General features: G+C 36.9%; 1 protein-coding gene and 5 pseudogenes across 1 annotated transcript; 1 reads left to right on the forward strand and 5 right to left on the reverse strand.

Moving 5' to 3' along the window:
- The first annotated feature begins 2,417 nt into the window (after positions 1–2,417).
- On the forward strand, positions 2,418–4,900 carry LOC140889119 (uncharacterized; annotated as a pseudogene).
- Positions 4,901–6,234: 1,334 nt separating this feature from the next.
- On the reverse strand, positions 6,235–12,415 carry LOC140891368 (golgin candidate 3-like; annotated as a pseudogene).
- Positions 12,416–13,215: 800 nt separating this feature from the next.
- LOC140892606 (hevamine-A-like) lies at positions 13,216–14,264 on the reverse strand. The gene has a single exon (XM_073301549.1). The coding sequence runs from the start codon at positions 14,210–14,212 to the stop codon at positions 13,316–13,318; it is 897 nt and encodes a 298-aa protein (XP_073157650.1). The 5' UTR covers positions 14,213–14,264; the 3' UTR covers positions 13,216–13,315.
- A 1,103-nt stretch (positions 14,265–15,367) lies between these two features.
- LOC140892442 (uncharacterized) lies at positions 15,368–17,396 on the reverse strand (annotated as a pseudogene).
- A 4,798-nt stretch (positions 17,397–22,194) lies between these two features.
- LOC140889120 (UDP-D-xylose:L-fucose alpha-1,3-D-xylosyltransferase MGP4-like) lies at positions 22,195–26,262 on the reverse strand (annotated as a pseudogene).
- Positions 26,263–26,649: 387 nt separating this feature from the next.
- On the reverse strand, positions 26,650–36,524 carry LOC140889121 (heavy metal-associated isoprenylated plant protein 39-like; annotated as a pseudogene).
- Positions 36,525–72,089: the final 35,565 nt, after the last annotated feature.

Here is a 72,089-nt window from a genome sequence, read left to right on the forward strand (position 1 = left end):
CGGTTCGATGATCCTGTTTTTTGGTCTGTTGATAAAACTTTTACTGCCTTATAGGGACTGAACAACAACGGCCCGAGAAAATCGATGGTCTTGCCGGCTGGGGTTGAATCCGGTGCAAAAATCCCATCCCCCCGCAAAACCATAGTATAAAATGAAAGATATTGGCGCTAGTGCATCTTCTTACTTTGATCTTTTACAGAGATGTCCATTAGTTCAAGAATTGAGTAAATTGACTAATAAATTACTAATACAGATATGTCGAGTTGCCCGGTCCAATATCAATATCACCCAGCATTATAATCCCCAAAATTTAGCAAAAACATGGATAACTTCAACAAATGCTGTTGATCACGGATTCTAATATTTGTGACTAACAGGCTAAAAATACTTTTTTCCCTTTCCCCAAAGTAGAGATACGAACTAGTGAAAGGATATATGATAACATAATCACCCTGCTATAAGCAACCATTAACTTAACGTCAATATTATATCTGTTCAAGGAGAAAGGATTTAAGATGTCAATCCACACCCTTAAATCTTAAAACATTTGCGGAATTAACGAACATAATTATCAGCAAATCAAACTTCAAGGAGAATTTTTTGAGCTGGGGAAAAAGAAGAGAAGAGAGAAAAAAAGCATTACATAATCATCACTGCACATATCCAAATGTCAGTCCCAATATTGCATTAATATCAAAAACAATAGTGATGCAAGAGATTGAATGTGTATTTGTCAGCAAGATAAAAAAAATTAAATCCATGAACTTCCAAACTATGAACTTCCTCCTTAAGTCTTTAACTTATAATAATCTTGTTTGATATTTGAGCTCGGAGGGGGTTCTATTTGTTCCTTGGCATTCAAAACTATAACCTGGTTTATATGGGTCGATAGGTATGCGGTCTTAGGTAGTGTTTGGTAGAACTTCATCTCAAGCTTTTTGTTAACAAAATTTCTAAAATTTCAAATTTTTGTGATGGAAAAGATTTATAAGTGCTTTATAGAAGCTCACCCCAAACACTATTTTAATCAATAGCAGTCATAATTATGATTCTATTACAACCTCAAATGGACAAGGTTCATCATTAAATAATTGTATTACAACTTACAACAGACAGACGCCTAAAGCTGATTGACCTGGTTTTGAAAACATTGCCCCACTGAAGGGGTTCAAAATTGGTTCTACTTGAAAAACATGGGGGGACGAAATATAATAGAGACTGGTGGGCTAAGCAGATAGACTGTACATCTCAATGGGGAAATTATCCCCATTAAATATTCAAAAGTGAAAATAAGTCTGCCATTATAGTATTCCTCCAAAAAATTCAAGTTTCACTGACAACAAAAATCTCAAACCTCCTCTCCAGTAAGCAGCTTTGTGAAAGGATGCAAATATTGAAGACCATCTCTCACATTTCCAATACAAACTTTTTTTAGCTCGAAAACATATTTCACTAACAAGTCAAAAGGTCCTTTCTTTTACACTTCAACAGTCACATTTCAGAAAAAAAGTTGTTTCCTCCCCATGAAGGGGTGAACTTTGGCTCCACCGGGTGAATTGGATCTTGGCCGTTCATGGCCCGGGCTCCACATACAAGGGTTGGGCCCCCACACAACAAATTTGTGTGGAGCTCGGACTCATGAAACGGTGGATGCTGCAACCGATTTAAACATAGAATGAGCCCCTATGAAGGCACTGAAGTGATGAATGAGTTCGTGAGCTTCCAGAATTTGCACTAAAAAACATTAGGTCCTAATAAGACTACTAGGATTTAAGGGTTGATATATATATATATTATGAGCCTTACCTACAGCCCCTTATTGGAAATTATGGGCCTACATTGAATGCGTACAGAGGCCCAGTACTCGAGATTGTTTCTATATGGGCCTACATTCAAGGAAAGCACATACCCGTTAGCCGAGGATATGAGCCTTCACATTTAGGCCTATCATTGCCAACGGAGCCCAGTTTTCGAGATTATGGGCCTTTCCATTTTTTTTATTTTTTTGGTCCTACATTCAATCGCTAGCAGAATATGGGCCTATAAACACGGTCTTTTTCTTACTAACGTTATTATATGGGGCCTACAGGCGGCTCATTTCAGTATTGGAGTTATAGGCCTGCCTCCTTTCTGAGCCTACAATCAAATGCAGACCCATTATGAGATTCTGAGCCCAACGTTTAAAGGGAATAGACCCAATTAATACGAGTTTATTTTTGGCGTACCATTCAAGGAAAGCTCAGGATCGTTTCCTGAGATTATGGGCCTCCTTTAGGCCTGCCAATCAAAGCAAGCTAGCCGTCATTTTAGATATTAAGGGGTCTCTTGTTATTTGGGCCTACAATGCGAGATCATGGGCCTTTCCGAATTTGGTCATACGATCAACCAACAGCCGGATCCCATTAAATTGAGAACTGATGGGGCCTATAAAATACGGTAAGAAAGAGGGCCATTTACTATTTACTCCAGATTATTGGGTCTACAAGCGTAAACGGTAAGACTCATTATTGGAGATTTCATTGCATTCGCTTCTGGCAACAATCACAAGCTAAGAGATCCCTTATGATATTAATGGGCCTACAATCAATCCTAACAGAGGCCCCCAAAAAACCCAATTACGAGACTACCTTATTCATTTGGGCCTAAAATCGAACTTGAAGTGAGGAACCATGGGCCCATTTCCGATTTGGTCCCCGACCAGCAACCGCGGCCCATTTCGTACAACCATAACAACCAAAAATTCAGCACCCGATTTCTTCTTCTCAGAGTGAGGAAGATGCAGAGAACGAACGTCGTATGCGAGGCTGGTTTGACAAGAAATCGAGGGTTTTGTTCCAGAGAGTGGCGATGAGAAGATCCGTAAAGCCGTCCTTGTGCTATTAATCGAGAGGCTCCTTCCGGTTGTCATTCCCAAAATCGACCCTATTGTCTATGCATTTACAAGAATTCTCGTGAGCATTTTGCTATACCATCGTGATCATCTATTTACATATTGAGGCAAAGTTAATGCGAATTGCAGATAACGTGTTGAACCATTCGGGGAGATATCCTATTGCATATTCAAACGTGTTGAACTCTTTTACATTCGTGTGGAATTGTTTTGGTCCCTTTTAAATTTTGTTTGGAAGGGAATTTTGGGGAAGTATAAATGATTGCAGTTGCTCTTTTGTTTCGTGGAGAAATGAACAATAGGAATATTCAATATCTTTGGAATCAGGCTACATAAGCATATTCCTTTTTTGGGCTAATGTTGTTGATTGTGATTTTTTTAAATGGTTTAATTTTGTTTCATATAGTTCTTGAAGCGTTTTGGATCCATGTCCCAGGTTCCGATGGAGACACGCCAATATTTTCGGGAATACCCTGGAAGCTTTTCTTGAAAAAATCTGATGCCAAGGTAACCCTTGTTTTTTCCTTTTCCTTTCTTTACCTTTTTGGTTGGTTCGTGTTCTGGGTCTAATAACAAATACACCATGTGAGTATCTCTTCATAATTCATATGTGCCTCAATTGACTAGGCTGCTAGAATATGCATACTCATTATATCAGTAGTAACAAGAACAGGACCTAACCCCCGTGTATCTCCTATGTGGTCCCTTACAGCTGCTGCATTCCGTTTGCATAAAAGTTAATTCAGTTCTTTTCTTCTAGAATTGTCTGTGCGGTTTTCTATGTGTGGTAACAGGTGGTTTTTTATATACAGGGGATAAAGAGAGATTATCAAAATATGACTACACACCAGCTCCACGGATCACCGATGCTGAGACAAAAATCAACGATGATCAACGGTAATATTTTCTAATTTATTTATTTGCACAATCGAGTTCTCTGTTTTTTCTCTTATCTCTGGACCATGAACTGGTAAAACCTTCCATTTACTTACCCGTATTTCCATGTAATAATTTTCATTCTGATTCTCGGGTCAAGTAACAAATGCAACATGAATACCGAATGGATGATCAAAATCCTTTTTTTTCCTCACCTTTTCTTTTGTTAGGTTCTGCCATGTTTTTTGTATTTATAGGAATGCATCAGCGCACAGTATAATATGCTATGTCTGAGAAGTTTTCATTTTGTGCTACCAAACGTCGTAGTGTCCCATGACACCCATATCAATCTATTAGATGAAAAACGAACTATGTTTCATGTAGGTCACTGCAAAGAAGCATTTGATCAGAGACTCTTAATCTTCTCCTTTATGGTACTGCATATTGTTTTCTAACGGGAAATCCATGTCTGGCATTTTCTGAAAAAGGTTTACGAGTCCTGAACAGACATTACGCGGGGTACATTTAGCTTGCAAATATATTGTAGGCTAAGTTTGGTTAGATGATTAGATTTTTGATGTACTCATTTCAACTCATTTTATAAACTGAGGAATAGTGTGAAAAACAAATATTAAAAGTAGCGATGGATTAGTTCCCATCCTCCATGGAATTGGAACCAACCGTTATTGGGAGTCATGTTTTCTCAACATTCATTTTACATTTATAACCGTGGGAAAAAAGGAATAACAGAAAGCCAAAAGTTTGCAGTGTGCCAGAATCTGCCTTAAAATCTGTGCTAGGATATCTTTCCCATACATATTTTGGTTGAGGAAATGGCTCCAATTGGCCATATGATCATACACTCTCAGGAGAATAAGCCAGGACAACACGCCTCTCATAAGGTAAGTGTCCTGTTTTCTTTAGACATATCACTCATGTAGCATTATGTAAGTTCTTCTTGTTTAATCTTTCCTCCATCTTGGCAGCGATTCGTTTTTAAAATCTCAAGTGATTTGCTACAAGCAAGTTGATTATCGGAAAATGCGAAGATTTTTGTCTGGGTGACAAAGGATGAACTAACTAAATTATTTTCCGGAGCAAGCCGAATACCTTGACAAGATGATAATCAGCTGATGCATTTTGTGTTTAACCATCTATGGTTTCAATTTAAGATGCAGTGTGACTGCGTATTATTCAAGTTCCTGAATTCCATATAGATAGAAAGGTCTATGAAAATCAACCGTCTGACGAAATTTATGTTAGCCGACCATAGGATTTTCTCAGGCAAAAGAAAAATGAATGCACGCAGAAGTAATTAATTCCAAGGCCAGATGAGGAACACACTTACAAGGCTACGTACGTGAGGTAGCAGCGTTGGGGTTGAATTTTAAAATGTGCGATTACATATTATTATGTAATAATTGCTACTGCTTTCTCTCTTTTGGAACACAATACTATTTGCAAATGCCTTTTCTTGTTGCCCACTTTAAGTTACTTAACAAGCAACATGAAGTTTTAAGTTTAGTCAAGATGATTTGTTTTCGGTGACATTACAGTACTGAGGTAAGAGCGTTCCCTCCATATTTACATGCATATCTTTTATTTTGAATTAGCGATGACAAATTCAACCTTTCCACGAAAATTTTTGAATGTGTAAAAACTATATTTTGTACTTCGACTAGGAAATTCGTGGAAAAAGTTTTTAGGTCCATAAAAACATAGGCGAGCGAACGAAGGAAGTTACTTCAAGGCCACGAAGAAAATCAATTACAAAGATGGGACAACATTAAATTCTCAACGTATTGAAATTTTATTCCTTACAAACGGTATTCAAAGAGACAAGAGTCCGCTTCAAAATATCCTTACCCAGCAGGTCCGCCGGCAATTGCTAATGCAGACATATTACAGTGCCTAATGTGACTAAATTACATAGGTATGCAATCTATTTAATAATATCAACAGACCGGGACACAAAGAATCGAAAAGAAACAAAAATATGGCGAACTAACAAGGGGGTATTAACAAAAATCTATACTTTTTTGGAGTATTTAACAGTCACAATTCCATTCATTATCAATACCTTGGAGGTATTCTTAAGTTCTGAAAATTGATTATTCTGATGAGGTGTAGAGAGGAACAGTGGAAAACTCCGACATCAGAAGGTTCACGATGCAAGCAAAATTTCATGATATCGCAGGGAGCAGCTTTGGTTTTGCGGTTGATGTAAGTAGCTCGGTGTAAGCAGTACTTTGACAATCTGGAGGAATTCCCAATGTTGGTGTAAAGATAGTTAAATCTGTGTCTGCGGCTTTAGGACTTCCTTCGAGTTGGTCTCGCTTCGATCCATTGTTAGTCTCCCTTTTTTCTTTTTCTTCATTTTCTTTAAGTAGAAAATCCACCCATAGATCTGGCAAATGACTGAATAAAAGTTTCCAGAAAGTATTTTAGGCATTTGGTGGAAGAATATTGGAGAACCCACCATTTTTTAAATTTTAGTAATTCATGTTAATTGAAGAGCTACGAAGGCTAGTTTCTCGGATGGAATGAAATGGGGGAAACTATATAAGGCGTGTTAACCAGTATCAAAAGGAGAATAAAAAACCACAAGAGAATGGAGCAGTGAGAGAGACCTGGTCGTCTGACATAGCGGTAGAAGCTTCAGCAGAGCTGCCACCCAAGATGCCCCCAACTAATCGACCAGGAAAACCCAACACACCCCGTACTAACACCTTTGCCAAGCTCCTTGATGAGCAATGCCTATCCTTTGCTTGTCTTCATCAGAAAACCCAGCATGCGAACCATGAGATCAAGAACCTGAAACAATGGGTAAGTAGAGGTTACCATGGATGCCAGACAGGTACTTCTTGCTCCTTCATTATATAAACTGTCCATAAGATACTCTACATACAGAATCAGATGGGCATGAGCTTTCAGATGAATGATTGATTAGGTATTAAGATTCTTAACAGAGCTAGACAGGATTACTCGAAATACTTATAAAGATTTTTTAAGTAGCTTTAGTTCCTTAGTAAAGCTTTCTACATCCTCCAGATCAGTTACTGTACCTCTTTGCTGTGATTTCTCTGGAAATAGGTCACCAGTAATTTAATTACAATGCGCCTGGCAATAAAAACACTTGTTATGTTCCTTCTAATCAAAGAAAAGTTCCTGCAAAACTTTTAGAATATATATCAACTAGAGCTAATTTAAGTTCAAATATCATATGGATAATGAAACTACGCATCCATGACTGTCTTAAAAGAAAATACATACAAAACTGACAGCATAATACAAACAAGGTCATTTTAGAGCCACAAAATAGTCAAACCACGCTTTCAAATTTGAACAATCGGGGAGAGGAAGGGCAGTTGGCAAGACGAGCAAGAAAAACTAAGCCCCAATATTTCCCCCAATCTCCTAGATTCTTTAACGAAAACAAAATAGTACAAGGAAGTTTCACTATGGTGCATTGTAGTTCTAGATGGAGTGCACAAGTTCATATGGTAGACGCAACTACCTCTAACGTTGCTGATACTAGAACCAAGAGGTAGTTTACATGCTAACTGTTTGGGTACAGTCCAGAGAACATGTTCAAATTTATTCTGGATTAGATTAGAAATTTTTTTGCCAAGATAAAAAAAACGAAAAAAAAATGACATCGCCAGCTTTCTAATTGATAGTTTGATACCCTCGGTGCCTTGTTTCCCACGGAAAGGGCATATTCAGAAGCTTCTTACAACTTCCTCAACTTCCGTCTTTTGCTTATTATTTTTTCCTTTTTAAATTTGTTTGGGGATTCTTTTATTTTTTATTTTTTTAATTCATTTATTTTATTTTAAATTTTTTTCTTTTTTTTTTTTGGATTTCCTACACGTGAAACCGTAAAGGTATAATATGATACAGATGATGACCAAGTAGTGAAGTCAATTTGGGTTAATGGTCCTCGCACAGACATTAACGTAGATAGCTTTTGCCTTTTAGAGCGACACCATAAAAATCAGTCATGACTAGAGATACTGACTGCGTCACAAAGAATGATCATATTTGGTCCACCTAGAATAAAAAGAAATGAAAAGATCAGGCTCTCTCACCTGTCAACGAGAAAATCAGAGTCCACAGACATTCGGTTTAGCCTTGTCATGCTTTGCTCAAGAGCTCGACGCAGTTTGTCATTATCCTCCTCAAGCTTCTTAACTCTTCTGTTTCTTTCCTCAACCACTCTTTCAACTTGCAAAAGCTTCCCTAACATCTCTTCCTTCCCCCTTTTTGATGCTTCTGTTTGTTGGTGTGCTTCCTAACAGCAGATGCAGGGAAAGATGAGGGTTTAAGTTGAACTGGAAACAATATAAAAGGACATGCATCTTATTAAGCAGCCAGATCATGATCTTGACCATGAATGAGAAAGCTGGCAAACTTTAAAATATCAAAGCTCACGGTCGTGTACCACATTTACAAAAACATGAAATAGAACTGTAAGTTGCTCAAATACATCACGACTTAAAAATTATTAGCTTCGATACAAGTGTGGTGTGTGCTGATGTTGAAAACTGTGATAAAGTTGAGAAATCACACCTTCAACATCTCGGAAAGTCGAGCAGATTCTTCTTTGGCCACGGACAACTCCTGTCCAAGACGTTCCTAAACATAAAGTACACACAGTCATACACATATTCTTTGCCTTTCTCATCTAATTTCAACGATGGAAACAAAGTTTTACCTTAGCTTCAATTTCAGCATAATACTGGCCAAGGGCAGTTTGCAGATTCAGAACTTCCACATTCTTTGCATCTACAGTGCTCCTGAAGCTAGTCAATTTTCTATTAAGCTCGTCTATAGTTTCCTTAGACTTCTTAAGTTCATTAATATTAGACATTTTAATTTCTTCCTGACTTCCAACTGCCTGTTTCAGAGCTTTCTCCAATTGTAATATTTGAACTCTTTGATATTCATTGGCTTCTCGCAGTTCCACAATGATTTTATTGTCCTCATCCATCTTCTCTGACTCCTCAGATTCCTGTGGATATTTTTTTATATTACTCAATTTAAACAAGCACTTATATCATTGATATTGTGATAGACAACAGTACACCAAAAAAGAGACGCGGAACAGCGCCAGACCTTTTCCAGCAAGTGCTGCTTAAGTCGTCTCAAATGTTTTACCGCTTTATCCTTTTCTCGGCGTGTTTCATTTAAGTCGTTCTCCAACTTCTGCATAGATCGCACTATTTCTTCCTTGTGGGAAAGTGCCTGCCGTGTATTACCTCTTAGACTAAAGTGCAAAAATATTAAAGAGTATGAATGCACACCACGAGAAATGCAGTGCAGTGAAAGTAAATGCTCAAATACTAATCCCTCTAAAGAAGCTAAATGAATTGAAGTACGGGATATGAGCCAACTTAAAAAGAAAAATGGAAAATAGATCATAATCAACATCGGAAAAGGAAAATATGACCCACCTCATTCGAGCTACTGGAATGCTTATTTGAAGAGTCTATAACACCAGGTATGTTTTGGTGCAACAGAGAAGAATGATTTGCCTTTAAAGCGGCCTCTAACTCATCTTTTTCTTTCTGTAGTGAAAAAAGATATTACATCCACGGTGCATGACGCATACGAATATATACATATGTACACGCATGAAGCATAAATAGGCACATATACATGTATTGAACACACAAAGCGCGCACAAAATAGAAATGGTAAGATATTGACCTTTATAATAATCTTTTCATTCTCTAAAGAGGAAATGACTGTTTTCAATTTCTCTACTGTGTCATTGATTTCTTCTGTGTCACTTCTATGCAACTCCATTTCCAATCGTCCTATCTCTGATATCTTCCGGTTCAGCTCTTCATGTGCGTTGTTCAACTCTTTTGACATCTAGAGATGAGGAGTAAAAAATAGCTGTATATCAGTATCAACAACATAATAATTCCCAAATTTACCTAAAACATGAAGAAACCTCTACAAATTCTGTTGAACACCAAGGAACTCACTTCATCATTTTGCCTTTTTAATGAGCTCAGATCTTGCCGAACATATCCGTTCAACTTCTTCTCATCTGAGAATTGATGAAATACATCAACTAAATAAAGCTGACATAGAAGCAGAGCTGGATCTTTAAAGAGTTCAAAAATACCTTGTAACATTAACTGCAAACTTGCCAATTTGTCGTGTTCTTTCTCAAGTTGTGCCATCAGTTGTTTCATTTGTGTTTCATGAGTTGCTTTCATCACTGCCATATTTTCTTCCATCATATCTGTGAGTTCCTAGAAGGCATTAATACAGCTATTATCAAGTCCACACACAGTTGGAAGATGGAATGTGGAAACTATCAATTGTAGAATGGGACAAATTTTTTGATGAGGAACAAGACTAGGCTTTCCAGTTTCAATTCCACGTGCATAGAAAAACAACAATGTAGAAAAATCATATGCATTAGTGAAGACAAGAATCAGAACATGGATGAAGTAAAGATTCGGCCATTTCTCTGAAACAAAATGACTTCTACATGAATAGAAAAGCAAACGCTGCTCCACCCCACGAAAGACCAAGGCTTCTATATCTGGAAAAGAACATTTTTCTCTTACTTTTGCATCTGTTGAAGAGGTTCCATTGCTTTGTCCATCCTGTTTTGGAACAACACCATTGATTTGTGAGCTTCCAACAGAACGGATCTTTGCTGCAGCTTTATTATGGCGATTAGAAGAAAGATCGCCATTCCCCTGAAAAAATAAGTAGGCATCAGCTTATAGAAGGTAAATCTTCATTTGCCAAATAGCTTAGACCAAGAAATTTGCGACAAAATGTTTACAATTTCATTTATCAAACAGAAGGCCATTTATCAAATCTACTTATTCTAACGGAGCCAATGTCCAAAGCATTATAACTTATCAATAAAACACAATTCAGAATTGCATCAGCTTCACTGTTTACATTCCATATCCCTCTTCCATATCAGTATTAGCCAGCCTCTCCTCCAGTCACCTCCACCAAGGTAATCAATCTTATACTTCAAAACTCCATGAAACTGCTTTCCATGACCAAATTGAGTTCACAGTTGAAACTAAAAATGTGTACTACGACTGAAGTATATACCTCCTCAAAGAATTTAAGATCCTTAATTGCATATTCACATCTTACATTTTTCGTGATAAGTAAATCCAACACTTAATTTACATTCATCTAAGACCAAAATCCAAATCCTCTAACATATTTCTGTCTCAAAGTGTCTTTAAATCTTTTATGTGTACCTTATGCACAGTTTTGGCCGCATTTAGAGCACTGTTTGTAGTAAGGAGATTTTGTTTCAATGAGCCATTTTCTTCAGTCAGCCTTGAAATTTGATCCTGTAACTTAAGAGTCAGAGTTAGATTTTAAAAGTAAAAAAGTACCATAGAAAGGAAGAAATCCTTTAATGTTTTACTCTTATAAAAAATTCTTTAGTTCAACCTATTTAGCAAAAGAAGTAAGTACTGTAAGGGGAAAACAAACAACCTCTTTTTCCTTCAATAAAGCCGCATAATTAACTGATAAAGCTTTGATTTCTGCCTCAGATTCCTTAAGTCTTTTAATATCTGATTTGTATCGTTCAATCTGCAAGAGAAAAAAAATGTATCTATGATCACAGCTGGTCACACCATATGCCGGATGAAGCTACAAATCGCTCTGTATAGATTGGAACAAAATAATTCAAGGCAAAAGTAATAAAATTATCCCCACCCCCACCCCCACCCCCACCCCCACCCCACCTCTATCAAAATTAATAACAATTCGGCTAAAAGTATTGTGCAAAAGTATAATCTATTAGAAGAAAATCAGAAATCATTTCATGCAAGTTAGGTTAGGACTTAGGAACTGCACTACGAAATGTGCATATGTTCAAGTGCAATCAGAAATCATTTCATGCAAGTTAGGTTAGGACTTAGGAAACTGCACTACGAAATGTGCATATGTTCAAGCGCACGACTACAACTTGTATCCTATTCTTCACAAATGAAAATCACATTCAGGAAATTTTGATGATACGATCTTCATTTCTAGATCATGGTAGGTTTTAGCATAGATAGATTTTTCCATAAACAATCAAAGTATCAAACCTCACCCAAAATCAAGCCTAAAAATGATAATTCAAACCAGATTAATTGTCAGATGGAGAAGAAAAATAATAAGTACGGTAAATAATTCCAACTAAAAATATATTCAAAAAATAGTCGGAGAAAACACACTACCTCGCGAAATCAAAACAAATACAGCACAAATAACTCGCGAATACCTCATGATCATAAGGGGAGTCAAAGCCATTGGTGATTGGTGAATGCATCGGCGAACGATCAAAATTGCGAGAAATTCGCCGCTCAGAGACTCCATTGCTGTTTTCCGATCGCTCCCGGGGAGGAGTACACAAGGAGAGCTCATCATCGTCCTCATCGTGAACATCTAGCGCAATTTTACTCAAACTTTCCTTTAAAGTGGCTACAGAACTCCACATGGCATCAAATTATACGCGGCAAAATGCCTTTCTGTATTATTCCTGCATATATATCTGAATGTTTCTTGGTGATATCTTCTCGGATTTGAACTCAAAGAGAATTGTGAAGATCGATTGAGGGAAAAACTTGGAAATTGAAATGAATTAGATTTGGGGTTTTTAATCTTACGGTAGATCTGATAAAAATGTGAACTAAATAGGTTGCCTAACGCCTACGTGAAAAATAATAATAATAATAATAATAACAATAAAGGAAAAAAAAATTAATAACAATAAAGGAAAAGGAAAAATAAAATTGAACGGGCCAGGCGACGTAATCGGTAATCCAATAGCAGTAATTACCAATTCTTTGGGCTTCAGTTTTTGAAAATTGGGCTCGATTCCAGCTCCCAGCCCATTAACGTTCAACAATATCTTTTTTCCTTTTTCTTTTATTTTTTTTAAAAAAATTATTTTTATGGATAACGGTCAGCAGTCAGCAATCAATTTCCATTTCCACACTCTTAGAAATACCTCTTTTTTATTTTTCTTTTTATTTTTTTTAAAAAATTCTTTTTAAGGCAGGATTATATGTTAAAAGGATGTAGGATTCATGTTTAATCGCAAGTGTTTCGGAGTAAAATATATTAGTTATCATTTTAGTCTATCGTTTTATCTTTCATCATTTTCTTATGAGTCTAATAGTATCTAAATTAATGAACTCGTGTTCGTTTGAAGCTATAAATAATATAGTCAATTTAGAATTAATAATATCCAATTGCTGATACAATATCTAGTGTACTTGATTCGATTTGGAGAGCATTAACTAATGTTGAATTACTCATATATCTGTCACTCAAAATTTTATAATTACATAACTTTGGGAGACCATGGTATTTTATATTTCTCATGCTTTTTTATTCTTTTAGCTCCTTGAGATTATTCATATATCGTTTTTTGTAAAAATAACAAGCACAAATAAAAAGCAATAAAAACTTTAAATATCAAATGTGCAAACAAGATCATACAAGCAGAGTAACACAACTCTAACTGGTTCACAACATACATATCTACATATTCTAGACATGGCTTTTGATAGAAGAGCTGTAACCACTTTCATCATCATAGTATTTGGACCAAAGCATCACTCCTCCATACTTTTTGGACCCTTTAATCTTGGGAAGCACTTTCGAGATCAGTTCGGAAACAGGGACGAATCCGGTTCCAGCTGCATCAGGTGCTGCGGGTAAGCCCAAGAAGATCTTGGTTGCAGGAATAGAAGAAGTCCATATATTCCAAGATTCTTGAAAACTTGTAGCATTTAGAGGATTGAACTGGCAAGGAGGATTGTTGTAGAACTGAACCCAAACGTAGTCGAATAGGCCAGTCTTCAAAGCTCCTCCCACCCATTGATCAGGAAACGGGCACTGTGGAGCTGCGGTCAAGTGCACTTTCTTGCCTCTCTTGCTATAGCTTGAAAGATATCTTGCAAGTTCATCCCAATGCTGGCCTGTTCCAGCTTCGATATCGAAGTCAACTCCATCCAAAACAGCCCCACCAAGAGGCCGGGACGTTGATTTTCCACCTAAAAAGCTGTTCCAAAGGTATGTAGCAAGTTGCCTCGCGTCCCCGGAGGAAACAAGAGAGTATCCACCGGCTCCTCCTCCGATAGACAGCAGAACTTTGATTCCTTTTGCTTGACATGATTTAATATCCGAACTTAAACCCGTGCATCCGTTGCTGTAAGGATCACAATGACCGGCAAGATTGAGCATTGGTTTCTGTCCGTTTCCGAATGATGCAAGAAAAGCTAAGATCACATATTCATAGTTTCCAGTGGCACAGGTATCAGCGAGTGTGCCTTCGTTCCCGTTTTGACCCCAGTATATCGCGATTCTTCCGGCTTCCGAGCCTGCCACTAGCATTAGCATCAGCAGTGCAAGAAAAGTAGAGATGGTAGATTTCTTGGAAGCCATAAAAAGGTATCGATCTTTGGATTCAAACTCAGTAGATTTGTTGAGTTTCTCTGGTGCAAAACTATTGTAGCAGTGCATGCTTCTTATAGTGCAAGAGTTAATGTATGATTAGCCGATATTTTGTCACATATTTTTGTGCCTTTCTGGTTGTATGCGTGGCTGAAAGGTCACGTATTTTTAATGCACACGGAGTTCAGAAAAAACTAAACCTTTCGTGTTATAAAAGTGTGTGTGTCTTTTAGCTGCTGTTTGTTTTGTTACATTCAAATTGATTTGAATGATCATGATTCTGATTAAAAATAATAATAATTACGAGTAATTCAACATATCCACAACAGCTATCAGACTTCAATTTTCGCTACATCTAACCGCAAGATTCTTCACCTCAAATAATTTTTTTATTAAAAAAATGAGGGCCGGCTAAAAATTTGGAGTCGAGGTATTTAGATAAGCAGAGGTTGACAGGAACTAGCCCATCCAATTTTACTTTTTTGAAAATGAAATGAGGAGTTTTTAAATGTACAAGCCTACAAGTGTTCTTGCTACTAAACATATACCAGATGCCCATACCAGACCGAGTTAGAAGTGGTAGGCTCAGACACAGGCCTGGGTGAAGGAGTATATTATCTTAAAGGATAATAGTATAACGTACCTTGGAAACTATTTATAATCATAAAACAAATATTTATTAGTTTATAATAGAAAGTGAATTATTAATATCATGCGGTTCATCTTATGTCTAATCCCTGTATTTGAAGTGTTCTTAGAAAGGTTTTTGAGTTTATGAACTTCGCCAAGATTGCTGCTTCCTGATGAAGGTACACGATGCACCAAAGTTTGTGTTCCCCAATGATTTTATCCACGGGCTCGCCAGGTTTCGGAACCTGGGTGCACAATTTTACGGAGCCCGCAAAAAAAAACTAAAAAAAGTGGCATCCAAAATTCGCAGGATTTTTATTTTTGATATTCAACTTATAAAACAAAGTGAAACAATTAGAAAGTTAGAAGTGTGTCCTAAAGCATGAAATCCATAATTTATTTTGCTCAAGACAGGCATTGTTGAGAAGATATAAGCCAAGGAAGCTAAGAACAGGACCTTAGTATTTACTCAGCTCATATGCCATTCAGGGAATTTACATTGCATAGTTTATTATTGACAGATGCCTGAGTTTTTAAACTCGAACTGTGTCAGCATCATACAAAATTTGATACATTTTGAAATCCCAGAGCACAATGCTTTGGAAAGAAGGCATCTCAAGATAAGCTGGAGGACACGATTAACACAAGGGTCAACATCCACCACATAGGCACAACATATCCCATATATAATCCCAGCTCGAATTAGCGCTCGAGAAGATGAAAGTTGGAAAGTTCAATTTCTTCTACTGTAATACTGACCAAAACTCCTGTAAGACAGACAAGCGCTATGTTTCTCATGATCTTTCGAAGTAACACTTACTCACCGGAAATTTCAGTAATAATAGCACATTTTTTCATCAAGGTGGATGAAAATTCAAAATAAGTAGGCTTTGGGGTGGAGGGGCAGCCTATTGTCTGAATCATCTGCTCCACCCCTAACACTTGAAATTTATGGGGTCCATTTAGAGCAATATTGTGAACTCTGTGCTCATAGATCTTCCCATTTTTGTCTAGCTTGTACTCTGAGGTCCCATCAAACCGGCTACGGCTCTCCCATGGAATTCGTGGGATGCCATGAACAATCCAACGAACCATTATCATGTTCTCCGATGGCTGCCAGACACTAACAATGTCAACCCACAAGGTTTTGAAAAAGGATGCCTCCATAAAATCTCAACGACCAGAAGATGGACTTGTAGTTTTCTATACCAGCAAAAGTGTTGTATGGATCTTTGAACACAATATCATCCCTATGCCATGAAAAAGAAGAGTGAAGAATTAGAGAAGTTAATATTGTCCTTTTTGCATTCACAGTGAGAGACAAAGTGTCACAACTCTCATGAAATTATAAAGTTCGATTAAATAATAATAGAGAAAAACACATTCACATTTCTAATCATAAGCCCTTCTATACACTCCGAGCAGAATAAACTTATGAAACGTCTGCTCCATATACATTGGTGTTTTGATTTGAGGGGGATACTATACTATAAGAAGTCGATCAAAAACTTTCAAGATGCGCACATATGGCAAATCAACATATACAATCAATAAGCTAGTGAATTTTATAAAATCCTTTATCGCAGGACCTAAGTTATAGGAAACCAACTAATCAAGACTGACAGACGTTCTATATGGCCAATCATCTTTCTTTTATCACTCCTCATCCATACCAGTGTACTTGACCACCCAAGCTACATGACAGGAGAGATACATGGATATCAAAGTATTGCAGATCAATTCCAAACCTAAATCGAAGGAAATAAAAGCGGATTGTTCCCTTAATTATACCTCGATCATGCATTAAGCAATAAATTCTCAAAAATAAGCCAAATTGGCCACAAAAAACTGATCAATACGAAACTTATACAGCTTTCAACATCAACAGAGAATAAACCAGAGAACAGACAAACAGATGGCCATCATGAGCATCAAACTAATCGATTATGCATTTTTTTGCCCCAAACAAAAAGGCATGAAGAAGTTTCTTCAACGTCAAACCTGTAGATATCAAAGCTGAGCTCTTTGTGGAAAAGCTCCGGAAACTCCTCTCGAAGGGTCCGAATAGCATAACCCATATTGACATAATAGTTCCGCCTCTCTTCTTCCTCATCCTCATTCTTCCTTGAAGGAATAGGCGCGGTTTCACTCTGCTTCACCTGAGAGGAGAAAATTCCGTGCAACCACCCAACACTATCCTGGTAATTACCCCTCAAATTCAAAACCTGAGCAGAACCCTTTTCCAAATCTCTAACACTAGAAAAGACCCTAATCCCAGAATTCCTACTCTTGATACTCTGACCAATTGATGATTGATTTTCTCGGCTGATTCCAAGAGATGAAAACATCTCCGGATAGGGGATCAGAAGCGCCATTTTTTTATATCAGGAAAAGGAAATAAATCCAAATCTGCGCGATAATTTTCAAAAGATGAGCATTTTCTTCCCTTCAAGCTTTAAAGATCGATAATTCTAAATACCAAATGTGAGCGAGAGAAGAGGTGGACGAATCATTCTTCGAAATTGGGTAGGAGAAGAATTTTGTATTGGATAAGTTTGCTTTTTGGATAATTTATAATCACAAAGATTTTATTATAAATTCAACAATTAAAAGCAGGGGACCACCTTTACAGGTTTTTTTTAAAAAAAATAATATAAAAATATAAAAGATTTATAAAAATAAACATTTGTTAAATTTTTTTAAAATAAACTTACGTTCCATTATATTGTCCTATTTTATTTTCACACAATTAAAGAAAAATTTATTGTGAAAGTAAATTTTATATAAACTTTCTATTTTATTTCTATTTAATATATTAAAAAATGATTGCACAATTTTCAAAATTTAGTTAATAGGATTATATATAGTAAAGAAGTATAAAAAATATTGCTAAATATAATATATGCCTATATATTTGGTAGGGATGTGCAATCGATCAAAACCGAACCGAAAATTAACAAACTGAACCGACCAAAATCTTTTTTCGAACAACCGAACCGACCGATCTTTAGCATAAAAACCAAGTTAACCGAACCGATTAAACATCGATTATTTAAAAAAAATAAAAAAAAATTGAATATCCAAAGTAATCCTCAAATCCATTCCTAACAAATTATTGATGCTTCGACAAAGTCTCACAATTAAGAGTTCCACAAATCAATAATGTCACTGGGGATAAGTCACGCATCATGACCTAAATTGAGAAGATACAGTTGGTTAGATCAAAAAGCAAAAACAGATATTCCTATTTTCGAAAAACAAAAACCGATTTGCCTCTAACCTTTTTAGTTCATTTTGGTTCAAAGAGGAAGAAGTCGTGGCTAGACTCCTCGAGGCTCGAACGCAGACAAATTTGAGAGAAAGAAGAAGATGACACAAAAGAGAATAAGACGACGTCGGGGCCCAAGATGCAGTTGGAGTTGGGTAGGGCAACAAATGAGTTGTCTTTTTGGGTTTTGGACATGTTGATTAAAGCCCAATATAAATAATCTGAATTCTTTGGAGATGTTGATTAAAGCTCAATATAAATAATCTGAATTCAAAAAATAAATCAGGCCGAATAATAATTTTTAAAATATATATATATATATTAAAATCGGTTTAATTGGTTTAAACCGAGTTTTAAAATTCAAAACCGAAAACCGAATCGACCTAAATCGAATTGAGCGATATTTTTGAAAAAAAAAAAACGATCGATTAAACCGAACCGAATTTCCAATTTAATTCGGTTCAGTCGGTTATTTCGGTTAAACCAATATTTTGTTCACCCCTAATATGTGGGACAAACAAAAAAAGAATCGTGGACATTATAATTGGGATGAAAGGAGTAACAATCTGGGACCGAAAGCACAGTGTCACGCATAGACACCTTCATGCGTATTCTGGAAGACTTTCGGAGCATAGTGTATGGTAGAGGTTATATAAATTCTATAATTCTATACATTAGTCATGTTATAGACTTGTGTAGAACTCTTTGGAATGGACTTGTATATATATATTGTAGAAGTCACTACTATATAAAAAAGTGAAACCCTCATTTGTAAATCATCAAATTAGAAAAAAAAAAATACAAAGCATTTTCCAAACTCGCGTGTTCGTACTAAAATACTTACACACCTTGCGCAATAAAGGCTGCTTAGCTAGTACTCGCGAGAGGCAAACCACGTGTGATCAGCGGTGATCTTATATTAAGTCTGTGACAAGTAGGCCCGTTTGGAGATGGGTCTAAATGGGTCAACCCAAACAGGCTGCGGGTTGAGAATTTTATCGTTAATATATCAACAAAAGAATTCATAAAGATTTCAATAAGAGTGAATTCAAGAAACCCAAAATTTATAGATGCATGAAAAACATTTTATCGTGAATATATCAACAAACGAATTCAAAATCGGTATCTCTAAAAATAAGTAGAAAAAAAACAACAGAAAAAACAGTACTATTGTCCAAAACCTCTCTAATTCTCACGATGATATTCTCTCCGCCAACTAGAGAACAACTTCTGCAGGTGTCCCCGGAATGCTGTCGAAGCAGTGACGACAACTATAAAACTGTACACGGCTTCACCAAAACTCCGCCATGAAACTCATCAGCGCCTTTAATTTTTCATAGGTTCTAGATCCATTGATTTTTATGCGGCAACGACTTCTTCAAGAAATTGGAGTTGAAGGCCGCCACGAAATATCAAAATTTTTTTGAAATTGATCTACAACTGATTCTTGTCAAGATTTATAAAAATTAAAACCATTAGTTAAATGTTTTTAAAAATAAACAATCCAGTCCCGGATTCAACAGATTCCTTTTTTAATTTTAATTTAAAAGTTTTGTTCTCCCTAACAATAAATTTTAATTATCAATTTAATTTTTTTACTACCCATTGTCTAGCCGCTTTTCCGATAAAAACAGAGAAAAAACAATTTTTACTTGTTAACTGGGTTCAAGTTAAGAAATTTTTTAAACAATTTTCGCCAACCTGACCCGACCACCCAAATTGACACCCTAAGTGTAAATACGATATTAAATTACAAAGTTAACGACTTGGGTAATAACTTGAAATAAAGTTGAAATATATGATTACAATTATAAAATAAATTTGAGAAAAAATATGTTAAATGTACACAAAAGCGTGAAAAAATTAAAATATTAATATATAAATCGAAATACACAAACACAATAGAATCAATGTTTTATGTGGGGTTTTTTTTTCCTCTTTATCCTTATTCTTTTTTAGTTTTTTTATTAGGATTGAGATCCGGGTTGGGACTCGTCCCGTAATCCTCCTTTCCAATCCCTATTTCGAAAATAATCGGGGGAAAGGAGTTTGTCTTCCGATCTCGTAATCGTATATCATTTCAGAAACTCAAATATTATCGAGAGGCTCCCGTCGAATCGGGACGAGAATTATTCCGACATTTTTAAAAATTTTATTCGTAAACAAACCCCAAAACAATAATTTTTTATTTTTTTTTTTTTAGAAATAAAATACTACTTCGAAATATTAATATTTCAAGAAAAAAGAAAATTTCAACTTCAAACATATAATATTAAAATATTGTGAATAATATTTCCAAAGATTTTGTATAAAAGAATGACGACATACTGTACATCACATAAGTTAATAATTAAATATTCATGAAGCAAATTACTATATAAATTTTTGTTTAAATATATGCGGAGAAAAAACTACATATCTTATTCTAACAATTTTGTAATTAAAAGATTAATAAAATTATACAAGTAATAATTTTTAGTTTTTAAATAACAATACGCGAAAAATAAAATGTCATTTCACGATTATACTATTCAATTGAAACGAATTAAATCCACAATTAATTATTATATAGGCCATTGCCAAATAATATTTTGTCCAATCTATCTAATACAAATTATTAATAAAATATATTATAATATTAATTTCAAAGATGGGTCGGGAATCCCATCAGGGAAATGATTTAATATTTTCCCCGATCCCTAATTAGAAAAAAATCCCAGGAAAAAAAACATCTGGGTCGAAAAAATTTCGAATCCGGATAATTTTGAGACGAGAATGAGATATAGGATTCGAGAAGGATTGAGATTGGTAGGGAATTATTCTTATGCCGTAGTTTTTATCGAAAAAATTCCATGGCCAATGGGACCAAGAAAAAATTAAATGATGTTTTTTAGGAAATAAAACTTTTTAATTAAAAAAATAAAAAATAAAAATTCAGAGCCCGTGCTATGTTGGCAGAGGCTAATGATTGAATCGGGGCTATGAGTATTACCCTTTTAAACCCCCCCAAATTTCCCAAAAAAAAATCAAATTTTTTTGTTTTTTTCGATTGGGATTTCAATATCTCTACTCTAAACAGAAACATAATTAATTAAGATATTGTTGATGTGGCAAATCATGAGACATTTGATTTATGATTAGGATAAAATACGTTAAAATAGGTTGAACGCTACCAAATCGAAGGACTTTCAGACCCAGATAGTTATATTTGTTTTAAAACATTTTAAACAAATGTTTTATTTTTATAAATCTTTTATTTTTTTATATTATTTTTTTTTTAAAAAAAAACCCTATTCATATCATACCGATCTTTTGAAAAATAAATTATTTGATATTTTGGTAAAGTTTATATATTTTGTGTTATAACTTTATTATTCAATTAATTATAAATATTTTTAGTATTTATTTCTTACAACAAAATATTTAATAGATTTCTGATTTATCTTCCTCCCCTTCTTTTATATTTTTTTTATTATGTAATATGCCATTTAGACCAATTGCAGAAAAGTATCTTGTCTTGATCTTGCATGAGTGATTTTTATTTTTATAACAAATAACAATAAAATATTGTGTTTCAAGTTTTGTTTTTAACAACAAATAGATGGACAAGTATATAACTAGACAGTGGGGATTCAGCAAATCACAACCTTTTGTCCAGAATTACTACTTCAGTTGCACTTATCCATAAACCAACAAAACTTGTGAGCTCATGTAGAACGACAACACCACCACATACCAAATTTATAGGTGTCTCCAGGAGCGATTATATCCACAGCGGTGTGGTGCAGTGATGACGAATGTAAAATCTCTCTCTCAACGCCTCCAACATCTATTGGCAGTAGTCGATGCCAAAATGCAGAGATAAAACTCGACAGCCGATGGCCTTAAGAAATGTTGAAACAATTGAATCCCGTCAACCCAAAAAATGGAAGCGAAAAATCAGATTAAATCTCATGTTGGTTGACTTGACTGATGAACCACTTGCGTTTGAATTTGGAAGTTCCTTCAGACTTGGTGTTGGAATTTCCCAAAGTTGAGAAAGAGAGTTCCGTTGAACTGAAACGCATCCTCCAACTCAATATAGTCTGCCAAGTGGAGACTCGGGAAGCATGATACATTGCCCACCAAACCAAAGGCCATAATCTTGAAATCGCTTTATCTTACTTTGTCAAAAACCAAACTGATATAGTTGTTATGGATGATAACATGCATCCCCTTGGTTTACTCGTACCCCAAGTCCTTGTTTTTCTTGAAATATAAACCTCCAGTAGGGAAAGCCATGTTGGGGAAGCAGGTACAAGTCCACACCTATAAAGTGATATCTACAGATATAATGCACAAGTAAAATAAGGAACTTAGAGCAGGGGACATGACCTACATAGATAGCTGATCCCAATATATGCATACCTGCTCGGCAGTTTTATTCAAGGCCCAATTAAAGGCAGGTTGGTCGTTAGCTTTCTTGGGCTACTAGACCAAGGTTGGAGCCTGAAGTTTCTTCCAATTCCACCTATTTTCCATAACTAAGCCTTTAAGCTCCACTGGTGGGCACGCAGATAGATTCCATGCAGCTGCAAATGTAAGTCCGGCCCTTTTTTCCTGGAGGTGGTAAATCACATGAGAGTGTATTCAGAGGCTTTCAACCTGACATTAAAAAGGGGCCTAGTAAAAATTCATGGAAAGAACAATTCTACTCTATACGATCATATGTTGCGATTTCAATTGAGCCAGTCTTTGAGTTACAGACTCGATTGGCAATTAATAAAATTAATCCATTTGGAATTATGGCATATCATCTTCTAGTATACTTTACATAAGGCCATGTCATCTGTGAAATACACGTCATGTCTCGCCTTTATCAGATAAGGAAGAGGGATCTGCCAGCCAGGACCATGTCAACATCATTGTTACATGTAATCATTATAGCCAAGCTCCAGAATTATGGTAGAAAGATGTTGGGGCCTTCTGGCGGTAAAATTAAAGAAGCCCTGAAAACATGAAATAAAACAGGGATTATCAACAAGGAAAGTGAGAAACCACTGTCACATCTGGAAGTTGCTCACTAGAAATAGACAAACATTTTGTAGAAAAAAGCTTATAACAACAATCCTATAGCATCCATCTCTTAAGTATTTACACCACATCACAACGTTAAACATTAAGCTGTAGCAGTAACTTTTCTACCAAAAATCAGAAAGGCATCTTACAAAGGATTGCAGCTAGGTATGTTCAAATTAACTTTGTTCCGAAATATTTGCTTCTTGAATTAAAAGTTATTTGAAACCAACTTGTAGATTAACACTTCAGGATTGAAGAATGCCAAGACCTCACCGGACCATACACATTCGTAAAATGAACCATGACTATTTCCCTAAGGGTTTATCAGCAACTCCATTCAGCAACATCATATCAAATATCATCTCAAATTCTAGCAATGCTTTAAAGAAAGTTAAAATATGATTCAAAAGATGATCAACAATTAGCAGCCAAAGACGTAGGCATGTGCCGCAAGTTGCACTAGGTCACCACAGTCAGCTACTGATGAACAATAAGCCCCCAATAACAATTTAGCCATTATCAGTATATCATTATACGATTGAAAACAACTATAAAATCCTAAATATACATTTACAGGAATCGCGCCGTTTTGTATTAATTTTCAGATTAATGGATACAAAAACCTCTAAGCTCCTATAGCTGATACCAGACACATGTTAATGTTATCTTACAAATAATGTACAAGCTATTCCACAAAAGGAAATGTGTATCTGTCACCAAATCGCTCAACAGAAAAATAAATAAATAACATATACCTGCGACCCAAACTTATGTGCAGCCGCCGCCTCCAAACGCTGGAGGAGGCACTAAAACCGCATGCCAGGCCACCGCTCATTAACCTTGTAAAGCGTTGCGTAATCCTCCGCAATCAACAAAACCTTCTCCTGCTGCCTCTGCTGCGCAATTTGGGGCTATTCAACCAATTGCTCAAGAACGGCAAAATAAGCCTCACTCACCGCACAAACGATCAAAGTATTATCCTTTGCCACTCGAGCAGCCGCAATCGGCCAAGGTGTAGTTGGTGCCACTTCAAGTTTGAGCTCGAATTCAATGATAAAAAGCTAAATGGCGCCTGTAAATAAGGGAAACAGCACAGCCAATAACTACCAGCAGAGAGAGGAGGAGGAGCAAGGCCGGACGGCTGAGAAGGGCGGAGGATATGGGTTTGTGATAATTTTTGCAGGGATCGAGTGGATAATTGGTGGCGATCTGTGGAAGCGTTCTGATTCGGCCTTATGATGTAGAAATTGTGATGCCATTTCCTTGATTTGTTATACTCTTCCAGTTCCAAAAAAAAATTTGGTTTTCTAAAGAGTGGAAGATTTTGATGGATAAACGGAGAGTTCACACCCTGACACGCACTAGACGGTGTGATCGGATCTGTCCTGGAGTGCAAATAATATGAGGTTGAACTGGGACGACGACGAATCGGAGATTTCTAATTAATAATGGGCTGCGACTAAAAGGGCTTCTTAAATTTTATTTTTGGGCTGGCGAAGCATGGGGTTCTTCTTCAGCTCAGCCGGCATCGGCCCTTGCAAACCCATTTTAGCCCATGAAAAGCCCAATAATTTCTTGTTTACTAATAAAAGATTCGGGCGTGGGAGGTGCAATGCACCTAATTAAACTAGAATGTGCAGATCTAATTTCTAAGAAATCAAACGACTGCGAATTTCACATTTGACAGTTAGTTATAGTCTCATAAATCGATGTGAACTCTAAAAACAAGGAATTCAGAATGAAAATGGCAGTGAAATTCAATGAACAACTGTTCAAATTCAAGAGGAACGATAAATAATAATGAAATGAAAAACTGGAAAATTTGCTTGGGATAAAGGCTTGAAGTTATGTTCTAAACGAAAAGCATATATAACTCTAAAAATTGAAGCTTATCTCAAATGTATCAATTGTGTCCCGAGTATTTATAAAAGATGTTTGTGTTAACATCTTATACAAAAAATACACGAACATTTTATACAGTAATTTATTCATCAAGAGTTTTTGTCCTGCATATTTATCGTAAAATAAAAATTTCCCTACAAAGTTAATTATTGTCAAAATTCAATAGGCTGATCATATTATATTTATATTGGTTGAGATTTTATTTTTAACCTGATCAGACAACAACGAGGATAATTGGTAGAGCATCACCATCGTATCAAAAGATTAAAATGGTACGTCAATGAAAGGCAGATTGCTTTGTGTTGATTTACAATATATATGACTAAATAAATAAATAATCAGTGATTTAAAAAATTAAAAGGTCTCCTTTTTGAATAACCAAAAGTAATAAAGGGTGCTAATTTCTTGTGTGGTTGGCCATAAAAAGGGAAAGTTCTTAATTATTTAGGCATTGACTAAATTTAGTGGGCGATGGAAGAACACACCAAAACTTAGAAAAATAATGAAAAAAAGGCTAATGAATTGCATAAAGTACTACATGCCGCATGCCAAATGGGCGATAATTCATCCAAAAATAAGAAAACGTGACAGATCACTTTCTTATTTTTAACACAATTAATAAAAAAAAAAGTCATTTGATTCGCAACTAACATATGTAAAAAAGAGAGTTTTGATATCATAGATAATTATCATAAATATATAAATAAACATCAATTGACTTGCTAATTACTGATTAAATATACAAAATACCACGTCTACATGTACAATATATTACGTAAATTGTTGTTCATTTAAGTGTCTGTAATAATTAGACATAATATCACAACTCTATATTAATTAATTAGTACACAATTTTAGTGTGTAATATTTTTACTATTTCTATTGACTTCACAGATTGGTGGTCTATCTTGTCACTGACTCGATATGATGTGTCACTCTGAAATTTAGACGGCCTTGTCTCCTTCAATTATATTAATAAATATTGCAAGAGAATCTTAGGTCATTATCTTTCACAAAATGCGAACAAAAATAAAATATATAAATAACTAATAAAACATTTTTAACCTTAAATCTTTTGGGGACCTCGACCAAGTTTCTTTTTATCTTGGGTATGACCTACAAGACCGACCATTTTGTAATTGTACGTTACCCTTCGTGTAACGTCAATTTGCAAGAGGGCCATGTTTCATGAAAAGGACATAGGGGAGGCAATTCAAATCTATTCAAGTGTTTATTACGCGAAAATCCCCACTTGTATCAGTAGTGTACACATAAAATGTATATTATAAAATCTCAAACTCGAGACTCAATTATAAGTCACCCACAAGAAAAACATATTCTTTGTTTTAATTCGTAATAAATTATATGTCCACGTAAGGAAACAAATGGAAAGTATTCCTTCCATTTGCAAAATGCCAATAATAACAAGTATTCATAGCGCAACAATTAGAAACCACCTAATTAATATTTGTCTCCATCAAGAAAGAAAACAAGAATTGCGCCAACATCGACTTTCCAGCGAAGCATAAGAAAACGATACTGAAAACCAAGAATGACGAGCAAAGAAAAATTTAATAAAAATTTATAATATATATACACACTCCAAAGTCAAATTCTAATTAGTACATGCAGTGGATGAAATTTAAATTACTAAGTTGATGAGCTCATGTAGTTGCATCAACCCGATACAAAAAGCAAGATCGCTTACGAGATAATGCAAGCATTTGGATTCTCTTCCATACTGCGATGCTGCTGCATATAGTAGTATGTGTTCATCGGGGGGTAATAGGGTCTATACGGCAATATCGTGCCGAGGACCGGTTCGGCGGTTCAGCCTTCTTTTCGCCCTCCTTCTTGGGCTCGTCTTTCTTTGCTTCATCCTTGGGATCCTCTTTCTTGGCCTCGTCCTTCTTCGCGGCCTCTTCCTTTGTCTCCTCTTTCTTAGCTTCTTCTTTCTTTGGCTCCTCTGGCTTTTTTTCCGGTTCTTTCGCTGGACCAACCGAGATTATGTCAGCCGGCCAATTCTTCTTGCGCAGTTTGCTAACGACGGTCACGGGGTCGACAGTCCCGATTACCATTAGTTTCTTCCCTTTTATGTCGATACTGATCTCATCAATGCCTACAACAAAGATGCTCCCAAAGTTTCAAATGAGTATCACATGCAAGATAGAGTACATTTTAAAATCGACAGCATGTTACTTAAAATTTTAAAATCACAACTCTTTGACAAAACTACAAGTCATCATTATATTTCATGACAAGGTGACAATGTCGTACACCGTGACGGTGAAAACATTTTTTACGACCCTAGCAACTGATTGATGTCCTTCGATGGGAATATTGGGGAGGTACAACATTGGTTTTTTTCATGCAAAACAGTATGCCAAACTGATGACATCCAACTGTAATTAATGCAAGCCAGCACAGCCAACTTGAAAGTGTGGTATGAGCAAATTAACCAGTTCGTGATCGATATATATAGAAATATTTATATACTGACTATAGCAGCATAAGTTGAGATCACCAATTATGCATCTTGCATCATCCCATACAAATTAACTTCCACGGCTCAAAATTAAGGTTGTTCATACAGACTAAGACGTATTACACATCACTCCCCAATAAGTTCATATAAGATACCTACACAAAAAGCATAATAAAAAGTGACCCCTTTTCAGATAAGAGCTATATGAACAATTGCCTATGTAAGAAAATAAAGAATCACAAAAAGTAGTAAAGACATGCCTAGAGAGTTGCATGTCAAAACACACGGATTTATATCTACATCACTATATTACTCCAAAAGGCAGGGCAACGATTCCGGTCCATCCTTTGTGGCATCTTATATGCATTCTACAAGTTCATATCATTGTAAACTTCAAAAAAACTATTCAAACACAAAATTAACTTTCCCCACTTCCGAATACCCAGAAAAAATTACAAATTACACCAACCCGCATTACAGACATAAAAAATGCTGAATGTCTTACATATATCGCGTCCTGTGTTTTATACGTTTTAGAGATCGTGAATTAGATCAATAGCACATAAAAAGCATAACTAGTTACACAAAATTGGTAGCAAGCACAAAATTTAGTCTTTCCACTGGAATTGGAGATGTTACCATAAAGTAAAGATTTTATAAATATAGAAGGCCTTCAAAATACCTGCAAGAGTGGAAACAGTCCTTCAAAGCCCTTCTCTTTGTCGTCCAAATCCTTCCAAATCCACACCACAACACGAATTGCTGCAACAAAATAACAACAGAAAAAAAAAAAAAAAGATGCCAAACACGTTTAATTTTTGAACGATCGAACAGCAAAACTCCACAATAATATATCAAATAAACAAAAGAAATCAAGAAATAACAATTCATAACTTTCCACGACCGCTCAACATATAAACGACAAAAATATACTGTAGACTCAAGGGGATTTACAATGACGCCCGAAATAGTTGTCAAGGAATCCACGAAACGAACACTGCATGACATAATCGACAATCAAATAAACGAAAAAGTAACAAGCTTAAGATGGGGAACAACCATTCTTTAAAACTCAACGAAACCGAGCACCAAAAAAATAAACGACAAAAACCAAAAAAAGAAAAGAAAAAGAAAAAGAAAAAGAAAGCCCACGAAGGAATCCGAACAGAAAGAGAAGAATCATGCCAATCCAAACCTTCATTTTCTTCGTGGGTTTTGCAGGTAATTTTTCGGCCTCGAAATGTAGTTGAGGCCTTGAGGATTAACAGGTACAACGGGAAAAAAGAAGTCCTGTAGTAGTATACAATTAAAGCTTAAAAAGATGGAAAAATAAAAAAAAGAATAAAATAAAGAAAAAAAAAAATAAGAAATGAGACCGGGGAGAAATATAGAGACGAGTGCGAGAAAACGACGAGATGTAATAATTATGACCTCGACTGAAAAAGAAGACGATATTATTACCAAAAAAATAATAATTTCGAGAAGCTAGCATTGTACTATAGATTTATAAATAATATATAATATGTGGTATTAATCTACTATGTGTGTATATGTATAAAATTATAAATTATACATAAAAACATGGTCACACCATAAAATAATGGTGATATAGCATTAAAAAGAATAATAAATTATTTTTAATGCCATAGATATCGGATGAAGGGTTGAAGTAGAGATACTTTACTACTCGCAAGTATAGTGTCACATTGGTTTACGAGGTGCACCAGAATCGATTGGTTAAAATTAGTGGGCCCCGAGTGTGAATCTTACTAATTTTGACCAATCATGGGGTTACACGTCACCCGCAGGGTAATGCCCTGCGGGCAACATGTACTAAATCATAAATGAGATCGATCAATTTGAAAAAAACTAATATTTTATGATATTTCACGAAAAACCATTGTTCCTAATTATAATGAACCAAATTCAATACTCGAATCGAAGAGAGTCGTAAGAGATTTGAGAGCGCATGCCGACAGTTCGCCTACAATATTACGTAAATCTACCTTTAAAATGTTGAAGATTATGATTGATGATTCAAGTACAATTAATAAAAGTTGTTAACTTTACGTGCTAGGTTGATGTAATATCTAGACCAGATTTATACACATTATATCCTTCATTTCTATTTATTTTATTTATTTATATATACATAGAGGTTTTCTCCCAACAGTTGATAGATTAATTAATTATTGAATTGAAAATACATCTATACTAGATTTTGACAAATTATTTATACTATCATTAATAGGATTTTCTAATATTTGTGACAAAAATATATTTTTTTTCGTTATTGATCTTCTCGATTTTATTTCCTATCTTAATTAACTCATAGACTTTATATACTTGAATATTTTTTTTAAAAATAAAATAAAAAAAATGCATGCAACAGTAAATTGTGAGACAAATAATTTATCACAAATTAATAAATAGACAGTATAGTGGAAAGTGGTTGGGACTTGGGAGTCTGGAAATTATTGGTTTTCTGATTTTTACCCTTGGTTGATAAGCACTTGAGCAGAATTTTCATTTTCTTTAATTATTTCATACGTCTTCACCAACCTTTTTCTTTCATTTCATTTTCTACTTTTTTGCAATCAACATTTTTAAGAGAACAGTAATGGGATAAAATTAATGTATAGATAAAATATTCATATACGCCAATTATCAATTGTTTTTTTAAAATAAAAAAATCAATCACCATAAAGTTATACATTTTACAAAAGTTGATATATATTCTGTTATACAGTTTCAAAGATTTATATCCGTGAGACGGACAGTACGGTCCAATCGAAATGAAAAATGATATTTTTGACTCCAAAAAATAGTATTTTTGCATTAATATATATGATAAAACTATACATTTCACAAAATTAATTTATAATACCGTCTCATATAAGTTTTTTTACATAATAATATCTCGCAAATAGTCCCAATTAATTAGCAAAATATCACGTTTAATATTAGCTATTATCTTAATAGTAATATATAAAATAGTATGTATATATAAAACAATTCTATATATTATCTTAGCAGCTTGCGTGTCATTGAACAGATTACATTATTAAATATAAGGTATAATCATCATTTCAATAATTATCCTCCATTCTTAATTTCATTCTTTGTATGAGTGATTGATTGATTTAATCCATACAAAATATTATATAGATTTTTATACATTGAAATAATTCTGGCATTAAATTGTGTCCAATAATTTCAAAAGCTATGACAGAAATATGGCCGGCCTATATATCTGCAGTTAATACACAACATAAAAGTGGACCACCGAGGCATGAATTTGTTCAGGTCCTAAATATATTTTACTCTTTGTCCTGTTTTTTGTTTTTCTTTTTAAAAAAATTGGTGCCAATTACAACCTGCAAATTATATTTATTCATATGCATTAGATAAATTTCGAGCTAATTCGATAACCAGCAATTAACGTTAGCCAGTTCTTTGTCCTGCTCTCGTACTTCACACTCACATGCATACATCACACAGAATATTTAAGCAAAAACGATGAAACAACGTATGTTAGCATTTTAGTTCATAACTGGTTTTTAGTCGAGCTGCGACGATATTCAACCCATTGTTTTGAGATTGTTCTAGCTCCTTGGAATCTCGATTTCGATATTTCGATGCTAAACTAGCGTGTGAATCGAGTTAATCGAGGTCAAGATGGAAAATGTCGATCGTGAATTATTCACGACAAGAATATAGACAATATACATAAGCCCAAATAAATAGTAGCACTTGTGTGCTTTGGTATCATTCGTTATTGGAATTTTTTTCTAAAACAAGAGAACCATATGAAGATAGTGTGACTGTACTACATGTGGGAACTGGTTTGGTGGTCCGTTTTTCTAGCAATAAAGCAAAGGTGATGTGGTTGGGTTTGTGACTCGTGAGAATCAGTGGTTTTAGTTGTGGTGAATATTTTAGTGCTTTGATATTCTTGATGTTGACATTGTCTTGATTAGGTGGTTCAATTTGAGTGCTTAAATTGAAATTATATTTGAGATAATTAAATGGTCAATTTTGGTTCACCATTAGGGTTCACAACGGCACGGGTACGAGACGGATTTGGTCAATATTCACAAGATGTGCTCTGCTAAAAAAAAGGATCCGGGTTCTCTGCTGCGTAGAAAGAAACAACACAAAATACTGTGCATTAAATAGTATTATGTAATTCATATCACAGGATTAAATAAATAAATAATTAATTAATTACATACATGGAATATTGAAATCATAACAGTATCATATATTGTTTCTATCTCCATAACAGAGATCTTTTTCCAAAACTAGGATCTGATTTGTCTGTCTCATTTTCGACCCTGTGGCAAGTCATGGATCTAGGTTGGACAAAAAATCATTACACATTAAACACAACTTTAATTCTAGTAAATGAACAATAAAAAAAAAATCAAAATATGAATATATTCATGAAAAATAAATCTAAACCACAACGTTTTAATAATAAATTAACAACAATAACCGAAAACATTGGGAATCAATTTTAAACGTGACATTCATTAATATATAGAAAGCCCTGCATGCATGCAAAAATCGCGTACTTAAATAACTTATATTATACATATATAAAACTAAATTAGTATTTTTTATATTTTTAAATCGAAAAACAAAATGGTAAGTAGAGATAATAAATTTATTTAAATATCTTGTCAAAAAAATAAATTTATTTAAATAGAAAATTAAGAGGAGACGTATTTATTCATCCACTAAAACGACTCAATTGGTTATTAATTCATACACTATTATATCGTACGTTTAGTATAGATAATATAAAATATACACGTATTATTTGTAATTAATAATTTAATATACATAGTGATGAAGAGAGGTCTATTGAAATTTGAAACCATTACCCACCATGAACATTTTTATAAATCCGTTGATGGGTCTAGACCTATCCAGCTTTTTGTTTGATGAAGTCTATAAGAGAGTGTTTTGGAGAATTTTTTATTTATTTAAAAGTGATTCTAGTAGAGAATATTTTGAAGTTTGTGAGAAGCTAAAGTAGAAAGTGTTTTAAAATAGAAGTTGAAAACTAATACAAGCTAAAGTTTAGTGTTTGAAGAATAATTACTTCCAAACTTAATTTTTTAACTAAATGACAACCATACTCTTATTTGATTATTTAACTTTTTATACTCACAATATAAAAAATGAGTTTATATATTATTTTACATTATGAATTTTGTATCAAAAATATTTTATTTTTTATAAGATGAATACTTGAAAAAAATATAAGATTAATAAATATAAAAATATAAAAAATGAAAAAATTGTATAAATATACCAGATATGTGCAAAAATGTATAAAAATGATATATATATATATATATATATTTAAAGAAATGCTTGTAATAATAATGTAAAATTTTAACAAATATTTTTAAAAAAAGTCTTGTAATAATAATGTAAATTTAGAAAAATATTTTTTTAAAAATACTTTTAATAATAATTTAAAATTAAAAAATATTTAAAAAAATAATAAAAGCATATATAATATTATAAGTTTATTAAGGATATATATGTCAACTTGTAATTTTATACCTTAAACAAAAATCAAAAGCAAAAAAATAACATCAAATTTTAGCTTTTTGTTTTTGGCTAAAATTTCTAGAAGCTAAAGTAGAATTTAACATTCACAAGCACTCATAAGCACTTGTATGCATCTAAAAGCTAAGAAACACTTTGTAGAAACTCTATCAAACACTCCCTAAATCCGCTTCGAACACGATATCATGTATATCGTGAGACTGAATTTAAATCTGCCCATTTTGATATCTATATTCACAAATAAAAACCAAATGTATGTGTAGATCGAATCGACCGAGAATGGATTATATGATTTCAATCAAGATCAATAATTTTTTTTTACAATTCTCTATTTTTATGTTTCAAATAAGGAATTCGTATACAATTCTGGTAGTGTTTGGTAGGGCTTCTACAAAGTGCTTCTTAGCTTCTAGCTGTATAGAAGTGTTTTTGAATGTTTGTGAATGTTAAATTCTCCTTTAGCTTCTACAACTTTTACCCAAAAGCAAGAATTTTAAATTTGATGCTTTTTTTTTTGGATTTTGTCTTTTTGTTTAAGGTATAAAATTACAAATTGACATATACACCCTAAATAAACATATCATATTACATATGATTTTATTATTTTTTTAAATATTTTTTTAATTTTACATTATTATTACAAGTATTTTTTAAAAATATATATATATTTTTTAATTTTACATTATTATTACAAGCATTTTTTTAATTTTTTTTTAAAAATTTACATTATTATTACAAGCATTTATTTAAATATATATAATATATATTGCATCTTCATACATTTTTGTACATATCTTATATATTTATACAATTTTTTTCATTTTTTATATTTTTATTAGTCTTATATATTTTTCAAGTATTCATATTATAAAAAATAAATATTTTTTATACAAAAAAATAAAGAAAGAAAGACATCTCCGGCCCGTACCGTGCTGTCAGGATTCACTTACTATGACAGCGGTAGCAGCGTCTGTGGTAAGATATGGCGTTTTGGGGTATTTTTGTAATATTTTTGAATTAAATTAATTTTGATTTTTTTTTCAAAAATAAAGTACCTTTAAAAAAACCATTATCTATACAAGCTAGAATTATTATTTTTTTCATTTTAATCTCCATAATAATAAAATTTGTCTAATCAAAATCATACATTTTTTTAATTATTGAAATTTGATTTGATGAAAATTTCTAATTACTTTTTTTCTAGAACTTTCATTATATATATGTTAATTTTGTTTGGGATTATACACACAAGTACTGATGAGTCTTAAAATTTCTTTCCATGTTTAGTTTATATATGATTATATAGTTGTTTGAAGAAATGCAAAGTCTCTTATAATATAGACATGATTTGTGAATGGTTATTTCTGTTGTTAATTTGGTTAGTTTGTTTTGTTAAATGAATGAATATTAAACTTTACAAGTGGTCGAGCAAATACTACCATTGAAAATCAACCTAAATATATATATATCAATTAAGCTCGAATATATCGCAAGTGCACGAGTCAAGTAATAATATAGTGGACAAAGTACGAGTATCGTCCCACAGAGATTGATGTCTGACAAAATTACTCAAGTATTATTCTTTAGTTAATTAAGATAACATGATAATAAATTAATAAACTAAAATAAAAGATGAAAAAAAAAACAAAATAATAAAATTAAATTCAGAAAATAAATAAACGATTGTTAGGATCTCGGTTCACCTACCCTTTTTTCTTCTCTAATGATTGAAATTCAGTTCTCAAGTCATGCTTTTGACGAAATTCCCTAATCTATCAATATACTCTGTCGAGTTATATTAATCTAATTAACAAATTGCAATAACCAAGTGTCCTTGTGTTATTTAACAATTGCAATTGCATTACGATTTGTGGAATCCTCTAGCTTTCGACCTATTGGACTATGACTATCAACATGTATCCAACCTCATATGTCTATGTAAGTTGTAGATCCATTGACTATATTACCCTATCATGTTATAAAATCTTATTTCAGTATCAATTATAACACATAAAATCAATTTGAAGTTGATCAATCTCCAAATAATCAATAAAAACAGTAATATAATAAAGAATGCATAAAAACCAAATTCAATCTTCAAGAAGAAATCAAAACAAAGTTTTGGGGGTAGGATCCCTTAAATCCCAACAAATATAAAAGAAAAAAGAGAAAACTAGTGTTGCGATTCTTGAGTTCTTCAAGTTTCCTCCCTCTTCACGTTCTTCTCATTGGATGGCCGCCTCCTCCCTTGCGTTTCTGATGTGTGGAACTTCGGAACCCTTTCTCACGTCTGATATGTCCCCTTTTATATGTGGTTGAAAGCCCATCCAATAAAGCCCCAAAAAATCGCAACTTTTAATGTTAGAAAATTAATATTTTTTCAGTCTGCGTCGCGCCATGGCGCAGAAAAATCACGCCATAGCGTGAAAAGTTCTGTTTTCACTTCTTCAAAATCCTCGGTTCACGCCACGGCGCAGGAAAAATCACGCCATGGCTTGAAAAGTTCTGCCTCCCAGTTTTCAGCGCGCAGTTATCTTGAAAAAATCATAACGTGAGTTCTAACCGTCGGATTGAGCTGAAATTTTGACAACATCTTCAAAACATCTTGAAATTTAATTTGGACAATGAAGATTTGATTTGGATCTCCCAAAAGCTAAATTTTAATTTTTGATTAAGGCTGCTCCGTAATTCATTCTTCAAAAACCCATTTTCCTACAAACTTAACCCGGAGAGTGAAATTGTAACACCCGGTATTTTTAAATACGTAAATTCGCATGCATAATTAGGAAATTTATTTATTTAAAATTTTAGATTTATGGGTTAAATAATTATGTGAAATTATTTGTGCTATGTTTATAAAGTTATTTTTAAGCATTTATACCCATAATTAGTGATTTTCACGATTAATGGAAATTTATTGTTTTTGATCGCGTCAGACGCGGAACGTGGACACGGGCGCAGATGACAGCTTTCCACTAATCCAATTTATTTCATGAGCATTTTTAGAGACCCAAAAAATACTTATTTCTGACTTATTATTCGCCTCAATATATTTTAGTATGTTATTTTTATATAATTTTAGGAGTCCTAGTTTTTATTAAAAATAAGCCAAATAATAGACTTTTTCAGTATTTTTAAAATTCACATTAATTTTATATTTCGGGAATTGATGATTTAGTATCAGATTTTAAAACTTTTAAGTGGAGTTTTAATATTATATTATTTTGGTATATTAATTAAGTAAATTATGTAGTTGTAATTCACTATTTTAAAATTTTAAATCCATAAAAACTACCCATACCCTTCGCCCAAACTCTTCCATCAGCCGCCTCACCCCCATCTCCATCAGCTTCTTCGTCGACTCCAACAGCCATGCGAAGACTCCATAGCCACGTTTTTGAAGGTCCAAAGCAAGTTGTCAACGTCCCGTCGTCCCGGATTCGTTCTACGCTCGCCCCTTATTCATCCTGTTACGGTGTGCCAAGGCTTGATTCCTTCTTTTTTTTTTTCATGCAATATACGAGTGCATGGGGGTGTGTGCGTGTGCATCAGTCCTCTTCAAAAATTTTCAGGAAAAACGAGATGGGTTAAGGTTTTATGCGTTTGTTCTTGTGATTGTCTTGATCATACCTCACGTTTTCCTTAGCCATGGTCCATACCGGACTGCTGGTAAGTCGGTCCCAAGGTCGAGAGGGGGGGTGTGTCGTTTGGACTCGTAGTGGCTCGAGTGGTTCATGCCAAACGAGTCCCAGGAAGTAAGCTAGGCTCGATCGGGTTCTTGGACGCGCAGACTAGGGTCTTCGGGTAGGGCCTTCGGCCTCGGCGGTTTGGGCTGCAGGGGGGCTGAGGGCTGGTGCAGGCTTAGGTCCGCCCAGACGTGGGCTACGTCTGGGGACGGTAGCGCCTCGGCCAGGGCGCGCGCCAGAGCAAGCCGGAAGACAGCCTGACGGAACGGCTGCTGCTCACGGCCGCAGCCAGAACGTGAATGGGGGGCGACAGGGTTCTAACGGGTTCCAAGTGGGTTCCGTGGGGGTCGGGTTAGTGGTCCGGGTTCAAAGTCCTGTGGGTCATGGCCGTTAAGTTTAGTTGGGTCCGGGTCCAGCGTTAAGTTAATTGGCGCTCGGGTATATTTTAATTTTAAGTTAATGATTAAGGGTGGATGTGTTTTATTGGGCTAATTAGATTAATTAAAATTAATGGGCTACATTTAAGTTTAATTAATGGGCTTGAAAATAATTCAATTTAAGTTAGTCCCACTAATTTTTGTGGGCGATGTAATTGAAGAGCCCATGGGAATGATATTAGGGCCAGTCTTTGGGCTTTTGGGCCCATGGGCCGGAATAGAATGTTAATGGGCCAAGAATGTTTTAATGGGCGTTAATTAATTAAGTGAGCTTTGGAATAATTAAGTCATTGGGCTTAAGTATTGTTAATGCGGCCGAGTCTAAGTGTTAGTAGGGCCGAATTTAAGAAAATGGAGCTTGTGTGTTCAGGGGCCCAGCAGTTAGTTCAGTACAAACCATGAGAAATTGCATGTGTCCTAAATATATTATATTAATTATTTTATGCATTGAATGTTATTTTAGTATTTATATGTTAGTATAAAAATTAAATTAAATATTTATGAAGGAAAAAACATTTTATTTAAGGTACATGCATTTATGAAATAATTTTTTATGCATGATTTACATGTTTAAGGTTGAGCAAGAGAAAATAATTTTATGTTGGGAAAGTTGATAAGTAGCTACTTCGTGACAATTTAAGGGGGATTCGTCCCCATATGTCTGTATCACGGTGAACTCATTGAAGGGCAGTTTTACTGCCAATTTAAGAGGTGATTCGTCACCCGACACGTACGTTAGTTTCCCACACTGATCAGTATTTAATGTATGATTTAAGGTTACACTATGGATACAACCATGCGATGTTAGAAAATACTTTGCTCAACAATGTTTATGCATTATGTATGATTATGATATTTAAGTTAATTTAAGTTATGTTATGTCATGATATTTTTATGCATGCTCATTCATGTATTTGTTATGTATTAGTATTAAAGTGATTTAAACTATTTTTAAACCCTTGTTATGTTTGCATGTTGGGCCTCTAGGCTCACTACACTGGTCTGGTGCAGGTGAGTACGTACGTAGAGGAGGATGTGGTACCCACCGGCGGCGAGGACATATGAGCGGACATGCAGTGACCCCGTGACCGTGATAGTCGTCTGAGTCTTTATGCATGTTTTGAATATTTTAGCATGTTATACATTTATTTATTTATTTTCAGTGGTTGACAGTATGGAATATTTTATTTAAATATTTTCAGTGCATGCAAATTTTATTTATTTTTGCTTATGTCAGTATTTTATTAAATGTTTGACTCAGATATTTAATTTATTAAAGGTTGCATTTTTTTTTTAGTTTATTTATTTTTAAATCTATTTATTCTGTGCATATATGTATGGGCATGTATGTACATATCTTTACTTAGTAAGTATAAAAAAAAAAAATTTCCGCATATTTATTTATATTAGAGAGTTAGGGTCGTTTCAGTTGGTATCAAAGCACGGTCCTTGGAGGGGTCATTACTGCTATGCGAGCTCAGAAATCCACGCTACCGGTCTGTAATTTTTAAGTGTTTATAGCATGATTTACTTTTAAGAATTTAATTTAGCATTAATGTTAAAACACTTAGTTATGCATGGCGATTTACGTAAGGAAATATGTGGTGGTGCAGAATGCCTCCCAGACTGATGAACAGACGTGGGGAATCTACACCTACACCTCCACCTCCACCTCCACCTCCGCAGAACCCACTTGCAGCATTGGAGCAGGCCAATGCTACTTTGATGGCAGGGGTTACTGCTCTGTTAGAGCAGCAGGCTTCACGTCCTAGAATGTCCCATGAGGAGGACGTAGCTGAGCGGTTCCAAAAGAAGGGGCCGAAGGAGTTCACTGGTACCACCGATCCATTGGTGGCTGAGGGGTGGATTCGTTCTTTGGAGTCCATCTTTGCATACATAGGGATTAATGATACCGACAGGGTGAACTGTGCGACATATATGATGAGGGGAGATGCAGCTCTTTGGTGGGAGGGTGCTGCCAGGGGAGTACATCTTCCTACATTGACTTGGGCGGAGTTTAGGCGTATCTTCTATTCCAAATATTTCACGGAGGATGTGTGCAGTTGCATGATCCGGGAGTTTATGAGTCTCCGGCAGGGGGACAGGTCAGTGGTTGAGTATGTGAGCCAGTTCGAGAGGGGCTGTCATTTTGTGCCTCTGATTTCAGACAGTCCACTGGAGAAGATGAGGCAGTTTGTGGAGGGACTGAGGGCGGATATCAAGCATGACGTACGTATGATGGACGTCGCTACATATGAGGCGGCAGTTAGTAGAGCACTGAGGTCAGAGGAGGGTAGGAGAGAGATACAGCGAGAGCAGCAGGGGAAGAGACAGATTCAGTCTGGGTATCAGCGACCATCTTCGCAGCTTCCTGCAAAGAAGCAGTTTACTGGGCCGTCTAAGGGCCCGAATCCGCAGCAGAGGCCACAGCAGCAGAGGCCACAGCAGTTGAGGGGCGGGGCCCCTAATGCTATAGGTTTTCCTACTTGCCCGAAGTGTTAGAAGATAGCTAACTGCCCGAGGAAGAAGAACACCGCTGGTAGAGTGTTCGTCATGCAGGCAGAGGAGGCAGACCCAGATACCTCCTTGATCACTGGTATATCTTACCTCTAGTATTTTATAATTTCTTCCTTTGGTTAAGAATTTCGTTTTTCTGTGGAATTGTTGTTATTTGGATTATCTATTTTCATGTTAGAATAAGAAGCATGTTTTACTTGTGATTAGAATTAAGGGTTTTAGCGACTCTTTGGGGAAAGTTTAGTAGTGGTATGAAATTGTTGGGATTCTTCTGTGTGCAGGGAGAATTCTAGTTGGAGGCAACTCCACGTTTGCGTTGCTAGATTCAGGGGCTACGCATTTGTTTATCTCCTTGGAGTTTATCAGACGGATAGGCATCACACCCGAGATCGTTGACAGTGGTTATGATGTCACTATGCCGTCAGGACAGATTATTTCTACCTCTAGTGTCATTCGAGAACTGGAGTTGGAGCTTCAGGGGCACTCCATTCGCGCAGATGTGGTGGTTTTGCCATTGAGTGGATTTGATTTGATATTGGGTATGGGCTGGTTGACAGTCAATGGAGCTTCGATTGATTTTCGTCGGAGGACAGTGTCAGTGAAACCGCCGGGAGGCGACCCGTTTACTTTTCATGCATCTCAGAGCAGTGATATTCCTCAGGTGATATCTCTTATTCAGGCGAGGAAGTTGTTGAAATGGGGTTGCCAAGGTTTTCTAGCAAGTATTGTCACGGCCACAGAATCACCTAGCAGATCATTATCAGAGATAGAGGTGGTTCGTGACATTCCGGATGTCTTCCCGGAGGATGTTGCAGGAATTCCACCAGTGAGAGATGTGGAGTTCAGCATCGACTTAGTGCCAGACACCGTGCCTATCTCTAAGGCACCATACAGACTTGCTCCTACTGAGATGAAAGAGTTGAAGGAGCAAATACAGGAATTATTAGAGAAAGGCTTTGTTCGTCCTAGCTTTTCTCCATGGGGAGCTCCAGTGTTATTTGTGAAGAAGAAGGATGGCAGTATGAGACTGTGCATCGATTATCGAGAGCTCAATAGGGTCACAGTGAAGAATAAGTACCCACTGCCGAGGATAGAGGACTTATTTGATCAGTTGCAGGGAGCTTCGGTGTTCTCCAAGATCGACCTGCGATCTGGTTACCATCAGCTGCGAGTTAGAGAGGCAAATGTGTCCAAGACTGCTTTTCGAACACGTTATGGGCATTACGAGTTCTTAGTGATGCCATTTGGGATGACCAATGCTCCAGCGGTTTTCATGGATCTCATGAACCGGGTATTTCAGCCGTATCTTGATCAGTTCATCATAGTCTTCATTAATGATATCTTGATCTACTCTAGGAGCGTTGAGGAGCATAGGCAGCATCTACAGACAGCCTTGCAGACTTTGAGGGAGCATCGTTTGTATGCCAAGTTCAGAAAGTGCGAGTTTTGGCTCGAGCAGGTGGCATTTCTTGGCCACATTATTTCGAGAGATGGGATTGCAGTGGATAAGTCGAAGGTTGAGGCAGTGCAGAAATGGGGTATTCCGAAGAATGCTTCAGAGATTCGCAGTTTCTTGGGTTTGGCAGGATACTATAGGAAGTTCATCAAGGGTTTTTCCTCTATTGCAGTACCCTTGACTTCCTTAACCAAGAAGAACGCGAAGTTTATTTGGAGTTCAGACTGTCAGAGGAGCTTCGATCAGCTGAAGGAAGCACTCACTACTGCACCGGTTTTAGCGATGACAGTACCACACGAGGAGTTAGTGGTGTACACCGACGCGTCTAAGCTAGGTTTAGGCGCAGTACTTATTCAGTGTGGTAAGGTTATTGCTTATGTGTCGAGGCAGTTGAAGATTCATGAGCAGAACTACCCGACACATGACTTGGAGTTAGCGGCAGTGGTTTTCGCTTTGAAAATCTGGAGACACTATCTGTATGGCGAGAAGTGCAAGATTTTCACTGATCATAAGAGCCTCAAGTACTTCTTCACTCAGAAGGAGTTGAACATGAGGCAACGAAGATGGTTGGAGTTGGTGAAGGATTACGACTGTGACATTAACTACCATCCGAGTAAAGCTAATGTAGTGGCCGATGCTTTGAGTCGGAAGTCGTCAGTGGTATCATATTTGTCAGTGCAGCTACCACTGTAGAGTGAGATTCAGAGGTTTGATTTGGAGTTTTACTCGAGCGGTCATGCACCGAGCTTGTCAGTGTTGACGGTGCAGCCAGTTCTGCGAGATCGGATCAGGGATGGACAGTCTACTGATGAGGAGTTGCAGCGATGGAGACAGAGAGATGAGGCCAAGGGTAATCTTCTGTATACAGTTGTGGATGGCATTGTTCAGTACCGTGGTAGGATGTGGGTACCGAACGTCGATCAGTTGAGAGCTGAGATCTTAGCAGAGGCTCACACATCTCCGTACTCCATTCACCCCGGAAGTACGAAGATGTATCGAGATTTGCAGCTATTGTATTGGTGGCCCGGGATGAAGAGAGACATCGGGAGAGTTGTGTCAGAGTGCTTGACTTGTCAGCAGGTCAAGGCTGAGCATCAGCGTCCAGCAGGACTTCTTAGACCTCTTCCTATTCCGGAATGGAAATGGGAGAATATTACGATGGACTTTGTAGTTGGCTTACCGAGGAGTGCCAGAGGTTGCACAGCTATTTGGGTGATCGTGGATAGACTCACCAAGTCAGCTCATTTCTTACGGGTGAGGACTACTTACTCGTTGACACAGTATGCAGAGCTTTACATCAAGGAGATTGTTAGACTGCATGGCATACCAGTGTCGATAGTATCAGACAGAGATCCGAGATTTACGTCTGCGTTTTGGAGGAGTTTGCACACTACATTGGGGGCTAGACTCTTGTTCAGTACAGCGTTCCATCCCCAGACAGATGGTCAGTCTGAGAGAGTGATCCAGGTTCTCGAGGATCTACTGAGAGCTTGTGTCATCGACTTTCAGGGATCGTGGGAGACTAGACTGCCATCAGTGGAGTTTACCTATAACAACAGTTTTCAGTCGTCTATAGGTATGTCTCCTTATGCAGCATTGTACGGGAGGAGGTGCAGATCTCCTGTGCATTGGGATGAGGTCGGTGAGAGGATTTTACTTGGACCTGAGATTGTGCAGCAGACAGCTGATATTGTGACACAGATTCGGGATCGCATGAGGACTGCTCAGAGTCGTCAGAAGAGTTATGCAGATACTCGACGACGAGATTTGGAGTTCGCTGTAGGTGATCACGTATTCCTGAAGGTGTCACCTATGAAGGGAGTAGTGCGATTTGGCCGGAGAGGCAAGATTAATCCGAGATATATAGGGCCATTCGAGATCTTGGAGAGAGTTGGCACGTTGGCCTACCGTTTAGCTCTACCACCAGGGCTAGCGGCAGTGCACAATATATTCCATGTATCCATGCTTCGGAGATACATCTCGAACCCGTCACATGTGTTGGATTTTGAGCCTCTTCAGTTGACACCAGAGTTAGCATTTGAAGAGAGGCCTATACGGATCTTGGCTAGGGAGGAGCGCAGATTGAGGACACGGGTTATACCGATGGTCAGAGTCCAGTGGCTGAATCACTCGGAGGAGGAAGCTATTTGGGAGACCGAGGCAGATATGAGGACTCGCTACCCGGAGTTGTTCGGGTAAGTACTTTAATTTCGAGGACGAAATCCAATTTAAGGGGGGGGGGGGGAGAATTGTAACACCCGGTATTTTTAAATACGTAAATTCGCATGCCTAATTAGGAAATTTATTTATTTAAAATTTTAGATTTATGGGTTAAATAATTATGTGAAATTATTTGTGCATGTTTTAAGTTATTTTTAAGCATTTAACCCATAATTAGTGATTTTCACGATTTATGGAAATTAATTGTTTTTGATCGCGTAGACGGGACCGTGGACGCACGAGATGACAACTTTCTATCCAATTTATTTCATGAGCATTTTTAGAGCCCAAAAATATTATTTTGACTTTTATTTCCTCAATATTTTTAGTATTTAATTTTATATAATTTTAGGAGTCCGTTTTCATTCAAAATAAGCCAAAATAATGACTTTTTAGTATTTTTAAAATTCCCTTAATTATATATTTCGGGATTTATGATTTAGTATCAGATTTAAATCTTTTAAGTGGAGGTTTAAATTATATATTTTGGTATATTAATTAAGTAAATTATGTAGTGTAATTATATTTAAAATTTTTAATCCTAAAACTACCCAACCCTACGCCCAAACTCTCCATCAGCCGCCTCACCCCCATCTCCATCATCTTCTTTGTCGATCCAACAGACAAGGAAGACTCCATAGCCACGTTTTTGAAGGTCCAAAGCAAGTTGTCATCGTCCCGTCGTCCCGGATTCGTTCTACACGCTCCTATCTCGTCCTTTAACGGTGCAAGGCATGATTCCTTCTTTTTTTTTGTGCAATAACCGAGTATATGCGGGTGTGTGCGTGTGCATCAGTCCTCTTCAAAAATTTTCAGAAAAACGAGATGGTTTAAGGTTTTATGCGTTTGTTCTTGTGATTCTTGATCATACTCACGTTTTCCTTAGCCATGGTCCATACGACTGCTGGTCAGGGTCCCTAGGTCGAGAGGGGGTGGTCTGGACTCGAGTGGTTCGAGCCAAACGAGCCCAGAAGTAAGCTAGGCTCGATCGGGTTCTTGGACGCGCAGACTAGGGTTTCGGGAAGGGCCTTCGGCCTCGGCGGTTTGGGCTGCATGGGGCTGAGGGCTGGTGCAGGTTAGGTCCGCCCAGACGTGGGCTACGTCTGGGCGGTGGCGCTCCGGCCAGGGGCGGCCAGAGCAAGCCGGCAGCAGCCTGGGAACGGCTGCTGCTCACGGCCGCAGCAGAACGTGAATAGGGGGCGATGGGTTCTAGGGTTCCAAGTGGGTTCCGGGTCGGGTTAGTGGTCCGGGTCAAGTTCATGGGTCATGGGTTAAGTTAGTTGGGTTCGGGTCCGGGTTAAGTTAATTGGGCTCGGGTATTTTTAATTTTAAGTTAATTATTAAGTTTAAGTGTTTTATTGGGCTAATTAGATTAATTAAATTAATGTGCTACATTTAAGTTTATTAATGGGCTTGAATAATTAATTTAAGTTAGTCCACTAATTTTTATGGGCTTGAGAGCCCATGGGAAATATTGGGCCAGTCTTTGGGCTTTTGGGCCCATTGAGCCGGAATAGAATGTTAATGGGCCAAGAATGTTTTAATGGACTTTAATTAATTAAGTGGGCTTAGAATAATTAATTATTGGGCTTAAGTATGTTAATGGGCCAGTCTCAGTGTTAGTGGGCCAGAATTTAAGAAAATGGGCTTGAGTGTTATGGCCAGCAGTTCAGTACAAACCATGAGAAATTGCATGTGTCCTAAATATATATTTAATTATTTTATGCATGAATGTTATTTTAGTATTTATATGTTAGTATAAAAATTAAATTAAATATATATGAAGGACACACATTTTATTTAAGTACATGCATTCATGAAATAATTTTTATGCATGATTTAATGTTTAAGGTTGAGCAAAAGAAAATAATTTTATGTTGGAAGTTGAAGTAGTGTGACAATTTAAGGGGGATTCGTCCCCATATGTGAACTATTGAAGGACAGTTTACTGCCAATTTAAGAGGTGATTCGTCACCGCCACGTACGTTAGTTTCCCACACTGATCAGTATTTAATGTATGATTTAAGGTTACACTATGGATACAACCATGCGATGTTAGAAATACTTTGCTCAACAATGTTTATGTATTATGTATGATTATGATATTTAAGTTAATTTAAGTTATGTTATGTCATGATATTTTTAAGAATGCTCATTCATGTATATGTTATGTATTAGTATTAAAGTGATTTAAACTATTTTTAAACCCTTGTTATGTTAGCATGTTGGGCCTCTAGCCTCACTACACTGTTATGGTGCAGGTGAGTACGTAGAGGAGGATGTGGTACCCACCGGCGGCGAGGACATATGAGCGGACATGCAGTGACCCCGTGACCGTGATAGTCGTCTGAGTCTTTATGCATGTTTTGAATATTTTAGCATGTTATACATTTATTTATTTATTTTCAGTGGTTGACAGTATGGAATATTTTATTTAAATATTTTCAGTGCATGCAAATTTTATTTATTTTTGCTTATGTCAGTATTTTATTAAATGTTTGACTCAGATATTTAATTTATTAAAGGTTGCATTTTTATTTAGTTAATTTATTTTTAAATCTATTTATTCTGTGCATATATGTATGGGCATGTATGTACATATCTTTACTTAGTAAGTATATAAAAAAAAAAAAATCGCATATTTATTTATATTAGAGAGTTAGGGTCGTTTCAATTAATTACTCAATAATCGTTAATTTTGGATACGGGTCACTACAGATGTACTGGAAGCAGCGTAGTCGAGGGAATTGGCTTGCTTTGGGTTATAAGAATACCAGATTTTTCCACCGTTCGGAAACTATGCATAAGTCTCTTAATATCATCAATGGCTTAGTCACAAGACACGGAGATATCGTTCACGAGGCTACAGTTATGACAAAAATTATCATTGATTATTTTGATAATTTGTTTACATCTACTGCGCCCACCCAAGATTTAATGATCCCTGTGACCGATTGCATTCAGCCAGTAGTGTTTTCTGCTATGAATACAACTCTTGGTGCACCGTATACATGCTCTGAAATCAAAACCGCCTTGTTTGATATGAATCCTGATAAGGCATCTGGTCCAGATGTCTTATCGACTATTTTCTACCAGAAATATTGTAACATAATAGAGGAGGACTTTTCCAGAGCGGATTTAGTAGTTCTTAATGAGAATGCTCCAGTCGATAGTTGGAATAAGACTATTATCACTCTTATCCCAAAATTTCCTAATCCCTTGATGATGAAGGAGTTCCGACCAATCAGTCTATGTAATACCTGCTGCAAAATCATAGCCAGGACTATTACTAATAGATTACGGTTGTTTATGCTGCTTATTGTTGATGATACCCAAAGTGCATTTGTCCCTGGAAGATTGATTACAGACAATGTTATTCTCGGGTTTGAGGCAATACATTGGATGTGTAACTAAAAAAAGACAAATATGGATATGCGACACTCAAACTGGATATGAATAAGGCATATGATCGAGTGGAATGGAAGTTTGAAGCCACCATGATCTAGATGGGATTCAGTGGGGTATGGGTGAAAAAGGTGATGAACTATGTCTCGAGTGTCAGCTACTCTTTTGCACTGAACTAGTCTGTTTTGGGGAATTTTAAACCAAGAAAAGGAATCAAACAAGGCGACCCCCTATCACCTTACCTGTTTGTGATATGTGCATAGGGATTATCGGCCTCGCTCTCTGCATATGAAAGCCATGGACTCATTAATGGGGTTATAATTTCATTCACCTGTTCATTTTTTGACTCACCTATTTTTTGCAAATGATAGTCTTATATTCTTCAAAGCTACAGGCGAAGATTGTTCTAAGGTGAGGGAGTTCTTACATGTTTATGAGTTGGCGTCAGGTTAGCTAATTAATTTTTAAAAGTTAGCATTGTCGTTCACCCCTAATACAGTGCCTACTATGGTGGAGAGCATTAAATCTGTGGTATTTATCTCTATGGTTCAAGGGAATGATGTATATATTAGATTTCCAACGTTTTCTCTTCGAAGTAAGAGGGTTCAGTTTAACTATCTGCTGGAAAGGGTGTCAAGAAGAATTCACGGTTGGGGCAGTAAGAGTTTTTCTGTTTGTGGGAAATAAATTCTGATTAAATCTTTGCTACAGGCTATACAAACCTATGCGATGTCTTGTTTTTGCATTCTTAAAGCTACATGTCAAGCAACTAAGTGGAAGTGTGCCAATTTCTGGTGGGGAATTGATGATGGAAAAGGGAAGATGAACTGGAAAACATGGGACTTCCTCTGATAGCCAAAGTGCTTGTGCGGTATGGGATTCAGAAAGCTTGAAATATTCAATAAGGCACTGTTGGCAAAACAAATGTGGCATGTTATTCAGAGCCCGCATTCATTGATTTCTAAGGTCCTCAAAGCCCATTATTTTAAGCATGTGGATATCATGAATGCTTCCTTGGGTAGCAATCCATCCTCCATATGGCGATATATGATATGGAGTAGAGACCTAATGGAGACCAGGATTTATTGGAGAATTACTTATGGTGACTCAGTGAATATTCTTCAGGATAAGTGGGTTCTATCACTATGCTCCTGTCTCTCATATCATGGCTTTCGAGTTCAGGATGGTGCTCTTGTGAGTTCTTGGATTCATAATAATATAAATTGAATGGGCAGACTATTCAAGAAGCATGCTTGCCCTATATATCTCAGGAAATACTCAATATTCCACTTTCGACTACTACTTTGAGTAATACAAGGTTTTGGAAGTTTGACTCAAAAGGAAAATACTAGGTTAAAAGTGGCTACCATATTGGAATAGGCCTCTACAATCCTCCTGAAAATCAGTCAAATGGGTCTACTTTACAAGGCTGGTGGCGGTTCATTTGGTCATTTTCTATTCCGCCAAGATCCATATTTTTTGGTGGAGAGTCTTTTATAATATTATTCTGACAGAAAATAATCTTAACAGACATCATGTGCCGGTTGTTGGAATAGCCCTCTTTGTCACAATCCTTTATATTCGACTTGTCATGCCCTTTTCTATCGCCATATATGGAAGGATAATGTCTTATGGTGTAGGATTATTCAAATTAAGAGCCATGGCACGCAAGGTGTTTGCATGTGGCTCATGTCTCAATCAAACCGAGAAGCTCCGGAGGAATTTTCTTGTCATTTATGGATGGTTTGGAATGCTAGGTGCCGAGCAATGCATGACTCTGAGTCTCGAGAGGTGAAACGCCCGACCCTAAAAGCTGTTGCATTTGTTGAGGACTATCGTTGGGCTGCGATGGAGGTTGCTAGCTCGTGTGCGACTGACTTGCACATCTTGCCATCTATTTGGCAAGCGCTACCTAAAGGTTATATTCGACTTGATGTGGAAGTTGGATTCCAAGAGAACACCAATTGATGTGGTGTAGGGGGAGTATGCCGTGATCATTAAGGAAAAATTCTAGTTGCATTTGGTCAAATATTATGGATGCCAAATTCAGTTGTCCTTTGGGAACTGCAAGCAATCAAAGAAGGACATCGTGTAGCCTTTGACAGAGGTTTTTTCCATATTATTGTATATTCTGATTCACTTCTAGCTGTGTAAGCAGTTACGGACCTAGCAATTGACTTGGGATATGTTGGTCTATGTGTGATGGATATTATAACTATGTGGCATGTGTTTGATAGTGTTTCATTTTTACATGCGAGGAGGTCGACGAATGAAGTCGCCCACTTTTTAGCAAAATTTGTTTATTTCTCCTCGCTTCTTTTTATGGATTCTTGGGAGTTTTTCTTTTTGTATGGATCAACTTGTAATGAAGGATTCTATTATTCATTAATAAATTAACAAGTTTTCTTAAAAAAAAAAAAAGTGGGGAAAAATAGTCGCGGAATGTGTAGTTTTAACGACATGAGATTTGGTAACCTCCGACGAAGTGGACCGTGTCTTGCATCACAAAAGTTCAGATTTCTTGCAATGAATATATGCGCATAATTTTCAGAACATAATACAAAATAATGTAGCACATATTTCTACATATATTTTCGTTTGTTTCGTAACATAGAGTTACAAAAGGACTAATTGCATTCACACCCCCTGTGAAAAGTCTAAAAGGCATAAAACCCCCTAAGAAATATTAATAGGCTAATGCATCCCTCAGTTTTTTAAAATGTAGCACATTTCACCTCTATGTTATACAAACTTGGGCACATTTATACCCTCTCATAGGGGTTTTTATGCTAATTTTTTTAAAACATAGGGTCTAACATGCTATTAATTTTACACAGGGGGTTTTATGCCTTTTAAACTTTTAACAGGGGGTGTGAATGCAATTAGCCCAGTTACAAAAATATATTTTGTTCATGTGATATTGTGATTTGGAGCATTACTATCACAACACGTAAGTGATATCTTGAGAGACGATTGTCAATTTCATCAACACCATGATTGAGACAAGTTCATCTTGAAGAGATCGATTGATTCCAACTCTGCCTTGAATTTTACTCGATTCCCCACAAATGACCCCATTACATGCTCGATCCAAACATGGGTCCGTAACTGGATGGCAGAGTTAGGCTTGTCTCCAAGTCGGAGAATCGGTCCACAGGGTTTGATTACTTCATTATGTATTCATTACTTTCATTTTTATGGGAGGTAGGGGCGTCTTAGCTCCCCACTTCTCATATTTACGTCTTTGTGGAGGGCAATGATTGGATACCCTCCTGGATCCCTTCTAACACTTTGTTTTGTGGTTTCAGGTGTGTCCTGAGTTAAAAACATTGTCAAAATTTCAGGTTGAGGTAAATAACCTTATTATTTTAGTGCATATCACATGGCACTGTCCGTGAGAACACTTGAGCTAGGACATAAAGATGACAGCTAGGATGGGAAGTAGGATAACTTATTGTAATAACCAGACTCCTGATTTTAAATAATTAAACGTCTAAGCATGTTTAAAGTGTCGAAACATGATTAACGAGTCATTTTGTGAAAATTATGCTCGCAAGCACACGAGTGTCAAGTTTTAATATAGTGAATGAATCAAGTATCGTTCACACAGAGAGTAATAATGAAAGTCAATTTAGTACTTGTAACTAAAAATCCAGACTTTATTCAGAAAATTTAAACAAGAATTTTGGTTTGAAAATTTAAATAATTCAAGAAATCTTAGAAAAACTCGCACACAACTTCAAAAAATATCGATCAGAGAAAATGGTCTAGAGGTATTGATTTCACCTGATTTCAACAACAATTATTCCTAATTAATTTATTGTCATGAATTCTATTCAATTAATAGCCAAAAACCTTAGATTGTTTTATTTCCCTCTCTCGAGCAACAAATAAAGTGTATCACAAAGATTCAATTTCAATATCTCTATCTAAAATCTAGTCTTAGTGATATATGAAAAGTGATGTTTTTCCTAAGGCTCCGTGTACTTTCTATACTCTCTCGAGTTATATAATTATTAATGGTGTAATTTCTAATGTCCTATTCAAAATCCCCTCTCTCGAGCATTGATTTCAAATAAATATTACAGATCAATTTATGGACAGTAAATTGAAAAGACAATCAAAACTAAAAAAAATAATTAATCTAGGAGAATTCAATCAAATAAAATTAATAAGTTGTAAAAGTGTCTCAAACAGGCTACATCAACCTCTAGACTAGAAAAGTTTAGTTCATAATCGAATTCAAATAAACACAAAACATGTTTTTTTATCCAAGCATAATTCAAAATCTTGAAGAATAAAGATAAGAAAACAAATCTAAATATCGATGTCGTGTCCGGATGATCTTCATGTTGTTCACGATTGAAGCTTTCAGATTTTATTCATAGATTTATCTTGATTCTTGCTCTCCAATCTTTTGATATGTTGTGGCGGCTTCTGTCTCTCTTCTAGGGCCAGAAATTGCCTTTTATATGGCCTTTAAGTCGTCCAAGACAAAGCCCACGAAAATACCCGAGTTTCCTTCAATAATAAAATTCTTGGCTTCAGAAAATCCAGTCACACGGGCGCGCCATCCAGGTAGCACGGGCGCGCTGTAGGTTTGCACTCAAATCCTTCAAAATCTTCTTCACCACGCGGGCGCGCCTCTTGTTCGAATTTCAGCATTTTTTCCACTTGTTCAAGTCTTGATTTCCACTCTTTTCTTCAATCTCTTGGCTTATTTTCACTTGAACTCATCAACTCCATTATTTCCTACAACACCAAAAACAACAAAAAATTCACGCAGTATCTCCCAATAAATCACAAAAGTCAAGTAAAATCACATACCAATTAAGTGCACAAAATCCACTTATCAAATACCCCTAAACTTGAACTTTTGTTCGTCTCGAACAAAACTAACACAAAACCCAAAACTCTATAGCACATACACAACAACAAGAACCATCAAGAAGTACTATGGATCAATGGCCTCAGCGTTGATTTCAAAAACAATTCAAATCCAATCATATCCAACCTACTAACACTTGAAAAATTGTTCAACAAGAAAAATATCTCAAACTCATAAACTTATAAACTCCGCAACTCATATTCAAAATACTCTTCTCCGAACTCAATTCAAACATTCACAGATCATGAGGAATTTTCAAGGTAGCATAGGATAAAAGTTAAGAATATTCAATCAAAAACACTCACAATCAGGTTAACTCGAATAAAAATAGTGTGTGCGCGTTTTGATCAAAAATTCATACTCATTAAAAGTGTCAATCAACAGTCCATAGGCTAGACTCTCGCAACCCCTCTCCACTAGTATATTGGGCAACTGTGAATAAGACTTAATCGGCTTATAATGTCAGGTCTGGATCATGGCTTCAAACGAAAGACTAAGAATTCAAAAGAGAGAGTAAATGATGATCTATGCCTAATTTCCACTCCTTTTCATTCACATTTCACACTTTTTGTTTCCTTTTCACAACTTTTTCAAACAAATTTTTTTCTTTTTTTTTTCACCACTACTTTTTTTCTTTTCAATTCTTCTACCACACCATTCCATATTCACAAATATAAACTAGGAGCATATAAAATTTTAGCATTCAAATTACTCTCTTAAAGGTATGAAATAGCGTTTAGGATATTTAAAGGTAGTAAATGTAGGACCTTGAAACGATGCCGAATGGGGGTTTATCACACGTTTTCACGCATGTCATTAATTTTTAAATAAGGCTCTAACAAGGTACTAAGGACACAATGCATCAATAGGTAGCTTGAAAGGCACAAACGATTTTTAGAAAAATTTCCTAAATCATTCCTAATCACAGTTATGCCCGTATTTCGCCTCGAGGGGTGTCCGAACTAGTTCTCGACCAATCTCAATCCAAAATTAAATCATAAAAATTTCAATCAGTGCAGAATAAATAATCATCAACAGTAAATGATGATTTTCCAAAAAATTTCAGATTTTACCTCAAATACTCATATAATTCGTGAAAGCTCAAAGGGCAACTAGGGATAAAATTTTATTCAACAAAATCAGGCCCAAAAATCCAAGCAATGCCTCAATCATATCTATGTTTGTATGTTTCAAAATTAAGATGCAAGCACAAATCATAGAGTATGTAAGAGTTCAATCGTCTAATTGGTTCCAAAAGTTCAAAAATTTGGTCAGATAAGCAGATATTCATGGATTTCCATTGCAAAACACAAATTTTTCATCATTGTCCATCTTTCCATTTTCTACTTGATTTCTTGCAACATTCATTCACTCAACAACTTAAACTCAACCAAAATCACAACAATACTCTCTTCAATTAACTCCAAACAAAGACAAAACCACTTAAAAATCCAAAGTAAACTACTCGAAACACCAACAACAACAACAAATTTTTTTTATCAAATATAAAACACCCCCCCCCCCCCCAAGCTTAGGTACATACATTGTCCTCAATGATATGCAAAGAAATACCAAAGGACATTTACCATAGAAGACGACCGTCAGTGGTCGTCATCAGCCTCATCATCAAAAGGAGGGGGCTGCTCAGTAGGACCATGTGTGGGCTGCCACTGTGGTGGTGAAGGGAATGGATATGAAGAACTATCAGCACCCGGAAACTGATGAGCCAGTGTCGATGTAAAATCCATCATGTAGTGCATAAAGGCTCTGGACTCCTGCTAAAATTTCAGTTTCTAACGCATTGCCTCCTCTAGAGAAGTAACTCTATCAGTCAAAGTACGAGGTGCAACAGGACGGGGTGCTGCTTCTAGTCGAGCAGCTACTCGATCATTAAACTCCCTTCGTTCAGCACGCGCATGCCTCTCAGGCTCTGGCACAAATCTCCTCGAAGGTACACAATTAATCGGATTACGACACTTCAATAACTCCTCATTATCAGGCCATTGCACCCCCGCAGCAACACATAAATCAGTGATCAAGGACGGTAAATCAAGACCACCGGTAGTTTGCCTGACAACCACTTTAGAAATCGTATCTTGACAAATCTAGCCCAAATCAACGGTCTTGCCCACGAGAATACATTAAACCAAAAGTGCTCTCTCGTGTGTAACTTCATGGTCATGATCAGTGGGCTTCAATCTCGCACAAAAAAAGGTGTACCACAGTTTTGCATCGTCCACCAAATCAGTTTTTTTCAAAATGTGTGGCATATTCTCTTGACCCAAGTGCCACTCAGCTCCCGGTATACACAAATGCCTCAGAACAGCATCATGATTAATTGCCTCACCATTAAACTCAGAATATTTATCATTCCTAAGAGGAGGAATCTCATAAATAGTGTTAATGGTGTGTGCATCAAAAGGTACCAACTTACCTCTCACTAATACCCGCATCCCATCATTTCTCACTTTCAGATTAGTGTAAAATTCTCTAACCAGAGACATCACAACATCCATAGGTGGTTTGACAAAAGTATCCCAATGTCTAGCAAATACCGTCCTCCCAATCGCACATACAGGATGGTCGGGATCAAAACCACTCGTCATATCAAATCCTCTCTCGGCCAGCATACTCTTAGATAAGAGTTTTTTATGGTGCTCGGCCGCTTTCTCATCCCAAAATCGATGATCGTCATAAGTTGGAGCGGATGAAGAAGATGCCCCAGCCATTTATCAAACACTTTCCAAGCACACTCACAATAGAAAAAAAAAAGTTTGCAATATAAACTCCAATCGAACTCCACAAACTTCAAATTCAATCACAACATTAATCCACAAACTCCAACTACAAGCAACACTCCACAATTTTCAACCAAAAACTGTAGTGACCCTTACCCGGATCACCTACTAAACAGAACTTAGGCATGCAATTAACTTAACTAAACAGATATCAGAATAAAACTGCGGAAAACATAAACGTTATACAATCCCAAGTAAAGGAATCTGTAATTTATCCAAATAATATACAACCAAATCGAATAGCTGTATCAACCTCAAAACAACAGAAATAAAACCTAGATGAAGCTCCAGCTGGTCAAACACTGACTAGCCCCTCCTGGATCCACCCTCCTCGTCCAATCGCAAACCTGCCCCATGGAATAGGGTGTCCAGAAACACAGAGTACGAGACGCACTAGTAGAAAAGTTACAATATACTTCGCCAGTTTTTACTTCGGCAATCAATATTGCCGAAGTAATACATATCTATTTACTGCGATAATAAAATTAATGAAGTAAAATGAAGTTTAGACTTCATCAATTAAAAAACACGGGCTTCACTTTAATTTTTAAGTCACATTTTACTTCGGTTCACGTATTTAATGAAGTAAAAGAGGACAAAATTAAGTATTTAATTTCTAATCGGTGAAGTAATAAATCGATTTCACTCTCGCTCAATCGAGAACCCCATTCTCTCTGTATCTTCATTCTCTCCTTAGGGCTTTCTCTGATCTCCATTCTCGATCTTCACTTCTTCCTGCTGCCATCAATTCCACTTTGAGATCTGTTCACTTCCACTTTGAGATTTGTGGAACCAATCTTCGAGAACACATTTGTTGGGAAGTTTTATGTAAGCTATGATTCCATCTCCTCTTCGTCAACCCCACGGCGTTGGAATCTCTGTCAAGAATCTCAAAATTCATCGAGTACTTTTCCAATTTAAAGGTCTTCAATTTATTTCCTCTCGTTTATCCCTACAATATCGGTTTTGAAAATCATTGGCGGAGTCGATCTGCGACTTCGAGGTTACTTTTCCTTAGTTAGGTTATACTTGTTCACATAGAAACGGTGTTGTTTGTTTTTTTGTTTGAATTTTGGTCTTGTATTTCTATTCGGGTGTTTTGTGATGAGTTCGAGAGCGAGATATCTGCCACCGGGAATGGGCGGTGGCAGAGGAGGTGGAATGAATTATAATGCTGGAGTAAACCCGAGATTTCAACCCTGAAACCCGAATCAACAATACGCACAGAGGAATCGGGTTCCTATTAATCTTATTTATTTGATTTGTTAATGTTATTGTGTGATGTTTTCTGCAATATTTTTAGTTATTTTATTGTTGTTCCTTTATGTTGGAAAGTATGCACTGTTGGTTTTAGCTGCTACTGTTCTATATTAATGTGGAAATCAGAGATTACTTTGCTTTTGTTCATGATGTTGTCAAACATTTACTTCATCCTCTTCTGTTTTAAACAGAAATTCTCGGCAATTTTGCTTTTGAGGCTTGCGTTTCAGAGCCTGGGAGTGGTGTACGGAGACTTGGGTACACTTGACTGTTTGAGGACATGGTATTTCCTTTGTGATTGTGGTGGTGTTGTGTTTCCCTCATTTTTCACGCTTCTTTCCTCTAAGGTGTGCTTTGATTTTGTTAAAGCTTGATCCTTAGCAAATGGAAGTTTAACCTATTGAATTTGGGAGTTTATGTAGAAATTTGGAACCACGGGTTTAGGTGTAGCTACAATTACTATCCAGTTATATTATTATTATCTCCTCGTGACATTGGGATTCTTCCTGTAGTGACCACATATATATAATCGTGTGAATCGAATCTTGCTTTTATATTCAAACTGTTTCTGTAACCTATCATCCAAATGATAATTGTGTTTGTTCTTCCTATACCTTTGTTGTATTTGATTTAATTTTGCTTCTTAAGATGGTATGGTCGTTTTTTATGCCTTTATCAAGTTGTTAATTGGTTATGCTCTAAGAAGTTGTGAAAATAGAAGAAGAATGGAATGGAGAAGTAGGTGTCGACTGATCTAAATTTGACTACACCCACTGGTTGCTAGTAGAAGTTCTTGGTTGGCATTGATCATTACCATTCTTCAAAGGATAACAATGAAGCAAAAAATGAATGCTGATGGTACTTGTACTAGCGGATTCAGATGTGTGCGGTGTGGGTACCCCATTGAATCGCTTTACATTCAGTTCTCCCCAGGAAATATTCGGCTCATGAAATGTGTAACGAAAGTTTCCCATTTTTTCTCTTATAATTAATGTTTTAACTTCTTTAGTTTGAGCATTTGATGATTCTTTTCTTTGCGATTACTTTAATTGTTAGGAATTCTGCAAAGCTGCTGCTGATGAGTACATCGAGTGTGAATTCATGGTAAATTAAGTAAAGAAACTGGAATTAACAGATCACATATTAAGTTTCAAAATATATTTTTGGTAATTTTCTCTCTTATTTATAACCTAGATCCTCATAATAGATTTGATTCTGCACAAGCCAAAAGCTTATAGACATCTGTTTTACAATAGATTTTCTAAAGAGACTGTGAATTTCAATGTTCGTTTCTTTTCTTTGACCTAGTTATTTGCTTGAAGGACCTTTTAGGCAGATTTCATATTCGAGTAGTTTTGACTAGTGTTGTGTACTAATGTAAGAGTCATTTTGAATTTCCAACTTTTGCAGGGCTTGTTATGGAAATCAATTTTTGCATTCCTTATTCTGGACATCTGTATCCATTGTTTAAATGTTATAAATTATTGTTCGCCTATAATCTATAGATTAAAATAATGTACGACATGCCTTGGCTGTACTAGACAGAATGTGGGTTTTGAGGATGAATGAGAATGAATGGACTTTGCCAGTGACAATTGTTTCATTTCTTCTGAATTTGTGTAAGGGGGCATCATCATTCTTGATTATTCCGATTATCAGATCATTTATGCCTTTAGCACACTTGACTGTTTGAGGACATGTGCACATGGACGCTAGTACAATCTAGAAACAGGAGAGGAGAGAGTGTATATATGGATGAACAATTAATTTTTTATTTTATTTTTTCTTCACTTGCCCCCTGAATCACAATTTTTAAAAACTGTAGGGGATAGTAATTTTTTGAAAACAAGCATGAGAAAGAAAATGCATATTTATTTGACTTGGACATGGTATTTCCTTTGTGATGGATTTTGTCTACATGGCACAAGTGCAAGATACTACTTGTTTACACGTGATTTTTCTCCCTTCTCCCTTTTCCCTTAGTCGAAATATTTTTTCCATATCTAATTATGCTCTTATATTCATACTTTTACTAATCTCTTTTTTTATTTAAATATATTGCATTGATCTAGCGATGTCAAGCACCTTGTCCTCCGTCTGTTTTTTATCTTCAGCCAGCATTTTTTCCTGCTCATGTAGGGGAAGGAATCAGGTAAGTAGCAGCAGAACTACATTGTCTATATTCCAAATATTTTGCCGGAGGAAACCACTTAATCCAAAAGATCGAGCTCATGAAAGGTAGAGTAACAATAATTTTATACTTCCACAAGTTTACTTATGTTTGAACTGGAGATTGATTACTCATACCCTAAATTTATATCCTACTCATTACGTGCACATATATTGAGTAATAGCTTAAAAAATAGAAACTACTACCAACTTTATGAAGCATAAAAAATATTGAACCCCAGATATTTTGCTATGAAAAAATATTGAAATTTATATGTGTTAGGAAGTGCTTAGAGTCTGCCATTACCTTGGGTGAAGTGTGGTTAGTAACACTTAGTTTTCCAATAAATTTGAGTTCTCTTTTTTGATTCAGTTTTAAAAATAAGAGATTAAGGTTAGATTTTTTGTTCTTTGCAGAATTTGAGAACAAAATATGTAGGTGTTTCGTTACTTCCTCTTTCCAGTAAATTTGTTAATATAATACCCTTTCCACAAATTCACAGGTTGAAACACCCCTCGTTTTCCCTCATGGATTAGTTGCATCCAAGTATTCCCCCATGTGGGCTGGCTTGTACTCTGGTTTTGCCCCAAATAACAAGGTGAATTTTCTTTTCTACTATTGTTTTTCAGCTCTGGTGTTTTTGGTCGATGCTTCACCCAAAATGTTATTCACTACTTGCTCTTCGGTTCGTCTCTCTTTTTCTTTATATTTTTCATCCCATTTGTTTCTGCTTTTTTTTTTGCCTTTTTTCTGCTTCTACTATACTGTTTTTTAAATCTGAATTTTTATGTTTGGAACCTGAAAATCGTGGATATCTGAAAAAAATTACTTGTTATACCTTTGGTTTCTGGTCTAGGCCAATTGTTTTCAGTTATATTATGGATTCTGAACATACCATCCATTTCTTAAAAGCTGAGGCCTACTGCATTTTCCTGTCCTCCACGGGCAAACATGAAAGCAGTATCACCTTTTCTTTTGCAGACAAATCTGTGAGATATTTTGATAGTTTTACTTTACAAACAAGATGATTAATGTTCATTAACATGTCAATACTTTCAGGTAATAGAGATGAGGTTGAAGCAGATAGGATAAAGTTGAAGAAAAATGGCGATAGGTCCGCCGACGACAACAGTAAATCGAAGAGAGAATGAGAATGTATAGATCATTATCGGTTCCTCCCGTAATAGAGATGATGTTGAAGCAGCAAGAACTTTTATTCAGAATTGTATATTGAATTTTATTACTGAATAAGACCTGCTAAGTTCGGTGAGTAAAATCCAAAAACTTACTTCCGATATTGTTTGTTTTTGCACCTAAATTCAAATTATATAAATGTTCAAATCTTTGCATTCTAAGTTTGTTGCAAGTACTAGTTACTGATAAAGGATATATGTCTCTGGATTGATTCAGGTTTGGAGGCATTGGCGTGAGGGAACACCTGCAAATATGATAGATCCTATGTTGAAGGATGGATTAATGTATAATTTTTTCCATAGTATTTATATAGTTAGAATTTGATTTTTTTTTAGATGCACTTTTTGTTTTGTGGAAATACGTGTGGATACATGCATATTTTTGGGTTATTTTGGTGGATATACTTGTGAATTCATGGATGTTTGTTGTTATGAGATGAATAATTTATTAACCTTATTAGTCTATTTTAAATTATTTTAATTTTTTTTTTGTTTTTTAGAATGTCTTTTACTTCGTCAATTAGTGAAATTGCCGAAGTATAAGCATATCTTTTGCTTTGAAAATTTCATTAAAAATCGAAGTAAAAGAATACATTTTACTTCGGCAATTTCTTTAATTGACGATGTATAAGCATATGTTTTACTTCGTAACTTATGAAATGAGCGAAGTAAAATATATGTTTTTACTTCGGCACCGGTCCAATTCTGCTTCCATAAAATGACCAAAGACTTCGGTAATTTAAGGTATAAGACTTCGGCGATTCAGCGAAGTAAAAAGGTACCTTATTACTTCACGTGACACTACTTCGGTAATTAAGTGCCTACGACTTTGGTTATTAACCGAAGTCTTAAGCGATTTTTATACTAGTGACGTGAGCATAAAAACGCTCAGTACGAGAGTATGAGTATACATGCATGCAAAGTGAACTCCCTATAAACTTGAGGTCAAGGATCAGATATCAGAGACAGACCGAGCCCTGGTATGTAGCACGCTGTGCCGTCGCTTCAGGAGGTGGCTCCCATACCATAATACCAGTGGATATGCCGGACCCAAATCGATGGAAGTCCAACCACTAACAGGATAGGGAAAAACCCTACTAACAGACATCTCGAAGGAGATAGCTCAGTATGCAAATGAATGCAGCATAAATCAATGACATATAAACCATGCAGTCACATAATACATGCATACTCAGTCAGGATATCTCGAACAGTACTTCCGTACCTCAAAATAGTGCAAGCTCTACCAACTCTAGGTCCACGCCTATAGTCTGCTCTACATTTCCAAATGATACTACTATCATTAAAGCGCTCTAAAAGCCTTAACTAAGCTATTGCATACTCCTAAATATTTATAGGAAGCAAAAGCTATACCTTCGTCCGTCGTTAGCCCTTTGATGTCAATGCCTCCAGAACTTGGGCACAACTCTGCTACGACTTTCGAACGCCTCGCCAACCGCCGGGTCAAGCCTAGGAAGACTAGAACAACTCGAATAGACTAGAAAGGAGAGGGAAATACTCGGAATTGGCAATTGGAAATGAAACCTCGGCCCTCTATTTATAGACAACGATCGAAACTTCCGATCCTCGATCGGAACGTCCGAACCTCGATCGGAACGTCCGATCCTACCATCGGAGCTTCCGAAGTTCCTGATCTGCCACGTGTCAAAATATCACTTGTTGACTCCGGATAGGGGTGATCGGAGCTTCCGATCCAACCACACATCATGCCTGACGTAATATTATCGGTGCCTCCGATCGCTCATCGGAGCTTCTGATCGTGCCTTCGGAGCTTCCGATCTGTCCGATACCCAATTTATTTAATTAGCATTAATCCTTTAATTACTCAATTTGGGTACGGGCTACTACATTCTCCCCCACTTAAGATATTTCGTCCTCGAAATCAGATCTTAAGTACCGAATGCAATACAGAAATCAGAAACATTCTTTATTCAAATCAAACGTTTACAGAGTTTGCAACTGAATACACTTAAAGAATGAAATCAAAACAACTCAGGATGGTCTTCACGCATCCTGTCCTCAAGCTCCCAAGTATTTTCCTCAGTACCTCGGCGCTGCCACTGAACTAAAACCAAAGGAATGACTTTGTTCCGTAAAACCTTATCCTTATAATCCAGGATACGAATAGGTTTCTCAACATAGGTCAAATCCTTGTTCACCTGAACCTCAGAACGCTACAGAATATGAGATTCATCCGCCACATACCGTCGCAACAGAGATACGTGGAACACGTCGAGAATACTGGATAGATGCGGTGGCAAATCTAGTCGATAAGCCAAATCACCAATGCTCTCCAAGATCTCAAACGGACCGATAAACCTGGGAGACAACTTGCCCTTAAAGCCAAATCTGAGAATCTTGCGGAAAGGTAACACTCTCAGAAACACTTTCTCCCCGACATCGAACTGCAAAGGCCTACGCTTGATATTAGCATAGCTGGCCTGACGATCCTGTGCAGTCTTAATCCGTTTTTTTATCTGATCAACAATGTCTATTGCCTGCTGGATAAACTCCGGTCCCTCAGCCTGTCTCTCCCCCACTTCTTCTCAGAAGAGTGGAGTACGACAACGTCGCCCGTACAACGCCTCAAAAGGTGCCATCCCAATACTAGTATGATAGCTGTTGTTGTACGTGAACTCGATCAACGGCAAATGATCCTGCCAGGCTGAACCAAAATCCATGACGCACGCTCTAAGCATATCCTCCAAAGTACGGATAGTGCGCTCTGACTGACCATCAGTCTCCGGATGATAGGCAGTACTCAAACTGAGAGTAGTACCCATCGCACGCTGAACACTCCCCCAGAATCTAGAAGTGAACCTGGGGTCCCGATCGCTGACAATGCTCACCGGCACTCCATGAAGTCGAACGATCTCCTGAATGTACATCCGTGCCATGCGATCCACAGAGTACTCTCGGCTATAGGCAATGAAATGCGCTGACTTGGTGAGTCGATCCACCACAACCCAGATAGAATCACAGTTCCTCGGGGATACCGGCAAATGGGTCACAAAGTCCATTGTGATAAACTCCCATTTCCATTCAGGAATAGGCAGACTGTGAAGCAATCCTCCAGGTCGTCGGTGCTCTGCCTTGACTTGTTGACACACCAAACATCTCGAAACAAACTGATAAACACTGCATTTCATTCCTTTCCACCAGAAACGAGTACGTAGATCCTTGTACATCTTGTTACTCCCAGGATGAATACTCAACTTAGTGCGATGTGCCTGAGACAAAATCTCCTCTTGCAACTCTTCATCCTGCGGAATCACAAGCCTACCAGACAAACACAGAAAGCCATCTGACTGATAATGAAATCCAGACGAGCTACCTGATAAGTGCATTTTGTATGCATTATTTCATGTTATTTTTATGTCTATTTTGTGTGCATTCATATTATTTTTATGTGTTTTTATGTGTTTTAGTGCATGTGTGTGTATTTCACTCCTTGGGTTAATTTTGTAGGAAAATAGATTTTTGAAGAGTGAATTACGGAGCAGCCTTGATCGAAAAATCATATTTAATTTTAGAGACATTGATATCCTATCTCCACAGTATAGATTAACGTTAAAGATGTTCGAAACTGCTGTCCAAATTTCAGCTCAATCCGACGGCTAGATCTCGAGATATGAATTTTTGAAAATTGTCGCTCGGCGCAGATTTTTTGTACTGCGCGCGCGCGAGAATCAAGCTCACGCGCGCGCGAGTCCGACGTACAGCCTTATGTTTTTATGTGCTGCGCGCATGCGAGGCCTATGCCGCGCGCGCGCACGTGTTCGGGGGTCATATGTGTTCCGAAAAATCCTTATTTTGAGAGGAAATTAACTGGTAGGCGTCCCGGACCATATATATAGAAGATATAACATATTTTTGAGGGTTTCGGAAGCTCCAGAGCGCAGACAACGCAAGAGGAGGCGGCTACAAGGCTTGGGAGAGAAGATTTCTTCTTTCTTTTCTTCTTTTTATTTTTATTTTTGAATTATTGTTTTTAATTATTGAGTAGTTTATTTTCAACCAAGACGGCGTGATTGGGCCGAACAAATTCATGTAGAAAACTTGGATGTTTGTTTGGGATTTTTTAGAGTTGATTTTATTTTATTGATTGTCAGATTTATATTTGTCTTGTGAATAGTTTGATCAACTGTTTTCTTGCATGTTAATCAATTCCAAATCGACAGAGGAGGTTTTGATTTTGATCACTCTGATAATTAACATATTGTAAAACTGACTAGAAATAGAATTCGGTTTCATTATGCGGTTTGGGTGTAAACTGAATTTTCATAAATATTTAATGCATTCAAATTTGATTAGAATTACGAAAGATTAGTTCATCAATATTTGAATAGGTTTGATTGTTCTAGAAATAGACCTTTGAACAAATTAGGAGAATTCCCGTGAATTAAGATTAAATCTGAGTCCTGAATCGACTACATGTTACGTGATTTGTTCGGTACCTACGTGTGTCTTGGTTGTCTTTATTTTAATTATTTTTATCTTTAGTTATTTTTATTCTTATTTCTTAAGCAGTTTTTATTTTATATTCTTATTTTATTTAATTCAAAATATTTTCTATTATTTTGTCTAGATTAAGTAAAATAATTAAATCTTGAGAATTGACAACAGTCCCTGTGGGATCGATACTTGGACTCTCAGTCCACTTTACTATTACTTGACCTGGTGCGCTTGCCAGTAGATTTTTATCAAACCGATTTAGCCGGTCAAGTTTTTGGCGCCGTTGCCGGGGACTGTTTAGTTGATATTAGGATAGATTATTTGCTTGAGGCTAGACATTTTTTTTTTATTTCTATCTTTTCGTTTTTTTTTATTTTATTTTAATTTTGATTTTTTTTCTTTTCTTTTGCTTGTGAGGTACTTGGAGATGGATCATCATCAGGTGTTCACAAGATTTGGCCAGCAATACTTGGAGCCATTCTATGTTGTTTGGGGGAGATTCAATGATTTGGCGAACAGATTTCGATGCCATAAATTTTTGAGCTACACCCTCACTCAATTTTTTTATGGTGGTTTGGATGAGATTACAAGAAGTTGGGTGGATTATGGAGCGTTGGCCACTGGCAGTCAATTGTTTAGAAGAGATGAAGACATTGCGATGCACTTGTTAAATGATATGGCAGATTTTGACTAACATTGGCATTGTGATCCTTCACTGCAGGGTTGGAGTCACCAATATCCTCCAGATATCAACTCTAAAAATTTTGCGAACCAGCCACCGGAGCATCAAGAAGAGTGCATAGGGCGTTCCGAAGATTATGTGGCTCTGTTGGAAAATCTTGTGCGACAGCAGACAGAGTCAAATAAATTCTTAGAAAGCCACATGAGTCTTTTGGATGAACGGATTGCGCTTCTTAGAGAACCAATTTTTGAGATCTGTCAAGAGAGTGAAGTAACTGAGCCAGAGCATGAAGAAATCATTTTTGAGGAATTTTCTTGTGAAGAAGAGCCAAACGTAATAGTGGAGGAGGAAGAACTATACAAGGAGAGAGATTTTACCTCGTCAGTGGTCGTTTTATGTACACCGTTAGAAGATACTTTTTTGCCATTGACACCACCTCCACAGTATTACATCCTCTTTGAGCTTCAGCCTAGAATCAGAGTCTCTTTCCAAAGGAAAAATTTCATGCCGAGTACTGTTGGACCGACAAGCTTAAACTGCAAATATCACGTCAAGCTTGAGGGCGAAGAAATTCAAAACCCATACGTAGAATCGTATGATTCTTACTATGGGCGGCAGCCGCTCTTTGATGGTGGCTTCTGCATAGTCGGGCTATAGACTATAATTTTAGCGCTGACTGGGAGGCAACCAGTGTTTTTGATTTTGTTTTTATTTTGTTTTTTTTTATATTTTGTTTTTATTTGATTTTGTTTTATTTCCCATGCTAGTTGGTCATGCCTGCCAATATATCTAGACTGATGCTACTGTCCCAGCTGATGCAGTCAAGAAGGAAGAGAATGAAACAAAAACCAGGGGAGTGTTATTTTTGTTTTCATTGTGTTTTTGTTCGTTTTGAATTCTGTTCATTGTCTGAAGCATTGAGGGCAATGCTTTGGATAAGTATTGGGGGGGGGGGGGGGGGGTAGACTAGTTTATTTCATTATGTTTTGTGTTTGTGTTGCATAAAGTTCGTTTCATGTCTGTTTGCATACAGTGTGTTTTTGTTGTTGTTTGTGTTGTCCTGCATGGGTAGGATAAGTCATGGTAGCCTATGATGATGAAGTTTGAAAAAAATTAATTTTTGAAATTTTTTTTGCTCTTGACTTGACATGAGAAACTGTAGGTTGAACCGTGAATATTTTTAAGCACTAATGTTAGACCAGTGAATTGTAGCGAAAGATTTGATGAAGTTTCTATCTGTTTGACCATTGCACGGCAATAGATGGTTTGTGGATCTTGATTGTGTTCTATGAATTTTGATGAGACTCTAGTTTACACTTATGATCTTGGGTGTAGCACCCGGTATTTTTAAATACGTAAATCTGCATGCATAATTAGGGTATTTAATTATTTAAATTTATGATTTATGGGTTAAATAATTATTTGAATTATTTGTGCATGATTTAATTTATTTTTAAGCATTTAACCCATAATTAGTGATTTTTATGATTTTTAGTATTTTAATTATTTTATCGCGTAGAAGGGACCGTGGACGGACGAGATGACAACTTTCTATCCAATTTATTTCATGAGCCTTTTTAGAGCCCAAAAATATTATTTTGAGTTTTAGTTCCTCAAAATTTTTAGTATTTAATTTTATATAATTTTAGGAGTCCGTTTTTATTCAAAATAAGCCAAAATAATGACTTTTTATTATTTTTAAAATTTCCTTAATTATATATTTCGGGATTTATGATTTAGTATCAGATTTAAATCTTTTAAGTGGAGTTTAAATTATATTATTTTGTATATTACTAACCTAATTAATTATATTATCTATCTACCTAATTTTAATTATTTTAAAAACCTAAAATTTCTACCCAACTCCATGCCCAAGACCTATCAGCCGCCTCCCCACTATTCCTCATCCTCTTCAGCCTTCATTGCCACGCTCCAGCAGCTTCCAGCACCTCCATAGCCTCAACTCTTGTGGTTTTCAAGTCGAATCATCGTCCCGTCGTCCCGGACTCGTCGCCTTCTCGTTTTCTCTACTATTTCGGTGAAAGGCATGATTTTATTCTTGTTTTTAACATCATATCAGTATGTATTATGTAGGTTAAGGGTAGGCATCGAAATTCTTTAAGTATTTTTCAAAAAATGGTTGAAGCTTGTTGTTTGCATTCATGTTCATGGTTCACGTTGTTTTGATGGCATGGCTTGCTTCAGGGCTGAGGGTTCGGTCAGGAGGGGTCGTTGGGTGCCTAAGGATCGAACCATGGTCAGGTTGTAGGCTGGGTTAGGGCTAGCCGATCGGGTTTTGCTTGGAAGGGGCTGTGAGTGCAGTTTAGGGTTAAGTGGAAGAGTGGTTCGGGTTCGAGCTAGGGGCCATGGCTGGGGCTGAGCCATGATAGGTTGGGACCGCCCAGATGTGGGCTACATCTGGGCGGCGGTGCTCCGGCCAGGGGTGGCTGGAGCCGGCCGGCAGTAGGCCAAGAAGGCCTGCTGCTCTCGGCCGAGAGGAATCAAGGAGGGGGGGGGTCGGGTTTAGTGTCCTGCAGGGTTCCGGGTCGGGTTGTGGGGATTGGGTCGGGTCAGTAGGTTAGTGGGTCGGGTTTAAGTTGGTCCGGGTCCGGGTTTGGTGGGCCGGGCTCGAGTCTTTTTATTTTTAAAGTATTTTTGGAATTAATTGGTTTTTGGGCCAATTAATTAGAAATAAAATTATTTGGGTTCCCAAATAATTTTATTTGGGCTTTTAAAATTTTAATTAAGTTAGTCCATTAATTTTATGGGCTTTTGAGCCCATGAAAGTTATTGGGCCAGTCTTTGGGCTTTTGGGTCATTGGGCCAGGTTAAGTTGTTATTGGGCCTAGAATGTCTTAATGGGCTTTACTTTATTTAATTGGGCTTGGAACAATTTTATTGGGCTTAAGTATGTTAATGGGCCAGATTTAAGTAATTGGGTTTGAGTGCTAGGGCCTTCAGTCCAGAACAATCCATGAGAAAATTTGCATGTGTCCTGATTATATATTTAATTATTTTTATGCATTGAAGTTATTTTAATATGTATATGTTAGTAAGAAATTAAATTAAATATATATGAAGGACACACATTTTTATTTAAGTACATGCATTCATGAAATAATATTTTATGCATGATTTAATGTTAAGGTTGAACAAGAAAATATTTTATGTTGGAAGTTGAAGTAGTGTGACAATTTAAGGGGGATTCGTCCCCATATGATTGAAGGGCAGTTTACTGCCAATTTAAGAGGTGATTCGTCACCGGCCACGTACGTTGGTTTCCACGCTGATCAGTATTTAATGTATGATTTAAGGTTACACTACGGATACAACCATGCGATGTTAGAAAATAATTGCTCAACAATGTTTATGTATTATGTTATTTAAGTTAAGTTATGTTATGTTATGAAACTTTCAAGCATGCTCATTCATGTATATGTATGTATTAGTATTTAATTGTTTTAAATTATTTTAAACCCTTGTTATGTTAGCATGTTGGGCCTCTAGGCTCACTACACTGGTATGGTGCAGGTGAGTTCGTTGAGGATGAGGTTGTTCCCACCGGAGGTGAGGATGTATGAGCGGGCATGCAGTGACCCCGTGACCGTGATATATGTCTGAGTCACATGCATGTTTTTGATTATGTCAGCACGTTACACATTTTATATTATTTTTCAGTGGTTGGGAGTTTTGAATATTTTATTGAATATTGTCAGTGCATGCAATTTTTAATCATTTTATTTATGCAGTATTTTTAATTAAATGTTTGACTCAGATATTTATTATATTTTAAAGGATGCATTTTATTTAAGTATTTAATTGTTTACTTATTTATTTATTTAATTTAAATCTTTTTATTCTGTGCATATATGTATGGACATATATGTACATATTTTATTTAGTAAGTATATATAAAAAAAAATTCCGCATATTTATTTATTAATTATAGAGTTAGAGTCGTTTCAGTTGGTATCAGAGCACGGTCCTTGGAGGGGTCATTACTGCTATGCGAGCTCAGAAATCCACGCTACCGGTCTGTAAGTTTTAAGTGTTTATAGCATGATTTAATTCTTTGAATTTAAGTTAGCGTTACTTTTAAACCACTTAGTTATGCATGGCGATTTACGTAAAGAAATATGTGGTGGATTACATTACCCAGTTCGAGAGAGGGTGTCGCTTCGTGCCTCTTTTTGCTGAGTGTACCAGACAAGTTGAGACAGTTGTGGATGGATTGCGGGCTGACATCAAGCATGAAGTTCGCATGTTGGATGTCACTACTTACGAGGTGGCAGTTAGCAGAACATTGCGTTCTGAGGAAGGGAGACGAGAGATGCAGAGGTAACAGCAAGGCAAGAGGCAGTTCCAGCCAGGAGCTTATTGACCATCTTCGCATCCTTCTGCGAAGAAGCAGTTTACTGGACCATATAAGGGCCCGAATCAGCAGGGACAACAGCAGAGGGGCGGGGCCCCTAAGACAGGAGTAGTTCCCTTGTGCCCATAGTGTCAGAGGCCTCACACAGGTCAGTGTTTGATCGGTTCCAACGTTTGCTACCACTGCAAGGAGCTAGGGAATGGGGCATACAACTGCCCAAGGAAGAAGAACACCACTGGGCGGGTGTTTGTCATGCAGGTTGAGGAGGCAGACCCAGATACCTCCTTAATCATCAGGAGAATACTAGTAGGAGGAAACTCCACGTTTGCGTTGCTAGATTCAGGGGCTACGCATTCGTTTATCTCCCTAGAGTTCATCAGACGGGTAGGCATCACACCTGAGATTGCCAACAGTGGTTATGATGTCACTATGCCGTCAGGACATATTATTACTACCACCAGTGATATCCGAGAGCTGGAGTTAGAGCTACAGGGACACTCCATCCGCGCAGATGTAGTGGTTTTGCCGTTGAGCGGGTTTGATTTGATTTTGGGTATGGACTGGTTGACAGTCAATGGAGCTTCGATTGATTTTCTTCGGAGGACAGTGTCAGTGAAACCATCAGAAGGCGACCCGTTTACATTTCATGCATCTCAGAGCAGCGATATTCCTCAGGTGATATCTCTTATTCAGGCGAGGAAGTTGTTGAGACGGGGTTGCCAGGGGTTTCTAGCCAGTATTGTCACGGCCTCAGAACCATCTAGCAGATCTTTGTCAGAGATAGAGGTGGTTCGTAACTTTCCGGATGTCTTTCCGGAGGATGTTGCAGGGATTCCACCAGTGAGAGATGTGGAGTTCAGCATCGAGTTAGTTCCAGACACCGTGCCTATCTCTAAGGCACCGTACAGACTTGCTCCTACCGAGATGAAAGAGTTGAAGGAGCAGATTCAGGAGCCATTAGAGAAAGGCTTTGTTCGACCTAGCTTTTCTCCTTGGGGAGCTCCGGTGTTGTTTGTGAAGAAGAAGGATGGCAGTATGAGACTGTGCATCGATTACCGAGAGCTTAACAGGGTCACAGTGAAGAACAAGTATCCACTGCCGAGGATAGAGGATTTATTTGACCAGTTGCAGGGAGCTTCAGTGTTCTCCAAGATCGATCTGCGATCTGGTTATCATAAGTTGCGTGTTAGAGATGCAGATGTGTCCAAGACTGCTTTCCGGACACGATATGGGCATTACGAGTTCTTAGTGATGCCATTTGGGATGACCAATGCTCCAGCGGTTTTCATGGATCTCATGAACCGAGTCTTTCAGCCGTATCTAGATCAGTTCATCATAGTCTTCATTGATGATATCTTGATCTATTCTAGGAGCATTGAGGAGCATAGACAGCATCTCCAGACAGCCTTGCAGACTTTGAGGGAGCATCGTTTGTATGCCAAGTTCAGCAAGTGCGAGTTTTGGCTTGAGCAGGTGGCATTTCTTGGCCACATTATTTTGAGAGATGGGATTGCAGTTGATCAGTCTAAGGTTGAGGCAGTGCAGAATTGGGGTATTCCGAAGAATGCTTCGGAGATTCGCAGTTTCTTGGGTTTGGCAGGATATTATAGGAAGTTCATCAAGGGTTTTTCCTCTATTGCACTACCCTTGACTTCCTTACCAAGAAGAATGCGAAGTACATCTGGAGTGCAGACTGTCAGAGGAGCTTCGATCAGTTGAAGGAAGCACTCACCACTGCACCGGTGTTAGCAGTGACAGTACCACACGAGGAGCTTGTGGTGTACACCGACGCATCTAAACTGGGTTTAGGCGCAGTACTTATGCAGTGTGGTAGGGTTATTGCGTATGCGTCGAGGCAGCTGAAGATTCATGAGCAGAATTACCCGACACATGATTTGGAGTTAGCAGCAGTGGTCTTCGCTTTGAAAATCTGGAGGCACTATCTGTATGGCGAGAAGTGCAAGATTTTCACAGACCACAAGAGTCTCAAGTACTTCTTCACACAGAAGGAGTTGAACATGAGACAGCGCCGATGGTTGGAGTTGGTGAAAGACTATGACTGCGACATTAGCTACCATCCGGGTAAAGCTAATGTAGTGGCCGATGCTTTGAGTCGGAAGTCGTCAGTGGTATCGTGTTTGACCGTACAGTTACCACTACAGAGCGAGATTCAGATATTCGACTTGGAGTGTTATCCGAGGGGTCAGGCACCGAGCTTGTCAGTGTTGACGGTGCAGCCAGTTCTGCGAGATCGGATTAGGGATGGACAGTCTACAGATGAGGAGTTGCAGCGATGGAGACAGAGAGATGAGGCTAGAGGTAATCTCTTGTATACAGTTGCGGATGGCATCGTTCAGTACCGTGGTAGGATGTGGGTACCGAACGTCGATCAGTTGAGAGCTGAGATTTTAGCAGAGGCTCACGCATCTCCGTACTCCATTCACCCCGGAAGTACGAAGATGTACAGAGATTTGCAGCTTTTGTATTGGTGGCCCGGAATGAAGAGAGACATCGGGAGAGTGGTGTCAGAGTTCTTGACTTGTCAGAGAGTCAAGGCAGAGCATCAGCGTCCAGCAGGACTTCTTAGACCTCTTCCTATTCCGGAATGGAAATGGGAGAATATTACGATGGACTTTGTGGTTGGCTTACCGAGGAGTGCCAGAGGTTGCACAGCGATTTGGGTGATTGTGGATAGACTCACCAAGTCAGCTCATTTTTTGCCGGTGAGGACTACTTATTCTTTGACACAGTATGCAGAGCTTTACATCCGAGAGATTGTTAGACTGCATGGCATACCAGTGTCGATTGTGTCAGACATAGATCCGAGATTCACATCCGCGTTTTGGAAGAGTCTACACACAGCTATGGGGACTAGACTTTTGTTCAGCACAGCATTCCATCCCCAGACAGATGGTCAGTCTGAGAGAGTGATTCAGGTTCTCGAGGATCTTCTGAGAGCTTGTGTCATCGATTTTCAGGGCTCTTGGGAGACTAGACTTCCATTGGTGGAGTTTACCTATAACAACAGTTTTCAGTCGTCTATAGGTATGGCTCCGTATGCAGCGTTGTATGGGAGGAGATGCAGATCTCCTGTACATTGGGACGAGGTTGTGGAGCGGATTTTACTTGGTCCAGAGATTGTGCAGCAGACAGCTAACATAGTGACTCAGATTCGAGATCGGATGAGGACTTCTCAGAGTCGGCAGAAGAGTTACGCAGATGTCAGACGACGAGACTTGGAGTTCGCTGTAGGTGATCACGTTTTCCTGAAGGTGTCACCCATGAAGGGAGTAGTGCGTTTTGGCCGGAGAGGCAAGCTTAATCCGAGGTATATAGGGCCATTCGAGATATTGGAGAGAGTTGGCACGTTGGCCTACCG

The sequence above is a fragment of the Henckelia pumila genome, chromosome 3 (assembly GCF_033568475.1).
Source record: "Henckelia pumila isolate YLH828 chromosome 3, ASM3356847v2, whole genome shotgun sequence".
In the NCBI taxonomy this organism is placed as follows: domain Eukaryota; kingdom Viridiplantae; phylum Streptophyta; class Magnoliopsida; order Lamiales; family Gesneriaceae; genus Henckelia; species Henckelia pumila.

What these genes read in the sequence shown, in the direction of transcription:
- LOC140892606 (XM_073301549.1), bottom strand. Translation starts at nt 14,212, where the DNA reads ATGGCTTCCAAGAAATCTACCATCTCTACTTTTCTTGCACTGCTGATG.